At 47.0% G+C, this 60,001-nt stretch overlaps 1 protein-coding gene across 1 annotated transcript; it reads right to left on the reverse strand.

The window, feature by feature from the left end:
* Nucleotides 1-20,329: 20,329 nt before the first annotated feature.
* On the reverse strand, nucleotides 20,330-52,170 carry LOC125756794 (arylsulfatase B-like). The gene is made up of 7 exons (XM_049411748.1): nucleotides 52,024-52,170; nucleotides 50,660-50,742; nucleotides 33,932-34,104; nucleotides 32,543-32,655; nucleotides 27,674-27,784; nucleotides 25,279-25,398; nucleotides 20,330-20,449 (listed from the first exon to the last, which is right to left on the reverse strand). The coding sequence occupies exons 1-7, from the start codon at nucleotides 52,168-52,170 to the stop codon at nucleotides 20,330-20,332; spliced, it is 867 nt and encodes a 288-aa protein (XP_049267705.1).
* Between the last annotated feature and the right edge of the window lie 7,831 nt (nucleotides 52,171-60,001).

The raw sequence follows: 60,001 nt of genomic DNA on the forward strand, positions 1-60,001 counted from the left end.
ACGCGACCATCCTCATCTTCTTTCATATACAACAACGAGCAAGTCGACGACATGCTTCGGCGCGACGTTACTCGACCCTCAAACAGTCCGTGGGCGTTTCCTGTCGTTCTCGTTGCCAAGAAGGATGGCTCTGCGCGGTTCTGTGTGGACTACAGACGACTCAACAAGATCACTCGTAAGGAAGTTTATCCCCTACCTCGAATAGACGACGCCATTGACAGCCTGCAAGGAGCAGAATTCTTTTCATCGCTCGATTTGCGCTCAGGGTACTGGCGAGTCCCCATGGCTGATGACGTTTGACCGAAGACAGCCTTTGTCACGCCCGATGGCTTGTCAACCTCATGCCGTTTGGGCTGTGTAATGCGCCCGCGACCTTTGAGCGCATGATGGATACCGTTCTGCGCAACTTGAAATGGCACACGTGCCTGTGCTACCTCGACGACGTCGTCGTTTTCGCCCCGGACTTCTTCACGCACCTTCAACGCCTGCGGCATGTGTAGACGCGTTTGAGCGACGTAGGGCTATAACTGAATCTAAAGAAGTGCCGATTTGCAGCACGGCTGGCAATACTGGGCTACGTCGTCTCCAAGGACGGAATTCTCCCCGATCCAGCCAAGCTTCGAGCCGTGACAGAATTCCCCAAACTTACGTCGGTCAAAGAGATGCGCCGTTTCGTAGGACTATGCTCCTACTTTCGGCGCTTCATCCGAAATTTCGCGACTGTCATATCGCCGCCGACGAAGCTTCTTGGCAGCAACGGGACCCTCAATTCGTGGTCGTCAGAGTGCGACGACGTCAGAGTGCGACGAGTTTGTTGACGTCCCCTCCCATACTACGCCACTACGACCCTACGGCCCCTACGGAGGTACACAGGGACGCCAGCGGTGTCGGCCTCGGCGCTGTCCTTGCGCAGCGCAAACCTGGGTTCCCGAATACGTCGTGGCATATGCAAGCCGTACGCTTACTAAAGCTGAGACCAACTATACCGTTACGGAGAAAGAATGCCTGGCAATCATCTGGGCCCTTACAAAGTTCCGGCCTTATTTGTATGGTCGTCCATTTTATGTCGTCACCGACCATCATGCACTGTGCTGGTTGTCGTCCTTGAAGGATCCCTCAGGCCGTCTCGCCCGGTGGGCACTTCGCCTGCAACACTACAGCATCCGCGTGGTGTACCGCAACGGACGCCAGCATGCTGACGCCGACGCCCTGTCCCGCTCTCCCTTGCCTGACGACAATGCCCACTGCTCTGTGTCTCGCTTTGCCATTTCTTCCCTCGACATTCACACCATCGCTACCTAACAGCGCAAGGATCTATGGATTGCCTCACTGATAGACTTGCTGACTGATTCATCGGCCACACCATCCACACGTGCGTTGCATCGTCAAGCCCACCATTTCGCCGTTCGCGACGACCTCCTCCACCGACGCAATTTCGACGGCGATGGCCGCCAGTGGCTACTAGTAATACCCCGCAGACTGCGTTCTCACATATGCGAGTCGTTCCACTCTGATCCGCAGTGTGCACACTCTGGAGTATCGAAACCCTACCACCGCATTCACCAACGGTACTTTTGGCGAGGAATGTGCGGCTACGTGCATAAGTTCGTTCGCTCCTGCATCGATTGTCAGTGCCGCAAAACTTCAACGCACCCGTCGCCGGCAGGTCTGCAACCTCTACCTTGCCCTGACCGACCGTTTGGGCGTGTTGGCTTCGATTTGTACGGGCCACTTCCTCTGACGTCCGCTGGTAACCGCTGGGCTATCGTCGCTGTAGACGACCTTACGCGATACGCTGAAATTGCCGCCCTCCCTGCGGTTACAGCGCGCGATGTGGCCTCCTTCTTGCTCCACCGGTTCATGCTGCGTCACGGTGCACCCCAGGAGCTGCTCAGTGATCGAGGCGGTGTCGTCTTGTCAGAAGTCGTCGAAGCCATTCTCAAAGAGTGCAACGTTGTTCACCCCAAAACTACTGCTTACCACCCGCAGACGAATGGTCTCACCGAATGCTTTAACCGCACGCTCGGCGACATGCTCTCGATGTACGTCGCCGCCAACCACACAAATTGTGACGTCATTCTGCCCTTCGTCACTACGCCTACAATACCGCCCCTCAGAGCACTGCTGGTTTCTCACCCTTTTTCTTATTGTACGGCAGGCACCCGTCGCACACAATCGACACAATCCTTCCCTACAAGCCGGATCGCTCTGAATGTGCGCCTATTTCTGCCACACCCAGACTTGCTGAAGAGTGTCGTGAGCTCTCCAAGACATTCACTACGCATAACCAAGAGCGGCAGAAGAGCATTCGTGGTGACACCACCACTTCCGCGCCAACGTTCCTCCCTGGAGCACTCGTATGACTCTCGGTTCCTACCACTGCAACTGGCCGCTCTTCCATTCTACTACCCAAATACGAAGGCCCCTACCGTGTCGTCGAACGCACATCCCCGGTCAGCTACCTGATTGAACCTGTTGAACCATCTTCGGACATGCGCCGTCGAGGGCGCGACATTGTCAACGGGGAGTGCCTGAAGCCCTACCACGACCCTCTCATACTGACAAGTTGCTAGGTCGCCAGTAGGCTCCCTTTTCGTGCCAGGAGTAATTGTAACGAAGCGTTCCAACTCAGTAATGGGTCGTCCTCTCGAGCACCTTCTAATGGGTTGCTCTCTTCGGCTGTCTTCGGAGAGAACGCAGCTCGCGCTGAGAGTCGGCCCCGCCTTGACTGTCACTGTCGAGTATCGTTGCTGAGTGCCCGCTAATAAACCTCTTTATACATGTTTCGTGAAAAACATGTTACATGATCGCATGTTTGTCATGCATGCATGGATGTAGAATCTGTGTATACAACGCATGACCTGTAATTTATGTCCATCACGCACCCATGTCATGCCATACCAAATTTGGTATACATGCAGTTAACAAAACAGCCGGAAGCGCGCAAAGACAGTGTAAGGTAAACCACGCCGTATGTGTCATTCATGTCATGATTTTCACGTTACCACCTGTCACTAATGCTTGTCATACAGTCACCTCGCGCTACACCAATTTTGGTGCATATTAAGCTAACGAACCGGCCGCGTACGCACCATGAGTGTGGCAAGTAAGTTATGCCGTACATGACATGCAAGTCATGATTTTCATGTTACCACTTGACACTAAGTTAGTCATACAAAAATATCTCGTCATATCAATTTTGGTATACATGCACTTCATTAAACGACCGCGAGCACCCCGAGATCATGTCATGTAAATCATGTCTTACACGGTATGCCTTCCATGATTTACACGGTATGCCTTCCCAGCCTATTGAATATAGACGGGCACGGAAGGCGATTCTAAAATTGATCCGCTATCTGCTGAACGAAAGCACAAGCTGCTGAGCACTAACTGTTGCATGCGGAAAAAAAAAAGATTTAAGCAGCGTCGCACTAGGAGTGCCAAGCCTGAAGCAAGCTGAGCTGGGCAGCCTTCTTTGTTTCTCTTCGGTTTTCTCTTCTTTCCTTTTATCTTTATCTGTTTTTTTTCGTTTTTCCTCTTTATATTGCGATAGCAATTGTATGGACAGTCTCGGCTGGAAATTGTCCGTCCCCGTCGCCGCCGCCGTCATTCACCGTATATGTATGAGTATATATATATATATATATATATATATATATATATATTATATATATATATAGAAAAGCCACACAAAATAATTCAGAAATACTTTGCGACGCGTGGAACGAACGGGCGACCTCTCGCTTTGCAGCCCGCCGCGTTAGACGTTAGGCCACGACAGCACCGTCTTTCAGCCTGCTAACGGCGAGCTATTTATATACACCATGTACTTCAGCATGCTTTCTTAGTGGCCACATAGATGGCGCGATGTGCGCGCGTGTGGCGCGCTTTAAAGATCGTCGCCCCGCTCCTGCGAACGCCGTTGCTCTTCGCCCTACAGGGCGTGGTCGCTTTCGTGCGCTTATCTCGAGGAAAGAAGGGGCGGCCGGTGGGGTGCTTCGCTTCGCTCGCTGCAGCGGTCGCGTTTGCGAAAGGAGCGCGCTGTTCAAACAGAAATAAGTAATAACTGTGACAATTAGTTCGCGCTCATCTTGTGTGTACCTGTTCGTTCGTTTCGTGCGTCCTGCTTTATGTTTGAGCAGTGCGCTTCAAGTGTCGAGCTGTGGCGCATTAGTTCGTGCTCGTCCTGTGCGCGTTCTTTTCGTACGTTCTTTGGGCTCGAGCGACGCGCTGCCAATTTCGAGCTGCTTTCCGTTCTTCGCGTTACATTCTAATTTATTTCTATCGCATTCATTGCTTTGCCGTTGCGGCGAAATTGTGACTTTTTTCTGCTTATTTCTTCCTCTCTCTTTAACTATTTTTTATCTTGCTCTTTCTATTCTCTTCCTATTTATCCCTTTTCTCTATTTCTGTTTCTCGCTTGGTTCCTTCTTTCTTCTTTTATTGGTTTTGCGTGCGTTACGCCAAGTGCCGACAGCATACGACAGCATACGGCAGCCCGGGCCCCTAAAGTGCTCCGCACTTATCATCATCAAGGAACTCGAAGACCAAAAGGAAGAAGACTTCTCCTTGGCGCGAGCGCACGCTCAATATACTACTGATGGTCATGCTATTCGTGGTTTTGCCTGCGTTACGCGAAGCTACGACAGCATACGATCACAGCATACTACAGCCATGGCCTCCGAGATTAGCTGGCGGCGCGTGCGCCGCCGGCTAATCTCGGAGGCCATGCTACAGCATACGACAAACCAGGTCCCTAAGTGCTCCGTCAACATTGGGTTGATAGCCATCTAGCACGGAATTGTCTGCAGCTGCTTTACAACGAAATAAAGTTGTCGCGTGCTGGCGTAAGTTTTCCAACCATCCATCCGCACATAAAACAAACTGCCTTGAAATGTTTTTGCGACTCTTTTGAAGACATTGCCTTTTCTACCGACATTCTGCGTCAAGGTACGTCGAGTTTTGTCAGTTCCGACCATAGAAGTGGCCCGATCCCGAAGCCAGCGCAGTCTGACAAAGCGTCCTAATAAGTCACGTGACTTCAACTACCGTACATACTACTGGCACGCTGCCAGCATCAGGTAATGTTGGCTAAAGGATGCTCATGTTGGCTATCGCCTGTGACAGCACCACGTTGTCTTTAAGCGCTGTCAACACAGTGACTGTGTTTACTCAGTTTCTCGCCCAATTTACGTCCTCTTACACCACTTTACAGTTAGACGCCTTGCGCGTTTGATCCTCAGGTGGTGCATAGGGTGGTGTTTTGATAAAAGGATTATGGTTTCAACAGAAGTTCGCATAATGTTGATGTTTCATTAATGTTCGCTGCGTGTAGTGTTAAAAAAAACCTTCCATATTGTCACGTGGTCGTGACGTCGACGAAGGCAGCAGTCAGCACGTCCGAGATGAAACTCTTTATTAGGCCGAACTTGTGGCCGGGAAAATGAAACTCCAGCTACAGTAATAAATTGATAGCGGCGAACAGAGCGTCGACCGTCGATCAACTGACAAGCGGTCACGCTCGTCGGCTTTTGTACAGGCGCTATCGAACTTTCCAGCAATATCGCTGGTGGCGGCGTAATCTCTAGACAAAGCTGGAACATTCGCGTGCGGGGCGCAATCTTAACAAACCGATCTACTACAATCGCGGCGCTTCTAGAACACTACTTCGCGGACAGCGTCGAGCGTTGACAACCGTCCCTGCCGGTCAAACCCGAATACATCAAAACAAGACAAGAAGTGGGCGTGGCAATATCATCGTCTCCAAGCGGCACTGATATTGGTACCAATGGAAGTGACAGGTCAGCCTGCCAATAGCCTTGTGTTTCCGAGCAACGCTAATAAATCCACGTGGCGGTTCCATTCATTTCTAGCTGATGCTACAGGCGCATTTGAAGTAATTGTGGAAATGTAAATAAGTAGAAGTATAGAGTGAACGGTGAGCGCCGCGAAATAACTTGAAGGACGCTTGAGTTTCGCCTTCAAGAGTAGAACGCGATAGAGTAATAGGGCCCAGTGCGCATCACCTTCTGAATTGCTTGCCTGGCTTCGATTTTCGGTGGATGTCTCAACCGTGCCGTGAGGAAACGAACGTCTGTGCGCGTAATATTGGCCCTCTCAAACTATCCTAGAATGCCTAATGCAACCAAGTACAGTTGCTAAGTGCCCACTACGCCATAATTCTTCCTTTCGCGAGTCAGCGAAAGGAAGAAAGGTTCCTTACACGCCCGTAAGGCAACAGGCGCACCTACGCAGCTGCCCACTTTGTTCATTCTTTTGCTGCTGCTGATTATTGAATGTGTCTGAATGCTTTGTAATGGCTGGGCCTTTAAAATATCCACTCTTTGCGCAATTCACACGTTTTGACACCTGGCGTGATTGTACGCTTCTGCCACGCAATATTACCTGCGTTAACAAGACTATCCTCCCACTACATTAAGTTCATATAGTGTTTCTTTTTTCGAAGCAGTTTCAACCAGCATGTGGCTCTGAAAGAAGACTGCATCACAACAATGAATAAAACAATTGTCAATAGTCTCCGGCTTTTTGCACAATCTGCAATTTACGTCCCAGGGAACAAAAAGTCATTCAGGCCTTTGCCATATCTTCAGAGGAAGAGCACCTGTGTGCATTTTAAAAAAGAAACTCTTTGTTCTGCAGCGAACACTGAAGAAATACTTTGAAATCAACCCTGTAAACATTAAGTACTTTGATGTGACAAAGGACAGGACAGTACCCTATGACCTAATCTTTCTCAAGTGGTCTGCAGAGTCTCTGGAGAGCACGACTGACTGACAAATGCTGGGCCTCCGCGATCAACAAAAAAATATAATTCCGGAACAAGTGATTGAAATACGCGGGATATATGAACGTTCTGGTGACGCTCTCGACTGGTTTACCGTGTTTGATTTGTGTTTAAATATGCCTGATTAATTTTTATAATATCGCTTTGTGTACAGCTGTTCCCTTCCCCGTGACAAAGAACAAAAAAGCGGTAAGTGGCTCTGTGGTAGAACACCTACTTGCTACGCCGACGACCCAGGCTCGATTCTCGCTCGAACGGAAGGTCTTTATTATTTATTTTATTTGCATCTTTCTCGATTTATCGCTCACGAACAACGCTGATTTTTCCCGCACAACCAATCACACCGACGCCGACGCTGACGCCGGAATTTGTGCGGAACGAGCTCTTCAACGTTACCGCGTTAAAATGTCTCTCCATGACCTCGCAAACTCTTCATTTGAAAATGTGGATGGCGCAAGTTAACTTTTTAAAACAAGAATAGAGACGTTTAAGGTAAATTTAAAAGCTGTTTGCTACTGTCTATTTCCTTCTATTAAAATCTAGGACATTTCCTCGTGAGAGAAGCTGAACGTTTGCGAATAAATATTGCGCGACTTAACTTGCCAGTGCCACCACCAAGTGAAGACTCGTTCAACTATCTATGGAAAGCCTATCGCATGTGCGTGTCGGCGGCTTCTGGTATTTAACAGCTAAGCTGATATCACTCGTTGGTCGGATTTCTTCGTGTTCGCCGACAAAAAAAAAAACGAAAGCGCTCCCCATGGACCGGTGGACTAACCAACGTGTAAAAATGCGTAAATAAGATGCACATCGCGCCCTGTGGGGAATGTGTGACACGCTATGAAACGTCCGCTCGTGCCACTCGTTTTGCCCGGAGCCGCGAATGGCACACCTGCTTGATTTTCCGGCGTCCATCTACGTCCGTTTACGAACAGCAAAAAAGAAATTGCAGTGGCTTAGCTCGGCTATCCCAGAATATACGTAGCGTTAGCAAAGGTTCAGCTGATTATGCTTAGCTTTCCAGGTTGTCTAGAATTATTAGCCTTCTTCTGTTCATTCTTCGTACGCTGAACCCCAATTGCCAGACAACTACTTCGGGATCCGATGAGATAAGCTTCTCGGCTCTTTTGCGCCGCTGAGCAGCATTTGCGCACTCCTTTTCCATGGTGTTACTCACCTGCAAACGCCAGTCAGAGGCGCTATCAAGCGGCTCCAGCACAGTGTCAGACGGCGACTGCACAGCGAAGGCGAATAGCTGCGCGCGTGCTGGCGCCAGTGTGTCTGCCATGGCTACGACGTCACTCCTCTCGAATACGCAGACCAGCAGCGGCGAGTCGCGCGCGGCGGTCGCGGAGTCTGCGCGCGCGCCGGCGCCAATGTGTCTGCCGCGGCTACGACGCCACTCCTCCCAAACGCGCAGACCAGCAGCGGCGAGTCGCGCGCGGCGGCGGCGGAGAGAGCGCGGTGGCGGAGAGCCAGCTGTGTGACATCACTGATCCTCGCGCATGCGAAGCACGGCTAATGAGGCTCCACGCGAAATCGACTCCGGCTAGGCAAGTGTAGCTAGCGCTACAAAAAAAAAAAAGAAATCCCACGTGACCTCCTCCGAGCGAGCCATGGCGTCACATGACTTCATCGCGTGTCGTCATCGTGACGTCACAGATCACCAAAATGCGCGATACCATTATGACCATAGGCGTGCGCACAGGGGGGACAGCCGCCCCCCCCTAGTCACCTAACAGGGGGGGCGGCGCAAAATCTGCCCCATACATTGACCCCCTAGTCACCTAAGGGGGGGGGCGCAAAATCTGCCTCGTACATTGACTTAGTAGGAGGGGGGGCGCTGCGACGAACCTTCGCCCCCCCCCCTGATGGGGAATCCTGCGCACGCCTATGATATGACTCCATTGTGACGTCACCTGATTACGGCGGATCGTCCAAAGCTGGGTATCTACGCAGCTTTGGACTTTATATATGTACGGAAACGTTGAGTCGTAGAAATCTGCAAGCATTTCGCCGCTACAGCTCCGCTCATCCACCTTCACGCAGTCGAATGGCTCCAAATTTTTAACACGAAAGTGTTTTATGCCGGGGTCCACCAAGTACAACCGTCACGGATATGACGTTGATAAAATGGACGACAACGGGTGAGAAAGAAAAAACCAAGAAAAAGATACCCGGCTGGGAATCGAACCCACGACGGTGCGGCCGCGACGGCAAGCGCCCGAAGCTCTACCGACTAAGCTAACTCGGGAAACGATAGACACGGCGCGAACGCGCCTTATATCTTTCACACATTCTCTTTCGCGGCGGGCGGAGCGGGGCGGTGCCGCCGTCTGTGAGATGTGAAAAGAAGTAATGCTTTACGATCGACACTTACTAGCGCTTACTCCGAGATTGCGGGCGATATCGGAAGTCATGGTTAAAGCGTCTCGATACCAGAGAGGTAGACTGGCCGCGCTGGCGTCGCCGAGGCACCCTTGACGCAGTTACGTTCTTTGCATTTGGCTTCGTGTTAGCATGCGTCGGCTCATCGGAGTAGGGCAGCTTACACGTGCACCAACGGGATTTCTCCGCCGCCGACTGCTTCAATTGCGAGAGCACCGACTAACAAAACTGCTGCAATATGCGTTGCAGAAAGGACGCGATTTCGACGGGCGAATGTCGTGCCTTGGTGGAGCGAGAGCAGCGCCTGCGAGACAGAGGCCAGCGGGACGCACGCGTTTGCGGCTAAGGCTACGAACCTCTACCTCCCGTGTTGCTGAAGCACAGTGTGTGTTATATATGCATCAGCACAGGCGTCGGCTACCCATTACTAGAAAGCGCACACCGTGCCGTTTCTCTCCTTATATGACGACGCTTTGAATAAGTGCATACCGGGTACCAGTGTTGATTATGAGCTTGTTGATATCATCCGTACGCGGGATTCACGATTCGCTGTGTCCAAATATATGTTCACACCGTCAGCTACCACAACGGTTTAATCATGATCATGGGCGTTAGTAGTCGCGATAGAGACATGCCGTCAACATGGGTGCATCCACGTCAAACGGTGCTATAGCTACCAAACACGAATACGCATTGTACAAGCTCTCATATATCACTACACAGTAAGCACTACTTCTGTGAAGACGCGTTTCACTTTCGTGTTATACCGATTCCTATGACGGAGGGATCAGCCATGTTTTTTTTGTTCTTATGCAGAAAGTGCCCTTTTGATGGTATTCTTGTGTCACAGTGGCGGTTTTCACGCGGTACAGCAGTTCCACATGCTGCAGTTGACAACAAGTTTGAAAACCCTGAAGTTCGCTTCCCTCCGTTGCTGCGTAGTCAGCTTACGGCTCGTCGATCGCTGCGCCTGCGTTGTAGCTGAAGTTCAGGCGGGTTCACAGGGAAAATGTTTGTGACGCTTTTGATGGCCCCCAGCACAAAAAACTTCTTCAAGAACGCGCGTTATTGGTTCGCGGTAACATCGTGAAAACCACTGGACAAGCGGGCCGAGAACGCGACGAACGTATGCTGCAATCTAGTGTAATGCTCAATAGCGTGCTGTTCTCAGGTCGCGAAACGCTGGCTAGAGCTATATAATTGTTGGTGTTTGACGTCCCAAAAATCACGTTATTGAATAAAAGATTAGGACGCCAAACACAAAGGATAGACAATGCATTGACGTTTCGGCACCCAGAACGGGGCCTTGTGCAAATAATCTTTGTGAGCAAGGCTCCCTTCCTGGGTTCCGAACGTCAATACATTGTTTATCCTCTTGTGGTCGGCATGCTCGTCTTCTATTCAATGATTATTCCCGACCATACCGGGTGTACGTCGAAGCCTTGATTTCAAAACCTCGATATAATTTGAGGGACGCCGTAATAGTGGAGGGCTCCGGAAGTTCTGCCATCTGGGGGTTCTTTCACGTGCACTAAATCTAACTACACAGGCCTCTAGCATTCCGCCTCATCGAAATGCGGCCGCCGCGCCCGGGACGGAACGCAAAAGCTTTGCGTTATAGCGTTGCTCGCCACTGCGCATGCGTCATACGCCATCCTCTTGGGTACCCAGGTTAAGTTACGACAATTGCATATCGTGCTCAACGAACGCTAAAAAACGAGCCATATTCTAAAGTGTGTAATCTCGCATCTTGCAGGAATTAAAACATCGTTTCCTGTCACACAGTTCGTTTAGAGGGCATGCACGTACAAAGTTTTTCTCTATTGCCCGGACGCCATAGGCGGCGTGCCATCGCGGATGCTGGAGCCAATATTCCATTCCGGATGAGCCTATTTTTCATATTCCTTGTTTTGAATGTGCACAAAGTAAGGTCGACTAATGGATAAAATGCTCCAGCATTCATTCGTAGGCCAGTGCATCACCCTCATGACAGCGCAAATATTGTTGTGCGTGATCACCAGTGCTCACGACTCTATGTTCGTAAAAGGAAGTGGCACTTGTGTGTGATTCCTCCCTTTTAAACACCTGCTGCGACTAGACGTCTCTGTAATGAACGTTCTTCAGCTGACACCAGTCGGATGGGCTTCGAATGGCATCTGCACCTGCGCACTGTGGGCCGCTGAACTACCAGTGGGTTGTTCGTGCTTCAAAAAGTGATGATGTATTGCTTTCGTCCTCGAGTTTGACATCGAAAAGTAAATAGTTCATCAGTTCCCAATGCGTCTTCCGTCCATTTCTCACAATGTTTTGACGCCTGGCGCGATTCATACGCTTCTGCCACGCGATATCACATGGGGTAGGAGGACTCCTCCCACACATGACATTCATAGAGCATTTTTTTCCGCAGCAGGTTCGAGTAATGGCGTGGCTCTGTGGTAGAACACCTTCTACCCTAACAAGAGATGTCCCGCGTGCGACGCAACCGCCACGCTACTGCACATCATGGTCGACTGCGAAGATTCTACTCTAACATCAAAACTGGGGGAGTGGCGAAAACCCCTCAAAAAGTTCCAACCTCGACGCACAGCCCACGGCCGTCAGGCGGGCCCGCGGGTGGCGGATGGGCTGAAGCGTCTGCCCCAACGTGCAGACAAGCCGGGTGCGCGACTTCGTCGCGTCCTGCTGGACCTAATAAAAGTTGTTTTCATTCATTCATTCATTGAGGCGCAGAAGGCCTGGCTCGATTCTCACCTCGAACATAAAAGTTTTATATTTATTATATTTGCATCTTTCTCGATTTTTCGGTCACGGACAACGCTGATTTTTCCCCGACACCAGAATTTCTGCGAAACGAGCTCATTAGCTCTGTCACGTTGAAATTGCCTTCCAAGAAACCCAAATCATTCAAACTGAGACGAACCAGCGGGAAAGACTGCTACTTGAATCATGGCATATAAAATATACGGCAAACAATATTAATCGCATGAACGGAAACCTTCCAGCGAGAACATACAAGGCCTTGGTGACACGTCGAAAAAAAAGAATTTCTGCAGCGCGGTGATGCCCCCTTCCCTACTCACCAACACGCAAGAGCCTGCACTTCACGAATGCCATTCCGCCCTCTAACAACCGAAAGGTCAAACACCGCACACCTCTACTTACCTGCCAAGCTACACAAGCACACCCTCACTCCTTTTGAATTCCCCGCCACCCAAAAATGGGCCCCGTCAGCCCTCTGTCTCTGTCTTGCGATGGACGATTTAAAATCGACGCACCGCCTCCCCCGAAGAATGGACCCAGCCTCCTGAAGAATGGACCGAACTGGGCCCGAGACGTTGGATTATTAAACATTATTTGGTTACAGCCACTATCAAATCTCAACTATGTAAGTGAGATACAGGCGGCACTCGGCATCTGCGTGGTTCTCTTAGCTAGACACATCCCACAACATCGACGCTTCCGGGAAAAAACAGTACGTTCAGCGAAACAGACCACTAGGCGAACACACGACTGCAAGTAATTGCATGATTTATGGGGAAACGTTTAATTGTCATGGCGTTGTCGTGCAAGTTGTAATAATATATCAAAACAGACAATGCATCGTTGTGTCTCTTCAAAGTGCGCATGCTGAAAAGTATGGGAATATTATGGCAATGTCTCTAAAACAATTGTGATAGCGTGCAAGAACCTCATGTATTCACTTTAACATTATGCAGAGCAGTGCATGTGGTCATTGTGACCTTGCATGAGGTCTTTGTGTTTAATTCAATCGTGACAGCTAAAATAGGAAGCCAGAAAAGAAAAGCGGAAATGACTGATCCCTTCTTAAAGGGGTATTGACACAAAATTTTAGCCTCGCGTTTTTTGGCTGCAATGTGTTGCTGGGGGTCTGTTAGTCACAGCATGGCACATCGTTTGCTGCAGCGCGCGACAGATAATTAATTACAGGCTCCTCATTACCGACCAGTGTCAGTTTCGGTTTCAAAAACGACAAGCCTCCGGGAGCAACTATCATCACCTAGCGGGTGCAGCGCTCGATCACGTGAGCACACAGAACTGTGACGCACTTCCGCAGGGTTCACGAGCAGCCGCCGGGAAGTAGGCTGCTGGAGCAAACGCGGCAAAAAAACATGGCGGCTATGACGTCATCATAACTTGCAGCAGCGTGGTCACATGACGGAAGCAGGGGGTCCCCAGGGTCCCCTTTGAGAGTGTCAATAGAGCGTGGATGTCGATCGCTCACGCAAACTGCAAAATTCATTTAAAATACCTTCCAAGCTATATTCGCTGTTGATATTTTGCAGATGATATACGCATGTTCACGGGAATTGATCCCGCAGGCTATCTCGACCGCGAAATTATGTGTCAGTGCCCCTTTAGGTTTCATTTTCGCTCTGCGTCGCAACTCCTCGTCTGGCAACCCAGGACTTCTGCTTCGCGGCACTTGTAAGAGATGGAGCGACGGACGCTGTCTATAGCATAACGGTGCGCTTTTTAAAAATGCACACTTCTGTGCAGTACGCGAATGGCAAGACACCCAAATGAATCATTTGTGTCTCTTAATTACCGGCATAGAGAGTCCTCTTCTCCTCTCCATGTAGGGGAACTTGTCCACGTTTGCTTGTGGTGCTGGAGGGGATAGGGGCCTCCAGAACCATGAGGAGCCTGGTGGGCTAGGACCAGAAAGAGAGGCTGCAAGCACAAAAAGTCGGCAGATCCCACGCAGTGTGGGAATGGATGTAATGCGAAGCAGCCAGCAAAGAGCTGCATACATCGTTTGTTTGTCATTGAGGCTAATGAAGTCATTCATGTCGTGACATCTAGTTCGCCTTATATCGCGAGATTGTCATACATGCATGCGTGTACAATCCGGTATATGCCGTGCTAATGACACCTATATCTGCTAGATATATAGGATGCGTGACCTGCTATTTATGTTCGGCACTCCTGTCATGTCATACCAATTTAGGTATATATCCAGTTAAGAAAATGGCCTCGAGTGCATCATGAGCGTGGCGTCTAAATCATACCTACGTGATATGCATGTCATGATTTTCGTGTTACCACCTGTTATTTATGTTCGCCACACAGACTTTGCGCAATACCAATTTTGGTCTATATCAAGCTAGCGAAATGGCCGCCAGCGCACCATGAGCGTGGCACGTAAATCATGCTGTACATGAAATACCTGTTATGATTTTCATGTTAACTCCTGTTTTGTGTTCGAAACAGTCACGTCGCGCGCAGTACTAATTTTAGTATATATCTAGCTAGCGAAACGGCCGCCACTGCACCATGAGCATGGCACGTAAGTCATACTGTGCATGGCAGGCGTATCATGATTTTCATGTTACCACCTGTTATTTGTGTTCGTCACACAGTCACGTCACGCGATACCAATTTTGTATATTCAAGATAGCGAAACGGCCGCGAGCGCGCCATGAGCGTGGCATGTAAATCATGCTGTACATGACATGAGTCATGGTTTTCATGTTAACTCCTGTTATTTCGGTTCGTGACACAGTCACGTCGCGAGATACCAATTTTAGTCTATATCAAGCTAGCGAAACGGCCGCCAGCGCACCATGAGCGTGGCACGTAAATCATGCTGTACATGACATACCTGTTATGATTTTCATGTTAACTCCTGTTGTTTGTGTTCGAAACAGTCACGTCGCGCAATACTAATTTTAGTATACATCAAGGTAGCGAAACGGCCGCCAGTGCACCATGAGCGTGGCACGTAAGTCATGCTGTGCATGACATGCGTGTCATGATTTTCATGTTACCACCTGTTATTTGTATTCGTCACAAAGTCACATCGCACGACACAAATTTTCGTGTATATCAAGCTAGCAAAACGGCCGCCAGCGCACCATGAGCGTGGCACGTAAGTCATGCTGTGCATGACATGCGTGTCATGGTTTGCACGTTAGCACCTGTCACTTATGTTCGTCATACACTCTTGTCACGCCATACCAATTTTGGTATATAACAAACTAACGAAACGGCCGCAAGAGCACCAAAACAGTTGCATGTAAATGATGTCGTTCGTGACATGAATTTCATGATTTTCATGTTATGACCTGTCATTTATGTTCGTCATAATGTCATGTTTCGCCATACCAATTTTGGTGTAAATCCTATTAACGAAATGGCCAGGAGAGCACAAAGTCGTAGGCGGCTAGATAGATAGATAGATAGATAGATAGATAGATAGAGAGATAGATAGATAGATAGATAGATAGATAGATAGATAGATAGATAGATAGATAGATAGATACGCTCAAAGTCGCAGAAGTTCGCTAAGAAATGCTCCGCATTTAATACATTAATATTCAAAATCTAATATTTTGCCACAGGCATGTCGTGTAGTGTGTATGTGTAGAGGTGTAGATTACTAGGGCGAAAGGCTTAGATGCCTCATCAAACGCGAAGAGTGACCGGCAGCGTCGTAGGCGTCAGGACGAAGTGACGCGATGAATCATCATAATCGTGCGACGACGTCACCATGTGACTTCAACACAACATCCCAGATTGCCGAAATTTCTGACGTCACTTGATGGCGTAATCACGGGACATCGCCACTTGGTCAAATGTGGGCCGATCCCGGAGGCACTACAAAGCCACGTGAGGTGCAGGGAGCTTGCAAGCCTCCGATCCCGGAGGAAGTGCAGAATTGCACTAGGTGCAAAAAAGCTGTCGGGGGAGAGGATCAATGCAATCGACTGCGAAGAAAAAGAAGGAGAAGCTGGCTTTCGCCTTCGAGCCGTCTCAGGCGAATGATCAAGGGACCACGTGAGTTTTTGTGATTTTCCCGGCGGCGATGTAGCCGGGGATGCGGGGTGCCATCAAGGAGGTCTCAGCTAGGGCAAGGGGGATTATTGTGGAAACCGCCACCACGGTGCATTGCGGAAGGACATACAAATGAATCCGTCCTAGCTATGCCATGATCAAAATCTGAGAGTCGGTTAAGCGTTATTCATTTCACAGGTATGCTCCGCATTCCTACAATAAAATGCAGCGCCTAATTGAAGGTGCTTTAGATGTGCGGCCCAGGGCCGCATATCTAGATATTCGTTAGATATTCGCACACACCTCCCCCACATTCCTTCCTGCACACCTGCTGGTGAAAGGGGGCTAGAGCACCCTTGCCCTCTTCCTGCACCCCTCAGGCAATGACTATGCGTCTGCAGTATCTTTCAGTAGATTTATTTTGTTAATAATTTTTAACACTGTCAACCCTCATAGAGGGTCATAACAGAGAGGACAATACAACTACACCCATAAAAATGTGCAAAGTACATAAAGTTGCGTAATATTTGGCGCTTCCCGATTTAAGTACATTTCTTGCCATTCAAAATATACGCTAAGAAGAATCTCCGCGTGGAGCCAGCATATGCAGGAATACACATTCGTACATTCGTGTTCACTTCTCCGTTGTAGAAAAAGTACAAAGATCTTGCACGATAAGCTCAGCAATGATATTACCAAGTGCGTTTATAAACTTTATTTTGATGCATTCGGGTTTCGGCCACAAAACTGTTCGCAACGCTCGGCGCTGACCGCGCCGCAATGGTTGAGAAGCTTCGCGATTATTTGCGATTATTCTGTTTTAGATTACGCGCAAGACACGAATAGTGAAGTTTATTCTACAGCTTACTCGAGCACCAGAGATAACGCTGGAAGGTTCGACGACTGCTTTATAAAAGACGGCGCGCTCCGCCGATAATGAGATTACCGACGCCCAGTGCTCTGTACGACGTAGTATGGAAGCCAAGCTCCGTCTCCTGGATTCAAGACCACTGACAGAAAAGATCCTCGGACGTTGGCCTATACCGAATTGGTGGAGAAACGCTTGGGCGTCAGCGTCCAATACGGGAGGTACCCAGCGGTTTCAAACGGTTACATTCCGGCTTCGTAGTGGTGTTACAGTACCGCTGTGGTGCGGAGCTTTAGACGCTTGGAGGATTCCAACCCGCTGCACGGGACCAAGGGGACCTTGGCCTATGGTGTCGCATATGCGCAAGGCCAGGAAAGCACTCTTGCGCTGCAGAAGAACCACCTGACTGCACGAGCGACTGTGAACTAACAGCGCAAGTTGGTGTTGTGTAGTTTCAAGCTAACTGTTCATCCATCCCTTTCTTACTCTTTTGCTTTCTATTCTACCGTTTCCTTTCTATTACTCCCCCTTCTCCCACCCCAGGTGTAGGGTAGCCAACCGAGCCAAAGCTTCGTTAACCTACCTGCCTTTCCTCTTCGTTTCTCGATCGACGACGACGAAGTGTGTATCTTGCCGAACGCTGCTCATTCGTTTGGCATTATATTTGTGAACTTTCGCAATTTCCGGGGATCATCGCTTCCTGCGTGTAGCGATGGATCCTGACCCCACCGTACGCAGTCCGGACTTGGCGTCGCCTGCGACGTCAACCTAGGAGCGCAACAGCCGAGATGACGACACCACCACTGACAGCACTGAACTGTACACGGCGAGTAGTGAAGACAGCGACGACAATTTCATCCCTGCAGTGAAGCGCAAAGCTAAACGGCGAATGGTCGGTGCGTCTTCGCCAGCTAGCCTCGCTACCGTGAAGGCTGCCTGCAGTCGTAAACGCCATACCATACTCTTTGTTCCTGTTGACTCTTCGGTCAACCTGAAGAACACAAACAGGCAAGTGATATCGGCACGACTCGAAGCTATCGTACCAAATGAGATACAAGATATTAGACTCAACCCACGGAAGAACATCTTGGCCATAGACGTTGAGCACCCGGCTGCGCTACATACCTTGCGAATGTTACGGAGCTTGGAGACATCAGACTCAGTGCTTACATCCCGCAGGATAGCGACACGACGACGGGGTTCATTTATGACGTCGACGTTTCGATACCTAATGCAGATCTTCCTGTGCTGATAAAGCCAGCTACGAGGGCCACGGACATTTTGCGAGTATGCCGGCTTGGCAACTCCCGTTGCATCAAGGTGAACTTCAGAGGCGATTGCATCCCATCACACGTGAAGGTTGGTCACTTTCGTCACGTTGTCCGACCCTACATTCCAAGGCCTCTGCAGTGCCACAAATGTCTCAAACTGGGCCATGTTAGTGGCGTGTGTAACAACAAGCCAACATGCCCACGTTGCGCCGAACCCCACAAAGCAGAGGCCTGCAAAGCAACTCTCCTAAAATGCAGCAACTGCAGCGGAAACCATGACGCCTCATCGAAAGACTGCCCAGTACTCAAGAAGGAGAGGAGCATTCTGAGGCAAATGGTGAAGGACGGATCCTCACGAAAGGAAGCAGTAACGGTTGTACAAAGACGGCGTTCCCGTCGACGACGGTGCTCGAAGAAAAGAAAAAGCAGTCATCTGCCAAATGTGCCTTCACCTACGCCGCCACCGCCACCACCGCCGCCGCCACGACCACAGCGACCGCCCCCGCCCCCGCCGCCAGGTGTGATTCGTCCAGAGGTGCAGAAAGACACTGAGGCGCAAAAGAGAGCATCCGACACTGATTGGCCTGCTTTACCGCGGGCACACGTGCCTACGGAACCAAAGCATCCACAGTCGACAACGGCTACGTCAACAACAGGCAGTCTATCCGCCCAAGAGGTCCAGGTTTTTTCTGTCCTGAGGTCGCTGATGAGTGTTATCCGCACTCTCCTGGCTAGTCTGCAGATACCTGCCGCTAAATGCGCACTGCAAGTCTTGGACACACTCGAACCAGTACTTGCCGGCTTGCAGTAACAAGATGGCACACCATACAACACATCCGCCTTTCCGAGAACAAGTCAAGGGCGCTTCCATAATTCAGTGGAACGCCAGAGGTCTGCAGTCAAGAATGCCTGAATTTAGACAGTTCGTTTTTGAGAACAAGTTCCCCATCATCGTCATTTGTGAACCACATCTTTCAAAAATAGCTCGACTGTCGGGCTATGAATCATTTGTTTCTTCGTCATGCATTGAGCGAAGTCAAGTTGCTGTGTACATCCGTAAAGAGCTCACGTACGTTCGCCAAAGAGTAGAACCTATCGAAGGCAATCACTACGTGTGTCTACATGTCAAAAGAAGAAGTTGTCGTTCACACTGATAGGCGCATATATACCTCCGTCGCGTCGCCTTGATCAACAGATCCTAAATGATATATTTGCAACGACTCCAGCACCTTGGATATTAATGGGCGACTTTAACGCCCATCATCCACTGTGGGGAAGCGTCAGGACAAATCGAAGAGGCACGAGCCTTGTTGATCTTGCATCACAGCATGGACTTCAGGTGCTGAACGACGGCAGCCCGACTTATCTCCGAGGAGTAGCTTACAGTAGCTGCCTGGACTTGACATTAGTGTCGCATAGTATTGTCACGAAAGTTCAATGGTTCACAGATATTGAAACTCACGGCAGTGACCATATTCCCACGTACGTGACAGTAAGAGGCCTGGGCGGTTCTCCTTCTCCTGGGCACTCAAGACGTATTGACTGGGAAGCGTATCAGATATCAGTGGAGGACAAGTGCATGCACGAACCGCCGGAATCAATTGAAGAAGTGATTCGTAATGCGATGGAGACTTCCACGAAGATGTGCTTGAAAACATCGAGACGTACAGCACTCGACCAAGAGTTGGAGCAACTTCGAGCTATCCGCCGGCGTGCCGAAAGACGATATAGACGCACGAAATCCATCTATGACCTCAGAGAATCCAGACGCATTCAGAAGAAAATCCAGCGTCGTATGCACAAACTACAGGAACAACGATGGAAGAGCTTCTGTGACTCGCTGGATCCCCGCAAGCCTTTGTCCCCCGTATGGAGGACTCTTCAAGGCATTCACTCACATCCGCAACAGCGTCATCCCTTCGCAGCGCTGGCACTACATCAACGTCGCTCACAGCTTGAGATCTCTGTTGAATTTTGTACCAAGATCGCTGGGGACATCGCTATACCGACCGACCTGTTACCACATGACGTTCCGGTTGCACGAGATCAGCAAATGGAGGTTCCATTCTCTATGGAAGAACTTCATGCAGCACTGAACACGTGCAGGCGCTCGTCGTCCCCAGGTCCAGATGGAGTGACCTATGCTGCCTTACGTCACCTGGGTCCGAAGGCACAACGCTGTCTCCTGGACATATTCAATCAATCTTGGCATGATGGCGAAGTCCCCGACGAGTGGAAGTGCAGCCGACTGGTGCCTTTGTTGAAGCCCGGAAAGTCTCCGCTGGATTTGGCATCATACCGGCCCATCGCACTAGCAAGCTGCGTCGGCAAGGTCATGGAGAGGATGCTGCTGACACGCATGGAATGGTACCTCGAACATTATAACATCTATCCTGATGCTATGGCTGGCTTTCGACGGGGTCGATCTTCAATCGACAGCGTCATTGACTTGGTGACCTCCGTTCAGCAGCAGAAAGCTAAGAAGCGGCTGTCGGTAGCACTGTTCTTAGACGTGAAAGGTGCCTATGACAACGTGACCCACGAGGCCGTTCTCGAAGCTCTCGAAGCAGCAGAACTTGGAGGTCACGTCTTTCGATGGGTAAGAAGCTACCTCACAAAGAGATCCATGTTCGTCGTAACAGAAGATGGGCCTACGAATAAGCATTTCACAAGTCGTGGGGTGCCACAAGGTGGCGTGCTGAGCCCGACTCTTTTCAACCTAGTTCTGGTGGGGCTCACCGAAACGCTGCCACAGACGGCTAATATATCTCTCTACGCTGACGATATCTGCATCTGGGCGTCCGGCGTGACACGGCCTCAAGTGCGCGCAAGAATACAGAAGGCGGCAACATTGACATCTGCATACCTTCGCCAGCAAGGTTTGACTATCGCTACAGAAAAATGTGCAGCAGTGGCATTTACACGCAAACCGATGTCTTTCTACCCAGTGTGCATTGAAGGCCAATCAATTGCTTATAAGAGCAGCCATATATTCCTAGGTGTCATTGTGGATCGCGACCTAACCTGGAGTCCCCATGTCGCACATCTGAAGAGAAAACTGATATGCATTGAGAACATATTTAGGTTCGTTGCCGGAAAATCATGGGGACCATCCGTGCATTCAATGCTGCAGCTTTATACAGCCCTCTTTCTCGGATTTCTACGGTACAGCCTTCCTGCCCTGTCCAACACGTGCAAGACTAACATCCGTGCACTACAGAGCGTGCAAGCCCAAGCACTTCGGACATGTCTTGGCCTTCCAAGATGCTCATCGACAGTTGCAACTATCGCTATCGCACAAGAACAGCCGGTCGCAACTCATATCATCGTTGAGACGCTGAGAGCGTACATACGGCATTTGTCACGGCTACCGTCACATCATTTAGCGTGTTTGCCAGCGCGGAGGCCCCATGCTTCATTCTGCGGTATTGTGACAAAACACTACGACATATTACCACCTGGCTTCAAACCTGCGATGCGTCCGGCATCTGCGTTGTGGACTCTGCATCAACCTGACGTGTGCTTATCGGTTCCTGGAATCGTTAAGAAGGCACGCATGTCACCGCTAGCCCTGAAGCAGTTGTCTTTGCGTCTGTTGGAAGAAACCTACATTGATCGCAAGCATGTTTACACCGATGGCTCCACTAATTCCAACAGCTCTACCGGAGCGGTGGTTGTTCCATCTGATGACGTACTGTTACAGTTCAAGTTTTCTCACATCACGACGTCGACAGCCGCAGAGCTCGCAGCGCTTCAAGGTGCGGTCAAGTACATCCTGCAGCAGCCACCTAATCGATGGGCCATCTTTTGCGACTCCAGGTCAGCCTTACAAACACTACGGTTTGCTTTACGGCACGGATTACACGAACAATCCGTGTACGAGATAAGGCACGACTACCACCAAGCACTCGAGGAAGAACATGATATTATATTTCAATGGTTGCCGAGTCATTGCGGAATTGTCGGCAATGATCGCGCGGATGAAGCTGCACGATCGGCTCATGACCAAGATCTGCGGACACCCATACCACTCTTGAGAACAGACGCCGCGTGGCGACTACAATCACTTGCACGCCGTATCACTCTTCTGCAATGGAATACGCCGGGTTTTTCCAACGCGCGCCTGTATTCGATTGACCCAAATTTGCAACTTCGTTTGCCATCAGGGCTCTCAAGACGCGATGCAACTTTACTGTGCCGCATGTGGTTGGGCGTGGCATTTACGAATGCGTATTCGTGTCTCATTGGAATGGCCAGCAGTGCGGCATGCAACATTTGCGCCTGCGAGGAGACGCTTGAACACATTCTATGCCACTGCCCATCATACCAAGCTCAACGACGTAGTATGGAAGTCAAGCTCCGTCACCTGGACTCAAGACCGCTGACAGAAAAGAAGATCTTGGGACCTTGGCCTACGGTCTCGCATACGCGCAAGGCCACGAAAGCCCTCTTGTGCTTCTTGAGGACCACCGGACTTCACGAGCGCCTGTGAACTAACAGCGCGAGTTCGTGTTGTGTAGTTCATCCATCCCTTTCTTACTCTTCTTCTTTCTTCTTTACCCTTTCTTTTCTATTATTTCCCCTTCCCCCACCCCAAGTGCAGGGTAGCCAACCGAGCCAAAGCTTGGTTAACCTCCCTGCCTTTCCTCTTCGTATCTCTCTCTCTCTCTCTCTGTTCGCCGCTCTCAGTGTAAAGTGTGCATTGCTTGTGGATTGACTTTTCGTTTCTCGGTCACAAGTTCGCGCAAATAAAGAGTTTCGTCTTAAAGACGCCGACTGCTGCCTTCTTAAACGTTACAACCACGTGACAATATGCTCAGTGCAGTGTTCTAAATTTTAGAATTTCAGCAGTATGTTCACGTAGGCATAACGTCCCTGTCTTTCCGTTTTTCTTCTCCTCCTCCTTTTTTTAACGTTATTCAGATGTCATGCGTAATAGGTACACAACCATACAGACCAATTTTCGGCCCACTGCAGTGGGCCAGTGACACCGCTAAGTTGACCGCATTCTGTACCTGATAGAAATTCGTAATTGCAGTCTATACAGCCAAAAGCCACTGAGCTTTCGTGTTGACAAAATGTTTTGAAACTGACAAGGACAAATTTTAATGTCACTAGAGTGAAAAGGGAACGACGGTGATCGATCATAGATGCAAGAGTTGAATTTCACATTAACAAGCGAGACGTCAAAAAGCTTGAAAGCACTCTCACTTGAAAACGACAAAACCAATCATTTCGACAGAAAAGCCCTGTCACGTCGCCAATTAGGTTGTACATCATGTCGACATACATGATGTTTGAATGATCGAGCATGTAATAATTCACAATGACGACAAAATGCCCGAAAGTAAAGTTTCCATTACACTTCCCGACATTCCGGCATGCTTCTTTTAATTGGTAGGTCCTTCCCGGGAGCAAAGAAAAGGAGAGACGGCAGTCGACTTATAATAAGGGTGTAACTTCAACACTTTTCTTCAACAATATTGACCAGATCACTTACGTAAGTATGGATTTCATTCATTACTTCATTCTTCGCCAGTTTTAGGCCATCGTAAGGGTTCAGTTTTCTTACACAAAAGTGCACCCTTACTGTGATCAACGTTTCTTGCGCAATCTTTACAAAAAAGAAACTCAAGACAGTGACGAGAGACGTTACGTACAAAACACGTACAGAGACGTGTAATCGCTCAGCCAAATGAAAATTGAACTAATAAGCCAGGACCGGGGGCGTCGGTAGCTAGGGCGGTTCTATGCACGCGTGTGGTCACTGCATGTATAGTCAAGTTCATCTGCGTAATAAATCAGTTGTTAATTGGCGCTCATGTGTTTTGTACGTCTCTCGTCATTGTCTTCAGTTTCTTTTTTGCAGAGTCTGTGCAAGAAACGTTGATCATGTTTAACCAACTAGCCCATTTCAGCGCCCTTACTGGTTTAAATATGCTACACCAGACATTCAAGACGTCACAAAAATTTAGTAAAGGTCACTTTCTTACACAAAGTGCACCCTTACTAGATATTTGAAGTCTTGAATGTCTGGTGTAGCATATGTAAACTACGTATCGCCACAGGTCTTTTTCTTGGCGTTTTTCAAGACGCACCCCTATAGTTTCTGCATCTTTTTATTTAGTGAGCAAAAAGAAAATCGGTTATTCTAGGATGCTGTCCGTAATACGTGTATGCTATAACACTGAAAACGTGTGAATATAACACTAGTAAGTGTCATGTTGCTAGTACGTGCAATGTTGTTAACGCGTGTCAGTGTCGCAGGTATCTCTTGCCTCACATCTCCAATGAAAAGTTATGGCACAAATATGCTGACTACGCAGCCAAATTTATCGCAGATTACGTTATCGACGTAGAAGATTACCCGCCGGTCATTCGTCTTTAAAATGAAACTTCACTAAGCACTTGATAGCTCAAAGTTCGACTATGTCTCTGCAGCATCGCCATCAAGCGTCACTAACCCTTGGCCCTCGGAGGCAGTTCAGCAGTCATTTTAGTCCTCTCTAATTCTCGCAATTCCACTGTAGGTTCGTTCATGAAAAAAATAATTGAGGAGCCATTCAACTCGGTGAAGTGGAATTGTGGTGAGAAGGTCGATGACTATCGAAGCCGTTTTGCACACGACACACAGGCGACACGGAATTTCGAGCCACAGCCCATCACATACTCTGCAACTAACTCCGAAATGCCTGTCCAGGAAGTTTCTTTGGAATTTAGTGTGCGCTGCGCTTTATCATAATAACAGGTTATTCGCCTCCTAAGGTAACAAGGTTCTCTGAATGCGCGATAGGAAAACAAGTGATTGGCAATTCTCTAGAATGCAAAATGGTGTCAGCAACGTCTGAATCTTGTTTCTCAAATGAGAAATAAAAAATACAGCGCGGATGTCCTTGTCTCGTCTTTGGCGACATTTACAGGAAACTCGGGCTAGTGCTTAGAAGCATAAGCTTCCCGGTACCAGTGGTGTGCATGCGAGGCACTAAAAAAAACACTGCGCTACTAGCAGTCTCCACAGTCGACCTTCTCATTTCTGTTGTTGGACTTTGCCTTGCCGCATTGTTCGCGCTCGTTGAATTAAAAAATGAAAACAAACAACGCCATACCCACAATAGAGCCAGCAGAAGCACGTCTTCATGTTGCCTTACCTTTTTCTTGTTGCGAATGAGGTACTTTGCCCTCTCTGTGTATAGCGTTGTCGCGTACTTTCCTTGATCAGACCAACGTGGCTCCGTCCCGAACCAAAAGTCAAGGCCGGTGTAGTTTAGCTGCACACAAATACGTCAAAGATGTGCTGATGACAAAGTTTTAATAGGTCGTTGAGCATCTTACCGACACCTTCTCTCTTTCCCAACCCCTCCCCGTTCCTAACGCTGAGTAGCAAGCCAGAAGATTGATTCAGTCTGACCTCACAGCTTTTCAGCCACAATAAACCTTTCTCTCTTTCTCTCTCTCTCTCTATCTCTATGCAAGCCTTGCAAAGGAAGAAAGGACACAGGAGAGAGGCGAAAGTAGACGTGGTTAACCATTCAGAACGACAGAAATATGAGTTAGTTGGTAAGGATACGCCAATACTGAATTACCGGTTAAGCAGTTTAGGATTACCGACAGGCTGCCCTAAACTAGAGATGGGGATGCGGGAATTCGATAGTTATTGGAGTAAGGAGCTAGAAGGACAGCGAGCATGTGCACAACTTCAGTCAGTCACTTTAGCGCGGTTTCCCTCAATACCCGTCAGTCACAATCAGCATTTATCTATATAGTCTTGTGCAACACTGTGGTCATCAAAAATTCTAACTGCGCCTTCGTAACTGCCCTTGTAGCACGTATTTTTTAGCGCGCCGTTAGAATGTATTTTTTAGCCGCAGCTATCTCTGAGTGCTTATTTTTCTCTACCGGCATTCTGCTGTTGCTTATTATCGAATTGTCGTGATGGAAGTGCGTGTGAGGTTCGCAAGGCTGCGCGGAAATTCATATCTACAACTGTGCTAGGCTTTCGACGGTAATTCTCATATTTTGAGTGCAATTTGATGTGCCGCGTTGCGCATTCCTCTTCTCTTTACATATCTCACTCATTTAGGCAAACATGCTTTTAGCTCCCGTTGTCGGCGACCTTGAGCCAAAAGCCAGTGCCGTTATCTGGACTCTCAAAGGACATCATCCGGACACTGTTGCCAGAGCAACACGCGAACATCCGGGAATCAGTGGAACGTCAAAAAAAAAAAAACGCGGTCTCTGTCCCCCAACCCTTTGTACAGGACTTCCTTACGTACGCTAGTTTTGCCCAAAGAGGAAGGGAACATTTTAATACAGGGTTCATAACTTGAATTAACTTTAGCGCCTCTGAGAACTTGAAAGGTACGTTGAACTGGAACACTCTTGCATTGCGCTGAAAATTGCGTAGTGAAACATTTAGAGACACTTTTCCCTTCACTATACTTTAACAGAAGTGAAAAAGTAACTACGTGAAATAGAAAATCAGATTCGTATTTGGAAGTGAGTTGATGATAGCATGTCACCGCGTTCGTTTGTTAACCTGACGAATACGTCGAAGGAACTCTCTTAGATTCTCTTTTATTTTTTGGTGCCTCAACCATGAGGGGATAATCACAAACTCGACGATGGTCCGGACGACAGCAGCCAAAATAGCGGAGCAAGCGGCGATTGTGTTGGCCTTGCTGGACAACAGGAGGTCCGCAAATTACAGCGACTCGAGATCGGCGATAAGAGCATTTGCCAAGGGCAACATCTCGGAACTGGTCTCGCGGATCATCTAAGACATGAACATCGAGACACACACACTCGTCTAGTTCCCAGTACACATGGGACAGATCGATGGAGCCCCGCCTAATCTCAATGAGTCGGCCCGCATAGCTGCGCGAGGACTAGTAGACCGCGTAGCTACCGGAGGGTGCGGCGCTGAGGTTTTGGAGAATCGTGACCGTCCCACCTCGTATATTGAACTCACGAAACATTTTTATCTGGACCAAACAGAAAATTAGGCAGACCACAGGCTCTGACACTCAGCCTACTTCAAGTCGGGGCGTACCCTAACCCTACGGTATTGCATAAGAGTTATGCAGAAATACAGCCAATAATGCATGTTCATTATGCGCGGATATCGCGAATCAACGTATGCTCTGGCGGTGCCCCGCTTTACGCGGCGGCGAAGTTATGACGCCGTCAAAATGGGAAGCTGCTATTACCAGCTCCGGACGAAGAACAGCTATGGGCAGTCCAACGGGCCAGCGACGCAGGAGAGAGACTTGGTCTTTCTGTTCCGACGTAGGAACGGCCCGCAACGTGTTAGGCGCGTTCTGAGGGACCAAAATAAAGTTTATTCATCCATCCTTTTCCCTTCATGATATACTGGGTAGGCTAATGGAGATCTGCTCTGGTTAACCTCCTTGGCCTTCCATCAGCTTTCTCTCTCCGTCTCTCTTTCTCTCTATGTCTATCCAAAAAAAAAAGGTTATCTATTAAGAGGTAACCAGGTTTACATGATTCGGCAATGGAATGTATGGTGGAGTCGAGCACACTTACGTAGGTCTGGCAGTGGGTGTAGTAGTCTTCCTCGCCATAGTGGAACCCGTAGAAACTGTCGAAACCACGATAAGTGGGAGTGAGGCTTGTCTTGTGGGCGCCGAGATGCCACTGCGACGTGGATTGAAGAAACACGCTTAAAAATGACGGATGGGTGCGTCCATAATTTAGTTGCTCAGAGTAATATACCGGAAAACTTAGAAGAAGACGGACGCGGACGGATGTCGCTCAAAATGGATGCAAGCAGATCAGTGTTGGACGTTGGGCTTTTTGGTATAGCACATTGTGGGCTAAAGGTGCAGCGCGCCGGAAACAGGGCACACGTAAAACGTGAAACAGACCCGCGCCAACCCTCTTGAGGGCGCTAACCCTCAACAATTGATAGAATGGTCATCAGTTATTGAAGGTTCGAGCCAACTGTGTTTGTTTCACGTTTTCCCTGTGTCCTGTGTCGGTTGCGCTACACCTTTATCCAACAGGATGCAAGCTGTTTGACGTTTTCGCACTATCCGTTTGGTGGCAAGAGTCTACCAAAACCATATGGAAGGTGTAATTATAAGATACATCTAAAAGAAGAAAAAATAACTCGACAGATCGAAAAGCTCATTTTTGTGCTTGGTTTGCTTGATACATAAATGTGACATGTACGGTGTTCGCGCTTCATGGTCACAAGCTTGGAGTACGGACATTAAAAAGAACATCGTAGACATTAAAAAAGAACATCGTAGACAACTCAATTACAGGATGGAGTTGAATGACAACAAAGGTGTGTTCTTTAAACTTTCTGAAGTGTTTGCTTCCAGGTTGGGTTTTAATTTATTTTACGTTTAGTTTCATTTTGCATATTTTCTTGCTTCTTAGTTTTCATTTTCTGATATTTCAAAGGTGCAAATAATATCCCCTATGCATTCCTGGAGTTTATTATCTGCTGGCGTCATTAGGCTGTGTCCAGCAAAAAATCAAGGCTTTGTATCTATTCCCTTCGTTCGTTACAGCGCTAACATGTCATATCGCAATACTTGTGCGATGTGGCATGCCTGTAGATATTTCGTATCATCGTGTCTCGTCAGAATACTTGTCGCGGTACGGCATACTTGTTCGTACGTCGTGTCATCGGTACTTCATATCGCAATGCTTGTTGCGGGCATAGTTGTCGGTATGTCGTACCGCTGGTGTGCTCTATCGCAATAATTGTCGCGGTATGACATAGTTGTCGGTGTGTCATATTACTGGTGTCTTATCGCAATTATTGCTGCGGTACGGCATACTTCCACACACGAGATGCTCAGTATCGCTGGCATGTCACATCGCAATGCTTGTTGTGGTATGACACAGTTGTCGGCACGTCTTATCGCTGATTACCCATACCGCGAATCTCGTTGCGGTAGGGCATACTTGTCAGTTTGTCATATGACTGGTGCTATATCGCAATTCGTGCAGCGGTACGGCATACATGTGGTATGTTGTATGGCCGGTACGTCACATCGCAATGCTTCTTGCGGAAGGACAAAGTTGTCGGTATGTCGTACCACTGCTATGTCACATCGCAGTACTTCATTCAGTACGGCATACGTGTTGGTATGTCATCCCGATGGTGGTCTGTCGAAACCATTTTTGCGATATAACATACTTATTGTTGGTATGTCGCAGCGGAGGTGAAGGAGAAAAGCAAGAAACAAGGCAGAGCGCTAGTGTATTCTTTCATCAAATGCAAGTGCAACACTTTAATGCTGTGCTTCGTTTAGCACCACGACAGTTCTAGCTATAGTTTCACGCAGTTTTATTGTTTCTGTGCTACGTTGTGCGCAGAAGTTATGCCAAAAAGAAAACGCCAGGTTAGGCATATTCACAGAGCGAGACGTGCTTATGGTGTCGCTCAAGGTAGGAACAGACGTATTTCAAGGTACGAGATCAAAACGCGCCACGTATAGAGCACCGGTTGTGTGAGGTAGCGGTGTTACAGAGCACTGACACCATGGTCCAAAAAGGTACGCTAACACACTCATGAGTCGAATCACTTAGACTCACTCAGATACAGATCGAGCCGTGATTCTGAGTCCAACCGAGTAATATTCTGGTGAGCTCGAGCGCGAGCGAGTCCAGTTGAGAAACATTTTAGTGAGTCTGACTCCGAGTAAGTCCGGTTGAGGAAAAGTTTGGTAAGTCTGAGTCCGAGTGAGCCATAAGCGGAAAATATATTTCTTGAGGGAGTCTGAGTGAGGTACACATTTTCTGGCGACCACTGGGCACGGAGGAAGAAGTATTTGAGAAGGAGAATCTCTCGGCCGCGGAAGCGCGCGAGGGCGGTGCGATAGCGTCACGGCGGAATGCGGTTACGCCGAAGCACGACAGATAACGCTATCGGCCTGTTGCCATCTTTCACATGCTCTTCTATGGACGCGACGCATAAAAATCGTGATAGCGCCTCGTACATTGTAAAATTTCCAAGATTTCTGTCTGTAACATCAATCGGTAGATATGACAGATATTTTAGCTGCAGTTCCTAATCGATACTGCCAGAATTATGGGCCGTACAGCGCTTGGAACGAACTGCTAGTAGTGGCCCCCAGCGGCTCCTGAGCAGACGACGTCTGCCGCCGCATGCACACGCTCCTCACTCCTCGCTCGCATGTTGTGCGCGCGCATGCGTAGGTGGCCTTGGGACGGAAAGTTCCCTTCGCGATTTGCTGGTTTCTTTCTCTTTAGCGCTCTCAGTGGCTTCCGCGCGTTGCGCCGGCGGCGCCGACTCCTCGATGTTTGCGCGCGCTTTTCACGCCGCGACAAAGGAGAGTGCTTTGCAGACTTCGACCAGTGCTTCTTCAGGATGGGGCGCAAATGTTTTGTGCCGAACTGCAGCAGTGGGTACGCGTCCTGCAAGGAGAAGGTAATTACCTTCAAAGTTCCTAGTGACCCAGTGAGGTTGGAAGCGTGGGCTCGCGCCATACTAAGAAAAGACCGACAGCTGACGCCTCGTGACTACGTTTGCGAGAAGCACTTCTCGGACAGTGACATAGACAGGCGGCGCTATTATGGAGGACTTGGTGGCGAAGTTCTCCTTGACAAACCGAAACGGCCAATGTTGTTTCGAGACGCCGTGCCTTCAATCTTTCCGCGCGCTGTTCCGGATACTTGTCTGCTGTTCTCAAAAAAGGACAACGTGAAATTTCAACCACCTGGGGTTTTGTAACGTGCACCTAAATGTAAGCATACGGGCCTTTAGCATTTCGCCTCCATCTAAATGCGGCCGCCTCAACAACCTATAAATGGCATACAGGGTAAGTCCCATCATTCGTTGAAATAAATATACCTAACTCATTGAGTTCTCGTTATCAAAAATTATAGATTTCATGTTGTACAAAAGGTATCACGGTGGTAATTTTCCTGCATGTGACGCCATTTTTCTCGTTAATTTACCGAAAAAACTTGGAGTGCGCTTGAGCTTCGCCTTTAAGAGTAGAACGCGATAGCGTAATCGGGCCCCGTGCGCATCGCCTTCTCAGTTGCTAGCCTCACCGACACGGACGCCGACACCGGTATTTCTGCGAAACGGGCTCTTTAACGCTGTCGCGTTAAAATATGGAGCCGGCGAGGACGCACAAAAACACATCCATTCGGGCGTGAAGCGCGAACGGCGAATCGGCGACGAATGGCCTTGAACCGACGAGCTTCGTTGGAGAGCGTGGTGAGAGGGACGCGCGCATTTTTCCTTCTCCGCTAGCGGACTCTCACGACAGAGGGCGCGTGAGCGCTGTGCCCGATTTCGTGACTTTATTAGGGCGCCCAAGCAAGCACAGTTTCGCCTCCTCAAGAATTCTTGCTCCGTGCCACTGGGTATAGCACATATTCGGCAACAATTGTCGGCTACGCTCTGTGAAGGACGCGTCATGAAAACTCGCCGCCGACGGGTCCATCAAAGAACTTAAACCCTGTACCGTGGCTGCTGTTTTAGTAGCGACGCTCGAGCGCGCGTCTGTTTCATATTTTGAGAGTTTCGCCGGCTTTTTTAAGGAAAAATCAGTGACGCAGATTTCAGGACAAAATAATGATTGACTATGAGGCTATTCAGGTGAAAGCCTTAGATGCCTCATCGAACGCATACAGTCACCGTGGCGTCAACACAAGTGATGCAAAAAATTACCACGTGATGACGTCATCCTATGACGTCACAGGTAACCAACATTTGTGATGTCATCACGACGTCATCACATTGCATCGCCGCTTGGTCAAAGGTGTGCCGATCCCAGAGGCACTGACAAAGCCACGTAAGGTGCAAAAAGCTTCGAATGCCTCTGATCCCGGAGTCAGTGCAAAACCACGTCGTTCAAGCGGTAAAGACGCAACGCAAAGCGCAGAAAGCAAGGGGACACGAAAGACGCTCTTTCCGGTCCTCTTCTCTTCTTCGCGTTGCGTTGCGGCTTCACCTTGAGTATCAACCAACTAGCCCGACAACATGTCTTTTTGAAACCACGTTGGTTGCAGTTAGCTTTCGGGCGGGGAGGGGGGATCAGTACAATTCACTGAGAAGGAAAAGAACAAGAAGGTGGCTTTCGCCTTCGAGTCGCCTTATGCAAATTCATATGGGACCATGTGCCATACTTGAGGCGGCCTCCTGCTTAATGTTAATATTTTAGAGATTCAAGCAGTGATTAGAAAGTTCGCTAAAGTTCATTACTGAATCAATACCCAGTAACGGAAAAATGCAGGTTGTAAGTGCACAAGATTACCACTAATATACAGCTGGTAAAACATTCCAAGATCGCATGCTTTCTTTTTAAATATTGGTTCAAGTTAGATGGGACACCCGTTGTATGCAATGGCGACGCTGACACTGCCGCGCGTACAACTTCAGTTGTTAAAAAGAGCACATACCTTGCCAACCAGGTGAGTTTCGTAGCCGAGTTTTCGGAGGTGCTCGGGCAAAATCGGCACATCCTGGGGCAGGCCCCAAGGCTGCCCTACCTCGAGGGGTACGCCTTGAGTGCCTAAGAGAAAAGAAAGCTCCAGAATAACGTTTAGTGTTCTCAAATGCGGCATCTGGATGAAACGCTCGACTAAATGTTAAAGTGCCGTCTATTACACGTCATTTTTCCCCAATATATGCCGAACACTTTAAATGAAGGACTGATCCTGCCTTATGTTTCTCGGAGAAAAATTTAACCTGCCCCGATAACTTGGACTCTTTGAGGCTATGGCATTGTACGGCTCAGTTTGAGGTTGCGGGTTCAGTACCAACTCTAAGCCGGAATTCAATCGTGGTAATAATAATAATAATAATAATAATAATATAATAATAATAATAATAATAATAATAATAATAATAATAATAATAATAATAATAATAATAATAATAATAATAACAACAATAATAATAATAATAACTGCTAGGGTTTTACGTCTCAAAACCACGATACGATTATGAGGGTCGTCGTATGGAGGGTTCCAGAAATTTCGACCACATTGGGGATCTTTAACGTGCACCTAAATCTAAGTACAAGGGCGTCAGACATTTTCGCCTCCATCGAAAATGCTGTCACCGCGGCCGTTCGATCGAGGCAAAATGCAGAGTCGCTCCGGTACTTTGTAGAGCTGTACATCCAGAAGACTAGCGACATATGTCAGGAGCGTACCTCGTACGAATAAGGTAGGCGTTATTGCATGTAAAAAGAAAAAGAATTCATTCTTTTGCATTTCTTCAGTTTATGTCAGCCAATGTTTTCAATAATTGAACAGTTATAGCGCCATTGCTATTTTTCGCAATATTCGCTGAGCCTTGGCACATTAATAATAATTTAATTATTTATTTATTTACTTGTTTATTTATCATGTGGCACCCCCGTTTAGAGATACAGCAGAAGCAGAACATATAAATTACATAAAAGAAAACAAAGTTCATTTCCACAGTTTTTATACTGCAATCTCGCGCGTGTTTTTTTCCAGTTCGCTACCCGCCACGGTGGTCTAGTGGTTATCGTGATTAACTGCTGACCCGAAGGTCACGGGACCGAATCCCGGGCACCGCGGCCGCATTTTCGATGGAGGCGAAAATGCTTGAGCACCGTGCACTAGATTTAAATGCAGGTTAAAGAACCACAGACAGTCGAAATTTCCGGAGCCTTCCATTACGGCGTCCTTCATAATCATATCGTGGATTTCGGACACTGTAATCCCAACAGTTACTATATCTTCCAATGCTCTAAAGTTCCGCAATTGCTCCAGGCTAATGTTTCATTACTGCAGAATCATTTTGATGTCTGTCACCTGTGCGTATCGGGTAGCGACCGGACATGAGCGCCGATCTCGAAGGCGTGCAGGCAGGCATGGCGTACAGGGCGTTGAGTATGACGCCATCTGCCGCCAGGGCGTCCAAGTTGGACGTGGGGATTTGCGAAGACCCGTGAAAGCTGACGTCATCCCAACCCTGAGCAAATGTCCTAAATGTTAATGACGGCAATGATGTGGTTAAAATGGGCATTTTTAATGCACTATTTTCCTATATCGCTATTCGGTAAGATCATTCGGAGGGCCTTGTCGAAACCGTCATTCTGTTTTGTATTGTTTCAACTAAATGGATTCCAGCAACTTATGAGTGGTTAACCTGTAGGTAATAAAAAAGTTGCAGTGGTTTAGCTCGGCTATGCCAGGATAACGTAGCGTTAGCAAAGGTTCAGCTGATTGCTCTTAGCTTTCCTGATTGTCTAGGATTAGCTTGATTATCATGCTCACTGCTTCTCCAATGACACACACATGGTATACATATTATGTGCCACACGTATATTTATTTTGGCAGGCATCTACTTCGGGATCCGATGAGTTAAGCTTCTCCGCTCTTCTGCGCCGCTGCGCAGCATTTGCGCTCTACTTCTCCATGGCTAAACCACACTGGCAAACGCCAGTCAGAGGCGCTATCAAGCGGCTCCAGTGCAGTGTCGGACGGCGACTGCACAGCGAAGGCGAATAGCTGCACGCGCGCCGGGTGCCAGTACGTCTACCTCGGCTACGACGTCACTCCTCTGGAAAGCGCAGACCGGAGGCAGCGAGTCGCGCGCGGCAGCGGTGGAGTGCGCGGGAGGTGCCGGCTCCGATGCGCCATCACTGATCCTCGCGCATGCGCAGCACGGCTCTTGAGGAGCCACGCGAAACTGGCTCGGCTACGCCAGTGTAGCTAACGCTACAAAAGACGAAAACTCCTAAAACCATTTCCAAAAGCAGAGGAGAAACAATACGAAAGAAATCCCTAAACAACGAAAGCTTGCTTATCCTTAATTTTGTGAGTACAGTTCGCGTTGCGTTGTTAAGTCATAACACTAACCTTAAGGTTTATTGTAAGACAATCTACTTCGAGAAGTGCTTCATTATGCTTCATTATTCTAATTTACTTGTTTTTAGAGATATCGTCGAACGGCACTGAGTATGCCAATTTTCTATCAGGAGGAGGACATACTGACAAGCACTTTGTCATGTGACGTACATGACAAAGTGCTTGTCATGTAGCTATGTCAAAAGGTGGTATTTACTACTGCTTTGGTTTATTCCACCGTTCAAGGCAATATTAACGAACTAGTGCAGGGTAGTCTACCGGGCTCCCCTCTCGTTAACCAAGCTGCCGTTGTTTTATTCTTATTCTCTCTCTCTCTCTTTCATTATGATGAAGAACACCGAATAGCAGGGGCTATGCGCTCTTGGAAAACCAAGTACAAAGAAACTTACTTCCGACACTATTTATTTACCTATATGGTCTTAATGCGAACATATTGAAACTTTCCGTACCCCACTCTAGCATTTCGAAGATGCTTGGGAAAATGTGTGTGTGTGTGTGTGTGTTTGTGTGTGTGTGTGTGTGTGTGTGTGTGTGTGTGTGTGTGTGTGTGTGTGTGTGTGTGTGTGTGTGTGTGTGTGTGTGTGTGTGTGTGTGTGTGTGTGTGTGTGTGTGTGTGTGTGTGTGTGTGTGTGCGCGTGTGTGTGTGTCTATATCTATATATTATTTACTTAGTTACATACTACCGGCCTTCTATGAGGGCCTTAGGCAGGAGAGCAGCATAAATACACAACGCATTGACACAGCACAAGCTCCAAGTATTGAATAGCGTTGCACATTAGGATATGTAATTAGGACTTATGCACATTAGGACATATAATTCATATACTTTATGTTGGAATTATTCGGAAGGCGTATAAAGATCACATAATGCCGAAACCTGTAGTTACGGAAATAATTAAACGAAAGGCTGAAGGAGCGCCAGCTTTTCCTAAATATTGATGTAGCACCAAGAAGTTCATTACTGTTGATTCGAGTGGACATAGGCAAGTCACGAAGATAACGAACACTGTGTGCTGCTGACTTCAAAAATTCAGCGAATAAATATTGTTTACTTACGAGGTCGTCCGCGATGATGAGGACAATATCCGGCGGTGGTTTATCGCCGAATACCGCAGGCACGGCGGCTAGTAGAAGTGTCAGATATGAAACACGGACAGCCAGGTTGCTGCAACAAAAGAAATTGTATGGGAGGTCGGAGAACTGTTTGTGCCATTCTTCCGAGTTGTGCCATATCCTTTCCCCAAATATCTTAGCCTGTCTTCTGAGAGTTATATCTTTAGGATTGGGGGATTTACGCTTGAAGGAGCTTCACATGTGTCTCATCTAACAGGCCAAAGAATAAAGGACTGTGTAATGAATATACTGGAAAGAAAACAGGAGTTCGAAACTCGATCGTACCGTGCCTCTTGAATTTTACGAAATGCCCCGGCCTTCCTTCACTGCGTTACCTTTATTTCAGCACTTACGTGCTTGCGCTGCAGAGTATGCAAAATGTACGCAAACCAAATCGCCCACAACGCCGTTCTTTCTCCTCTTGAATTGATGAAAAAAAAAACGTAATTAACGAAGACTAGTACTCGAAGTGAACAGCCATGATGAAGCAAAATGTCAAAGTTAATCATATTAAACGCATTTGACGGCAAATCAAGCTGAACAACCAATTAAGGCACTTCAGATTGGTGAAGTGACAGCTGCCAGTGGCGTGTAAGGACACAGCACCGGAGGCACGTGATTGCGTTTGCGCGTACAATGGCCACATGCCCAATCTTCATGCATTTTCTGCGTTACGTAAGCTTTATCATCGGCCGTGGAAGCTAAGCACCTAATATGTCGCGTTGCCAAGCTCGAGGGCGCAGGTTGGAATCCCGGCCACGGCGGTCGCATTTTGAAGGGGTCGAAATGTAAACAACACCCGTGAGCTGAGTCTTAGGTGAACATTCTAGAGCCCCAAGTGGTCGAAATATAACATCGAGTCCCGCACTACGGCGGGCCACATAATCATATCGTGGTTTTTCTCACTCTATTTTTGTTCCGTGGCGCCATGCAATTCTACTCGAGAAATTGTTTTCTCTGTCTATGTTACGCCGTCTAGATACGTTTATTTTTTTTTTACAGTGCAATTTTCTAGCCCATGTACATGTTACATCTTATTATGTTGTATTGTAGATATAATATTTATAGTCTATGCACAACGTCTACCGTAATGCGTAGAAACATTGCTGTGTAATCTTAAGGCGTGTGTACATCCCATCAAATACTACCATTTGTGGATATTATGTAATGGAAAATTGGTGTACTTATGTGATATATGAATCGGTATTTTCTGTTTTTAATGTCTGCTATTTTCACGGAATGTTATCGGCCTAACTTTATTATTTCCGTACTCCGGTCATGTGCAGGTCACCAGGGCCTTTGTCGGCTTGGACGGCTTTTAGTCCTAGCTACCTTTTCGCTCTTTTCAGGCAAATAAAATTTGATTTGATTTAAATTAGTTTGGTGACCCTAAACCCAGAGCAATCATTAAGTAAGCTTTGTGTGAAGGGACAAACTAAACTTCGAACATCTCCCCCTTTACATGGGATGCCTGTTGACACAACGGGACTTGCCGGTACGAGAAACGTGTACAATAGTAGGTTCAACGGCGACTGGTTTAACAGGTAATGACCGATCGCCGTTAGAGGTGGTCACGTCAATCTCGAAGATGAACCCCGGTAGTTAGCCCCGCTCCAGGAACACGTAAGAGCGGTCTCGCACACCACCAAGTTCGGTGATCTGAAATAAGGTACGTAATGTGGCCAAACGTTTCAACAAAGCTCGATCAGACCTTCGTTCAAGTGTAGACCTTTATCTGTCCTTCATCTGATTCGGAACCAGCGCTCCGACATTCATAGACACCGCATACCTTATCAAGTTGCCTTACCTTGCTTGTGGCGAGTACAGGCACGGCAACTTCGAAGTTGTACCGAGCTCCGGGGTGAGTTAAGACAAGACTTTTTGAACATGCCTTCCCGTTTAAGTAAGTTCGCGGCAAAGGCAACTCAAACCCCATTGTACTTATGAACCACTTAAAAGGACGTAAGAATGGGCTTGTTGGTGGTGATACATGGTGAAACTCGTGGCGCACAAAAAAGACACGGACAAAGAAAGTGAAGACTGGACCGATGCGCTTACTTCCAACAGAATGTTTATTAAACACAGGCGGAACATTCACCTTGAAAGAGTGCGCGCAGGCGCTGAGTGTCCTGGCTGGGCCGACAAAGCATAATCAAATGCAATGATAGCTTGGGGGCAGGAGCAGACTGATTTAAGCACTTGAAATATATACATTGACAGGTGCGGAGCCACGCCACTGCGTTTTGCATTGCATTTGATTTTGCTTCGTCAGCCCAGCCAGGATTCTCAGTGTGTCTGCGCGCACTGTTCAAGGTGAATGTTCCGCCTCTGTTTAATAAACATTCTGCTGGAAGTAAGCGCATCGGTCCAGTCGTCACTTTCTTTGTCCGTGTCTTTTTTTGCGCGCCACGAGTTTCACCATGTATAGCCACTTAAAGCTGTGTACGTATTGTTGAAGGAAAGAAGATTACTTCTAAGGGCTCGTTTTTCTTTGTAAGGCAAAATAATAATTGTAACTAACAGACAATAATGCCAAGGAAAGTATAGGAGATGTTATTTGTAGAAATTAGTTATTTGTTGTTAGATATATATGTCTTATCGCTTGGTTGTTTCTTTGCTATATTCCGCGGGGAACATGGGAAACATTTAGAGATGCAGTGGCACAAGGACTTACAAAAGTTAGCGGTTCGTTATACGGTGAGGGAGACGACCGCGTCTCTTTAGTCTCGACCCGCCAAGTCAGGGCGCCAAGCCACGCCCAGGAGCTCCAGGCAGCAGCGCAGCGGCCACCAGCACCAGCGCCTCGCGCAACACGGGCATTTCAGCGCCTTCGACCTTTCCACGGCGTCCCTCTTGCTACTATCCCCATACAACGGGTCAAGAATTCTGCATATTGCCGCAGTTGCTTAAAACAACTATGCCACCTAGTGTAGGTACTAATAATCTCACAAGAGATATTATTTAGCATTAGGCGACTTAACTGAATAAAACTTCAACCTTCGTCATTCGATGTTTTCCCCTTGCGTAGCACCATTTATATCAAGGGTCGCATACGCGCGGCCCGCGGACTTTTCGCTAGCGGCCCACGGCTTCACATGAAATAAACTTCTGTAATTCTGCTAAAGAGTAATCGCATGATTTTCTCGCCTATAGCAATTAATAACGCTTTGTTCGGGTAAGCTAAATACTGGTCTCAAGCATTTTTTTTGTGAGGCACCCCATGCGGTCACTATGGGTTGGAACATTAGCGGGAAACGAAAACTCTATATTTCAGAATCGTTGTCCATAGTTTAGTCATTGTGGAAATCAGTATCGATATATTTTTCGAAACTTCAGAAATGACCCATAAACGGGATATGGTATAGGCGTTCTTTGAAATTGCAACGTAAGGGTGACATATTGGTCAAACTCCCCCCCCCCCCCCCCCCCCCCCCCCCCGCCGCTCCCACAATTTTCACTGTCTAGGCTCTTGTGAGACTAAATTTAGTGACTGCAGCCTGCTACCTGAGGCGAGTTTGGGACCTCTGCTTTATATCAACTCGTTGTCGAAAAATTCTAGAACATTTTACACTCCGGTAGATAGCTACGAAGCATTATGTGAGACTCTATAATTGCTTCACATGCTTTTTAACCTAATGTGTAGCTCTTGCTTCACCACGACAAGCAATTCAATTTCCAAAACAGACACGTATATTATACATGTAGTGAGTGCAGACGATTGTATAGAAGTTCTCGTTGTAACTAGGGCGCCAGTGAAGAGCATAAAATTTAAACGTTTCGTTCTATTCAGGCAATAGAGACATTTAATGTGTGCATGTTTCTTTTCCATTTTGCTTAACGTGCAAAAGTTTATGGTTCTCTCTGGGTCGCTTACCTTTTCGCCGCGCTGATTGCCCCTACGTATCTTTTCAATGAAGCCTCCATTGACGCAAAGTTGTGCATGGAATTGGCACTGTCCACACGTCCCTGGCTGTTTCAAGCACTGCTCTATCACAAAGGGACATGTTGGCATGTACTAGACGGCCCCTATAAAGCCGCTGCAAGACCATCAATTTGTTTGTCATGTAATCACTGTGGCTGCCATCCTAATCTGTCATGGACCGCTAATTAGATAACTTGCTGGCGTTGGAATGATATCGTGTAGGACTTTAACTGCGCCGTTACCTGTTTCTGTCCATCACATGCCATACGTAGGTCAGAAAAATAATGGATCTGTTAGAACCAGACGCCCACATGCCGCTAATACAACTGTCACTGGCGAGTTGTCAGCCACGGACCGAGGAATGCTAAAAGGCTGCGCTCACACGTGTCGCGTTGTCGTGGATTCACAACTGCACTTAAAAAAGAAGGCGAAGAGCCTTTACGTCGGGGCTACAAAACGCGGGGCATGGCGGTTCGGATGCCGCACGGTGTTTACCTGTGTGTAGCTGTGGTCAGAATTCTGTGTCAGGCTAGTTCTGTAATCAGCGTACGACTGTATGAAGAGTAATGCTGTTGACTTCGCTCTTCCGTAATCTTAACTGAAAGTAAACAGTGCATGACGGGCACGGGTCGAAAAATGTTGTCAGAGGAATTTTTCTGCGCATGCGTACGTATACGTTATTGCTCTTAGTAAACATATCATTTAGAAGTCGACGCTTGCCCTGTCTTGGCGTTGTTCTGAGCTTTTTTTTTTGCCCCGTATTACGTTTGCGCTTTTAGTACGTTCTGCATAAAGATGTCAGCTACAGCTTCATTTCTGTTAAGTACTCATCGAAAACCGGTGGAAGGCGTAGAACACATGAAGATTAGAGCGAATTGGGTTTGTGGGTTCCATCGATAACAGGTACCACGCTAAACAACCAAACGCATTGCTTAAGCTGCCAACGACAAGGCAAAGTTATTGGCGCAGTGCCTATATTCAGACAAAACATATCGCGTTCCTAACTGCTCTACTTGAACATGCACAGTCGATGCATGATGCCAAACATGATTCTTTTGCGTCGTTCGTGCACCTTAGTTTTCAACCTTTAGCACTTCTTTTTCGCGAGAAAACTGGGTGACAATACTGGGCTTTCAGATAAGAGGGGAGAACGAGCTCACTCGCCGATTTGTGCTAAACCGACACTAACATTATACCGGTTTTATTTTTATGACCTTCATGGCAGTGTAGTAAAACGAGGAATCTTGAATGTATGGCGTAATTATATGCTGATTAACAAGAACGAATGCAGAATTTACCATTCAAACAAAGATTTGTTTGATAGCAGTGGTGGAAGGAAAACAGGCTCTGAGTAACTACCGAAACGGTGAAGACGAAACAACCGAGGATAAATGTTATGACAATTAAAAGGGAAGCGATTTGCTGTTTGAAGCGAGGTCCGTTTGTCTTAGAACGCATAGTAACGAAGCGAGATTCTGTAAAAAAGAAGAAAAATGTACATGCTGTGTGGAAGCTATGGAAATGACGCAGCATGTTTTATTTGAATGTGGAGATATCCACCCATCCACCCGGGTGTATATTTGGGCATTACTGTGCATGAAGCCTTTACACCATTCGAAATGTAAACAGGTCGGCGATAGAAGTGTGAGACGACTGGTGGATTTCTGGCAGAAAAGTAGGCAGAAAGCAAAACAAAAGTAGCAGGAAAACTAAGGTTAATCTGGGGTAAGGCGCAGAATGTTGGGCTGTGAATTTATAAGATTTTTTTAGAGGAAGAGAACCTTAATTCAGCTAGACTAGATTAGGCCGGAGCGCTCTCAGCATCCACCCTTCCACTGTCATCAAAAAACCTCGCATGCATGCATTCGCCTAAGCTGACTGGAAGGAGAAAGCTATCTTCTTTTTCTTTTTCTTCCCAGATGACTGTATTGATCCCCCCGGCCTTGGAATATTTCGGAACCTAGCGTGGTTTAGCACAGCCTCCGTGATCGGAGGCATTGCAAGCTTTCTGCTCCTCACGCGCCTCCGGGATCGGCCCCCCCATGACCAAGTGATGATGTTATGTGACGACGTCATCATTTAACGTCACATTATGGGATGTCACGGTGACGTCACTATGACTTCACTATGACGTCACAAATTGCGGCAATCTGTGCCTTTACGATGGCGTCATGAGGTGACAAAATAGATTATGATGATGATCTTTTTAGCCTCGTCTGCGTTGACGTAGACAGTCACTTTTGGTGTTTGATGAGGCATCTAAGGAGTTCGCCTTAAATGGAACCGACGGCGGTCGCAAAATTTACAATCATCTCCACGTAACGAACGAATGGGAGACAACGGAGAGGAAAAACCATCCATGCGAAAAAACAACAATGCTAGTGCTGCAGGGATGTGTGAAGTATTGACGCGATAGCGTTAAAGAGCTCGTATCGCAGAAATTCCGCCGTCGGCGTCGGCACCGTTGGTTGTGAGCGAAAAATCATCATATTGTCCGTGACCGAAAAATCGAAAAGCTGCAAATAAAATAAATAATAAAAATGTTGGGTCCGAGTGAGAATCGAACCCAGGCCGTCTGCATGGCAAGCAGGTGTTCTACCACACAGCCGCGCCTCTGCTTGGAGCTGCGCTGAAAGTAACTTTGATGCTTCCCAAAAATACGCGTCCTGTATACAGGTGTCACAGTACGAGATGTACTATGGAGGTAATATTGCGTCGTACAAGCGTACATTGCCATCGGGCGTCACACCACGTCAATATCATAACGACTTGGTGCTTTAAAGAGAGCCACCCATTACAAAAGGCACACAAATTACAGCGCGTATTCCCTTAAGACCACGTAGTGGGTGCATCGCAGCTTCGAAAAAGGTTCTCGCGCATAATTGCTCCTGGTTTAAAGCATGCTACCCATTACATAAGGCACACACCTTATTGCGCGCATTCTGTTAAACACTCCTGGTGTTCGAAGTGCGCACTAGGGGCAGGATATTGCTACCGCGTTCAACTCTTAAAGGCGAAGCTTAAGCGTCCCCCAATTTTTATTTTTCGTCTCTGCCTTAAACTGGTGACACGTGAATAGAAGCAGTTCCAATTTTATTCAAGAAAGATTTAGTTTTGGTATCTTTTTAGGAATTTCACGCTCGGAGATGTCGCGTCGATCGTCTGCATGTTTCACTGATGGATGACGAGCGAAAAGTGGAAATTACCCTACGTCTGATAAGAAAATCGCATTACCGCCCCACATCGCCACGCTGCATGAAAAATTCTTAAAATGCCCTACAATAGTGTAATCGCCCTGCGGTTGGCCAACACTGCTTTCTTCTCCTCCACTCATCCTCCCCCTTTTTTTCACGAAATGTATTTTGCGCCGCAGTCAAGCATGCCTAAGCAATTACAGAATTACCTTGATTATTACACGAAAGAATGTCAAGCAGCCTTATATTAACAAAGTTGTTTCTCTATCTCTGTCTCTCAGCCAGTTCTTTCCGAATAATGAAAATAAAACCAGTGAAGTGCTTCGTCTGCCCCGACTGTATAAGTTTATGTTGTTTCAGTTCTTTTCCTTCCATCACATGTTCGCTGCCTCCGCTTCTTCAATTCAAGGTGGCCAACTGCAGGCATCCTATGGTTAAGCTCCATGTGTCTCCTCTTTCTGAATTTATGATGAGAACTGATATTTTGAATAATGGTGATTGAAATGACTCTCCTTTTTTGAAGGACAGCACGACATTTCAGCATAAAAAGAGGAGGCGCGTTAAGGTAGCATAATCACATGTGACAATGGATGCCCCCCATGTCCAAACATCGTAAGGGATCAAACGGAAAAGGCGACACAAATGTCATTTTGAGCTATGTTAGCCGCAAGAGCGAAACAGCAGGGCCTTTGCTTTTGAATGAGCGGACTATGTAATTGGGCCTATTCCACGCAGAGCAATTGGCCTAGATTAAGTGACTTGCGTTTCACATATACGAACACTTCCTGCATATTACGTGGAGGGAAAGATAATTAGACCGGGTGGAGCCGCATTGTTAACGTGATTGTTTTATAAAACGGATGAGTTGTGTTGCACGAATGCACTGGCTCATGATTTCGTGCAGCTGTCGGAACCAAAGGCAACAGTTCAACTTGACTTTGTTTGCGCAATAAGAGACCTACCTAACTGAGGTTTGTCGCTGCGGCTACGTAGGCTCTTACCGCATCGAAATGACTCATGCCTGACACGTTAAACTTGAATGGCCGTTTATTATGTCAAAAAGGGACCAAACTCCCTAGCCTTCGCGCGTGCGCACGCATCCTTGCCCGGTTTTCGGTTCTGCTTTTCCTTCTTCGAGCGAGTCCTGCAGTCTCCTTTGCGCTTCTTTCCGCCTCTTGCGCACTTACCATTGTCATACTCCTTTTTGCAAAGCGCGGTGCTTACGGTAGAAATAGGACACGTATCTGCTTCGGTTGTCTTTTTCCAATGTGAGGAATCTAAAAGAGAAAAAATGGGTAAAGTAGCTTTTTCGGCGCTGCTTTTTTGTTTAACATAATTGAAAATACGCTGATGTATCACTCTCTCAAGCAAAGAACCGGTTTAAACTCTAGGATCTTCAAAATAAACGCGCACTAATAAATATTTAGCGAGGTTTATCGAACCATTAATGTTACTATTTTATTTATGGTAAGCATAACAAATCTGCATGGTTTTTTTCCATGCGAGAGGTGCTCTGCATTTTTTCATAGACAAGAGAAGCTTTAGACAAACGGTAATACGCCTTTTTTTTAGCTTCTGCGCTACGATTGGCTGGTTGTGTTCGAAACTACGCACATTTCTCATAACTAAGGAAGTGACATACCTCTCCCCCCCGTTCACCCGTCCATTGTTTTGACGCGTGTATAGGCTCCTATTTGCTAGCGTTGCACGAGCAACAAATGCAAAAACCTTCTTCGAAACTGTCTGCCAATAAGAAGCAACAAAGCTTAGGAGACAGCCGCTCATTGTGTCAGGCCTCCGCGTGCAGGCTGCCGCGGCCCCGTGGTACTTTCCTGCGCTAAAATGATTATTTTTCAGACGCTAGGAACTAACGCCACCCTACCGACCCAAGCGAGTCATACTGCCGTTCCATCTTTTTAGGGAGATTTTGTACGTCATGCTACGGGCACCTGTAAAACATTTGTACGGGCATTTGTAAAACAGTCCTTGACGTTTGCAGAACAAAACAGCAAAATTTCACAGCTTTATAAATAAGTATTATGTTCTTGTAGTGATGGCTTACTTCTATGTCAGCTATACAAGGCTACACTTTACTTGACCTATCCTTTTAATGTGCATACCTCAGAACAGACTTCTTTCCCGGGAGGAAGATACAGTGTTGTGCCGTCTGCATCTGGGTGTAGCATTCACCAACGCCTACTCATTTATTATAGAGATGGCCGACAACGCCGAGTGCAACGACTGTGCCGTTGAGGAAACTATTGAGCACCTTCTGTGCTACTGCCCGACATACGCAAACGACAGGCTTCACCTCAGCACTGCACTAAATCAAATGGACGGAAGCGCTTTCACTGTCGCGAAAATATTGGGACCATGGGGCTGTTCATCACAGTTCCGAAAGGCAACGAAAGCGCTCTTGCGTTTTCTCAAGGATGCCGGACTGATTCGCCGTTTGTGATGTCAAACGCGGAACTGATACGTCGGCTGAAAGAGTGACTTTTCTCTCCTGCTCTCTAACTTTCCTTCCCCCTCCCCCCTTCCCCAGTGCAGGGTAGCCTATCGGGCTCAGCCCTGGTTAACCTCCCCGCCTTTCTTTTATTATTATTCTCTCTCTCTCTTATATTCAATGTGATGCAACCACCTAGACTTATATACGAATAGTTTTGTTTTACCGTAACATAATTTCTTTGAAATTTCACGTAGATAATAGCTCGAATGTTATTACTGCGGTGAAATATTTCAAATGCGGACATTGCTTAACGCGGAAAATGAAACGGTTCGAACTAATATCCAAAATTTCAGTAATGTTTTCGAATATAGTGCACACCACTGAAGCCGTTGATATGGCAACGCACTTTGTGCAATCCACCTGTAAGAAGTTCTCTAACAGTAGCGCCAGTCTTGATTTAATGGCTGTCAAACTTTTAGTAAAAACTGATTGTTTTTTATATTAACCGTTTTCTCAAAAAGAGTGTTTCATCGCATTGGAGCCTATTAATAACGGAAACACGAATGAATTTGGTTGCAATGTTTGAGAAAAACATATCTCGATATTGGTGGCACATGATACTTTCCAAGTCACCACCTACAATGCATACGTTACAATACGGGCAATAAAAGTAACTAGTAAAAACGTTTGTTAATAAACTACGTCACGAAGTCGAATATTTATTTGGATTTTTGTTGCCAATAAGGTGCTTTTCTGAAAGTAATCTGGTTGCCGAAGCATTTTGGTGGCACATTTCGCTGACTAATAGTAAATAAAATACTTTAGCTATAAGAAACGTCCGTTATACAGGACGTTTCGTATACCAATTCCAAAACTCCTAAAATGTGTTTAGGTTTTTTGTGGAAAAAGAAAACTTCGCCCCTAGTAAACTGTGAGGTGTTGGATAGAATCCTAAATGTTAAAAATACATTAAATAATAGTTAAACATATATTATTCAGTAATCGTGCTTTCATGTTACTTTGCGGTGCATAATGCAATTGACAAGTTGTAGCCAGTGCGTTTGCAAGGCATATTCACTAGGGATCAAAATATGAAAGTCGCGCCAAGTTAGAAATATGCGTCGCTAATGTAGCGCTCAAAATACAGTGTCATTTCACTTTCTTTTATAAAAAAACGGGGTTTTGTGAATATAAGCGCACATGTACCTGGAACACCTGTGACATGAGCAGCACACTTGCCAAATAAATATCTAAGAACTGTTGCAGCCCTGAAAGTTTGTTCAAAGTAATTAAGACCTGCGATATCGCCGGCTGCAATTCATAAACGACAATGCAGGCCATAAAAATAGCTAAAAATATAATTGGGCAATCTCAATTATTGAACCACGAATCAACGTAACTGCTTGTGCACGTCCTCCATACCTTGAAGTTTGCTTTCATAGGAAAGTTTTGGTTTCACTCAGAAAATTATTGTTTAAAAATTTTTTGAAAGTGCTGCCTCAACACCCGGCATATAGCAGAAAACCGTTTGGAAATAGCAGGAAACCGTCGCCGTTTTATATTACGATCATCACATGTTGAGAACTGCAGTGGAATTAATGAACGCAAGGTAACAAGTACATTGCATATTTCATGTCTTGTGTTACACCTGTGTGAGCGGCGGAAACTTGCTGGACACTGCCTTCACCATCGGCTTCCCTCATCAATGGACGAGACCCCGACTGTTTCTCCTTCTCTTCTACTAATATCCTCTTTATTTCCCACTTCCCCTTCCCCTAGCGCTGCGCCTGCTCCTTATTGGGCGGCATAATTAGGCGTCATTTCCATAATAAATCACTAATACTACTACACTTGTATGCAAAATCAGCTGGCTCCACAATTATCTGCGCTCTTTCGCACTGCTTAGGTAGATATTTTCCTAATGTCTTTAACGGAGTGCATTTCGCAGACAAATTTGCCTGTTTCTCTGTCGACGTTCATGTAACGTGAACGATCCACTCATGAAGGCTGCCCGAGGAGGCGCTAGATACGTGTGTCATTTCTCCTTATGTCACTGCGGCAAGTAGAAAATTTGAGAGGCAGATCCCTGGCAGCCTAGCCCCGGGCACAATATCAACCGTTGGGCAAATAAAGTTTATTCAACTCAACAACTCAACTTGCGCAAATGTGAATAAGCATTTGTGATGCCATGCGCGAGCAGAATAAAAAAATATTTTAGCAACAATACAATATTCACCGGCACAAAAATATTTCTCTTTGTTAAGAAAAAAAAACTGAGCGATCGCCACTCATAAGTACTTTATTTTCCAGTGGTCCTCGATTATTCCTGATAAAGCAAATAGAACGCACGGGTAGCGCAGGTTGAGCACAGTCGCTCATGTCGCGACGAACTTGCCTCCTGTGAACATGACGTGTGGCTTTCCCTCATAACCCTGATTTGTTTTGCTCGAGATTATAACAATTCTTGTTATAAATGTGCCTGCATGCACAGTAACTCTACCCGCACCCGACCACAGGAGACACCACTCTGTCAAATAAATCAAGTGCAGAGACAGCTTGAATACAGCTGTCAAAAACGGATACTACAAATAAACCCGGAATAGTTGTTCATCATGCCATATTGTCTAGAGACATTACGTCTCAGGCAGCTTCAGCGAAATAAATGTGGTGACTGGCCACCATAGTAATGCCACTGAATTTGCCTGAGGCTCTCTCCAACTCTCGAACTATCGTTGACGAATTCGCTTTCGCTCTTGTTTTTCGCAGATTCCTCATTATGTTCCTATAAATACGGCAATTTCAGTGACATAATTTGACAACTAAACAAATCCTTCCAAGACATTTCATACGTTTGAATCGAGCTATTTCTACTTCAGTAGAGATACTTTTCTGGAAACAAAATTTGAATTTCTTTCTGGGAAACCAGCATGATGTTTTGTTCGCCTATCTGAGCGGCATCCCTGTTTGGTGGCATATATTACTTCCCCTCACTCCCACGAAATGGGAAAAATTCTTGCTTATTATATTCTTAAACATACACATTTGTCTCTGGTTTGTTATTTTTCTTTTTGTTTCTTTCTTGGGTTTTGGCAGCTATGGTGGAGGTGCGGAGAGTGCTATATTTAAGCTACAATTTTGGTGTAAAGGACTATTCATAGGGGTGTGCGAATATTCGAAAATTTCGAATAACGAATCGAATAGCATTCTATTCGATTCGGTACTCGAATCGAATAGTACATACTCGAAATACCGAATGTTTTTCGAATAGTTTTCGAATAATTAGCGCCGACGGGAGAACCCCAAAACAATGATACTTTGGAATAGTTAAAGGCCATTTTTCTTCTTTTAATCACTATATTACCAGTATGCATGCAGCCCAAGCTTTTACGAAACTACCGATGCTATATTGATTACCGGATGAAGGCGTTTTTTTTTTTTATGAAAGCTCCATACTCGCTCAGTTTTTATTATGCTGCCTCTGCATCGCATTAATCAGTTCCTGTCGTCATCTTGTAAGAACTGAAGGTGCACCTGCATTCAGCTTCATGAACAGCAATAGATGCAAGGGTTGTGTTTGCGTAAATTGTTCTTGCAGATACAGCTTTCAACAACGATGTCTACATGCCTTCAGTGCCGAGGACCAAGTTGCGATGGCAGGTTTATGTGTTTCATTACCGCCTTAGCTGTATGCGTAGTCTTCGGTTCAAAATTGTTTAGATTTTATGTCTCAGCTTTATTTAAAAGCAGGCGACAAAGCATCTGCAGTCACTGCTTTATTTCAACCTACAGTTAGAAAATATTTCGAAGGTTGTGGTCGCTGCTGTATACGAGCTTACCTCAGATTGCATAACTGCGGTATTTTGAGTCAGTTAAAAGTAAGCGCAACGCTTTTTGGTGAAAGTTCGTGAATATTTCTTTCAAAAAAAAGAAAAAAAACGCTGCGGAGTTCTAGGACCGTTTTGAGAATGGTTGTCTTACTATTCGAAAACTATTCGAATAGTATTCAACTAGTATTCGTATTCGATTCGGTGTCATCACTATTCGATTCGTATTCGATTCGGTTCCAAAATTCACTATTCGCACACCCCTAACTATTCACAAGTTAAACTTTATAGAAACTGTCGCACTTCATAATCAGCGATGCGTAACATTCCTATACACAGCAAGATTTGTCCGGGCTTCCCTTCTATGAAACATATTGTTGTTCATCTCACCAGGTTGAAGCAACAGCTCAAAATACTTAAAATGCGGTCGTAATGTAGCAAAGCTATGCACGGCGCGCTATATAGCCGAAAGTTTCAATAAAGAGCCCACGTGCTTTACTCCTCAAGAAAGCCCAGCTTTCAGCCATAAAGAAAAGGTCACACGCAGTTTGCATAAGATGCATTTCCTCCAACGTCACCTGTTACTGCACGTGATGTCATCAAACCATCGAATGAGCAACTCACAACTCCAACAAGCTGGAAAAACACTGCTCTTATATAACGACGCACAAAGTGGTGCTGCTGGCATAAATTCACGTTTATCATCACATGAACGGACACTGGTTACACACGTTTTACGGCATAAACGCTAGACTTTCGCAGATGGAATGCATGTGTTATGTACATCAGCAACGGAACACAACTGGAAAAAGCAAAACCGGCTTGATTACCCATGAATGCCTCACGTGTCTTGAGGGATGTACCTTATCTCTTTTTTTTCTGATTATGATAATTAGCGCAAGAATACACATGTATGTGCTCCTTGGAACATTCTTGATGCTTCAAAAATGTCTCTTCTTGATACCAGCGCGCACTTTCATAGTGTAAGTGCAGCTGTGAGGCACGGAGTACACCAGAGTTCCGGAGTGCATTCAGGGCGTCGATCAAGTGCAGTACAGAGTAATGCATTAAAAAAACGAGTGCTGGAATCAATCGGTGAAATACTAAATTTGGTGGTGTGTGATCTAGACAGACCTTCAAGATGGTAAACGACGTACAGTACTCACGGATTGTAATAGGACACTCGGATCGCGTGGCAGCCGGCACATTCAGCGCCGCTCGTGGGTGCTCGTGGAACCAAGGTGTTGCACTGTGGTATAGAGCGAGGGGGAGAAGATCTACGCAGTAGAATTGCTCCTTCCGGTGGCCAAAGAGCTGGCCTGCAGTTGAACACATAGCCAGCACGGCGCTGCAAGGCTTGCGCTTTAACCTACCGACCGAAATGGCTTGCCGCGGCGCTCCTCCTATATTGCGGCGCGAGCAGATGACGCTCTCGATACACGCGTTTTAGCGATGTGGCACGCATGCCGTGCAAGTAAGACACAGGAATCAGCTAAAAGATTGCGCCTTACATGCGTGCATGTATAAGCAGTGCATTTTGGCAACATTCAAGTACAGGGCCTGCTACCGTCACGGTTATCAATCGCAGAGACACATCGCGGGGAAGTAAAATAATGTCTGTGTTCTTCCCGCCTCCTTCGACCACGTTCGACGCACCTAGTCTGCATCGTGTTGCATCGGTTGCAACCAGCGGGTGATGTAGCGTGAACAAACGGAACCATTTAGCTGACTTTCGTGTCTTATTTGCACGGCATGTGCGCCGCATCGCCGAAGCGCGTGTATCGGGAGTGTCATCTGCTTGCGCCGCAATATGGGAGGAGCGCACCGGCAAGCCATTTCGGTCGGTATGTTAAAGCGCGCAAGCCTTCCAGCGCCACGCTGGCAGAGTAGGCAACTACAGGCTTGCTCACTGGTGACCGGTAGGAGCAATTCTGCTGCGTAGACGTTCTCCTCCTCGTTCTATACGAGAAGGCAACACCTCAGTTCCAGGAGCGCCCACTAGCGGCGCTGCATGTGCCGGCGGCCACGCGCTCCGAGTGTCCTATTTCAATCTGTGAGTACTTTACATATAGGTCATTGCTTGTATGTTTAAAAGCGCTTGTTTTTCATACATTCCCTTGCTTGGCATGTGCTGTCACATTACGGGAATATGTGGAATTTTTTGTTGCGCTGATATCTGTTTTTTATGCTTTACTACCGCGGTGCGCCGGCTCTCTCAAGCGCATTCATCCTTTGGGTGGTTTCCGCTTCTTGCGCCCGCCAAATGATGGCTGTCTGATTTAAAATGCTTCAAATGGTGACCGCTTTGTTACCCTCTCGTTTGCCGTTCCCCGGGTCGCGATTACACCAGTTTCCGTGCAGGCGCTGACTTACACAAGCGATTCCGCCGTGGTTGCGTTTCCTGTTTTGGGGACTCACAAAAACCACTCCCGTCTCGTTTGTGATATAATGAAGGATTAGTATAGGTCTCTTACTTCTTTTTGCTTTCGGGGCGCGCGCACAACCATACAACTTTCTTCAGTGCACTCACCCGCGCAGTTCGCTTGCGTATGGAAGTGCGCACCAGTTGCTCTGCTGCAAGTGAGTCGAACGGCGATTCCTCCGAATCACCGCTCGACTGCCGAATAAGAATCTCATTCATTCCATGGCAGCCCGTCAGACGAGGATTTACTTTCATGTTAAGACTCAGATGTTGATGAACGAGCGACATTTTAAAAGTATCCACGGCCAAACGATGTTCACTGGATGAAAGGTGATTTTTACAGCGAAAGTTGTTATCAGGTCACAACGGCAGTGGGATAGTTGTCCGCCGCCGCCGCCGGTGTCCGTAACCACTATCGCGCGAAATAAGACAAAATGAAAGAAATGCAAAGTATCCGGGATCAGATGGGATTTGAACCTGGGCCCACTACGTGGCAGTCAAGTGTTAAGGCGAAAGCCTATAATGTCTCATACACGCGTCTGTACGTCCGTGCCCTGGAACAGTGCCAGCTGTAGCCTCTCCCCCTCAGACTCTCTCAGCAGCCACAGGATGGCACAACGGCAGCGTCCGACCATCCGTCCGTGCGTGCCCCCTCACACTCTCTCAGCAGTCACGTGATGGCACAGCGGCGAACGCGGCAACGCTCCTTCGTCAGACATCTCGTTGTAGCAGTCGAGTTAGTCAGATGGCTCCAAAGCGGCCCGGTGATGATTCCAGAGCAAGCGGTTCGGAGAAGCGCCCCAAGAATGTGGATTCCCCCGACACGATGCCATAGTCAGTCGAATGGCCACAGGCTATCGCCAAACACCCTTTGAAATTTAGAGTGTCCTTCCATTTTTCTACCAGAGCCATCCTGGAGTTTGAAACTCCTTTGCGAAAAGACCCTGTAGAGGCGTCATATCGGGCAAGGAATCGCGCTACCATGTGCAATATAGCGTGGCAGAAGAGCAAAATAACAGCCAGGCGTCAGACAATGCTAACTGCGCAACGAGTGTGTGGTTTAAAGCTTCACACACATTAGAATGCGGTCAATCATAATTTCTCATCGTCAGCAGCCTTGTGCAGCATCAACAAAGTACACGTAATGCCTTACAGAAAGACGAATAATGGCACAGTGGGTGCTTGCCTACTTCACAAAAATTGCGATTTGTGGATACCTTGCATGTGTACTTGCATTAGCATCCCTAAGAGAGTTTCAAACGGGCTTCGGAAAAGCCGTTTTTCCCGCTTTCGCTGTGACTGTGCTGAGCGCTCCACTCAGGCCAGGCGTTTTTAAATGCGAAGCATTCCTTAGCGAACCTCAGGCACTTTGGCTGTTTCTATCTATCTATCTATCTATCTATCTATCTATCTATCTATCTATCTATCTATCTATCTATCTATCTATCTATCTATCTATCTATCTATCTATCTATCTATCTATCTATCTATCTATCTATCTATCTATCTGTCTGTCTATCTATCTATCTATCTATCTATCTATCTATCTATCTATCTATCTATCTATCTATCTATCTATCTATCTATCTATCTATCTATCTATCTATCTAGCCGCCTACGTCTGGGCGCTCTCCAGGACATCTCCATAACGTGTAATATACCGAAATTGGCATAGCAGAGGATCAGTGTATGACGAACACGATCCCCTGGTCATGACATGAATAACGCAAAATAGCTGTCGCGTACGTCATGAAACACTTTCTCTCGGTCACGTTTCGTACATACCCGCATACCAGAGTTCATGTTTTGCGGGTATGTGCCACAGATGGTACAGAGTCTCAACCAACACAGTAATCTCGAACATACACACATTGACACGCAAGCAAAGTGATAATAGTAATTGTTGGGGATTTATGTCCCAAAACCACGATATGATTATGAGAGACACCGTAGCGAAGGGCTCCGGAAATTTTGACCATGCGATATTCTTTAACGTTTACCGAGATCGCACAGTACCCGGGCATCTAGCATTTTGCCTCCATCAAAATTCAACTGCAGCGGCCGGGATCGACCCGCGAACTTCCGGTCAGCAGCCGAGCACTGTAACCGCTACACCAGCGCGGCGGACGCAAGAAAAGTTAGGAAGCTGAAGACAGAACAGCCCTGGAAGACGCCCAACTGTCATCCACTCGTCCACGTGGTCCACGTTGCGGACCACGTGGATTAGGCAAAAACCGGGATCAATGCTTCCTACATTAAATCTGCTGAGAGAAGCAGGCCTCTCATCATTCATTACCGGTGACTTCAACATTGATTCATCAAGACCCAACAATGCCTGGTCCTTATACTGCGTGAACGACGGCTTGGATGTGGACAGGGCATCAAAAGACCTCGCTGCCACGTTCAGGAAAGGAGGCATCATAGATCATTTCATCGTAAGAGACATCGAGGATTTCCACCCGCTATATTATATATCCCCCTTCACTGCACTTAGACCCCTCGTAGGCCCGATCACGAACCGATCCGAATAACAAATCTGGTGCAGCTGCTGGGGCTCACTGAATCACGGTGATGATGACCTTGTTCAAAAACTGTCAAGAACCCCTTCTACACATGCACATGCGTTCGTGCGTGCGTGCATGCATGCATGCGCTCTCCGCCATAACGGACAAGTATAAGCATAAGAACTGCAACAACTGCAACTATGAGTGTGACGTACGTGCAGTGCGCCTGCGCGTGCCACTCGGCTGTGTATATATCTAGGGAAACTTTCCTGAATGAAGCTTAGTTGCGAGTAACGCCTGTCCTGCGCATCTGTGTACCTTCTTCGTCTTGTTCGGATTCGCGCTATCCAGTATTGAAGAATATAAGCACAACATAACACCTTACCGCGTCTGGTGTTGGTAACACCCATGTTTCTATTTGCATCGTTACGCAACTGTAAACATCGTCATCATCATCATCAGCCTGTCTACGCCCACTGCAGGGCAAAGGCCTCTCCCATGTTCCGCCAATCAACGCGGTCCTGTGCTTTCTGCTGCCACGTTATACCTACGTTAAGCACTACATAACAGCTTTCCGCATCTGGTGTTGGTAATACCCATGTTTCTGTTGGCATCGTTACGCAACTCTAAACAACTGGTTATATAATACATATGCAACTCTTCAACATATGAGTGTGCACATATCATTTTCCTTTCCGACGCAGCGAGCGATGGAAAGGAAAATGATAGGTGTAACCTTAAGACACAGGAAGAGAGCAGAGTGGTTCTGGGAACAAACGGGGGTTAAGGATATCATAGTTGAAATCAAGAAGAAGAAATGGATATGGGCCGGGGTGCGTAGCACGTCGGCAGGATAACCGGTGGTCATTAAGGGTAACTGACTGGATTCTAAGAGATGGCAAACGCGTGAGGGGGAGACAGAAAATTAGGTGGGTAGATGAGATTAAGAAGTTTGTAGGTATAACGTGGCAGCAGAAAGCACAGGACCGGGTTGATTGGCGGAACATGGGAGAGGCCTTTGCCCTGCAGTGGGCGTAGACAGGCTGATGATGATGATGACGATGTTTACAGTTGCGTAACGATGCAAATAGAAACATGGGTGTTACCAACACCAGACGCGGTAAGGTGTTATGTTGTGCTTATATTCTTCAATACTGGATAGCGCGAATCCGATCAAGACAAAGAAGGGACACGGATGCGCAGGACAGATGAGCAGGACAGGCGTTACTTGCAACTAAGCTTCATTCAGGAAAGCTTCCCGAGATATATACACAGCCGAGTGGCCCGCGCAGGCGCACTGCACGTACGTTACAGTGATAGTTGCATTTGGTGCAGTTGTTATGCCTATACTTGTCTGTTATGGCGGAGAACGCATGCATGCATGCAGACACGCACGAACGCATGTGCATGTGTACAAGGGGTTCTTGACAGTTTTTGAACAAGGTCATCATCACCGTGATTCAGTGAGCCGCATGCAGCAGCCGCACCAGATTTGTTATTCGGATCCGTTCGTGATCGGGCCTACGATGGGTCAAAGTGCAGTGAAGGGGGATATATAATATAGCGGGTGGAAATCCTCAATGTCTCTTACGATGAAATGATCTATGATGCCTCCTTTCCTGAACGTGGCAACGAGGTCTTTTGATGCCCTGTCCACATCCAAGCCGTCTTTCACGCAATATAAGGAGCAGGCGTTGTTGGGTCTTGATAAATCAATGTTGAAGTCACCGGTAATGATGAGAGGCCTGCTTCTCTCAGCAGATTTATTCTCGGAAGCATTGATCCCGGTTTTTACGTAATCCCCGTGGTCCACGTTGCGGACCACGTGGACGAGTGGATGGTAGTTGAGCGTCTTCCAGGGCTGTTCTGTCTTCAGCTTCCTCACTTTTCTTGCGTCCGCCGCGGTGATGTAGCGGTTACGGTGCTCAGCTGCTGACCGGAAGGTCGCGGGTTCGATCCCGGCCAAGACGGTCGAATTTCAATGGAGGCAAAATGCTAGATGCCCGTGTACTGTGCGATCTCGGTACACGTTAAAGAATACCGGATGGTGAAAATTTCCGGAGCCCTTCGCTACGGTGTCTCTCATAATCATACCGTGGTTTTGGGACATAAAACCTCAACAATTACTATTATTATCACTTTGCTTGCGTGTCAATGTGTGTATGTTTGCGGTTACTGTGCTGGTTGAGACTCTGTAGCTCCTGTGGCACATACCCGCAAAACATCAACTCTGGTATGTGGAACTTCCACATTTGTCTAGCGTCATTCCGTAACGTTTCGCTCAATTTGAAAAATTACGCCACAGTCACCACCCCGCGCATGTTTCGCTTAATATCGATTCCCACGGTACGTGGGGTCTGCCGAATTTTTTTTTTTTTGCGTTATTCATGTCATGACCAGTGGATCGTGTTTGTCATAGACTGACCCTCTGCTTTGCCGATTTCGGTGTATTACGGTGTATTTCGGTGTATTAGGAAGGAAGGAAGGAAGGAAGGAAGGAAGGAAGGAAGGAAGGAAGGAAGGAAGGAAGGAAGGAAGGAAGGAAACGACCAAAGTGCCTGAGGTTCGCTCAGAAATGAATCGCATTTTAAAATAGTAGGTCAGCACGCACATGGCAAGCTTCGCTTGCCCCCATTTCCGCTATAACGGAAAGGCTCCTCATTTTTTAAGCGGGTTGCCCAGGATAGCTGCCGATCAAGCATTCTGTCTAGAAATCGAAGCTGTGTGTCAATAATTAGAGGACGTCTTCTCAAGGGGTCCTGAAGCCCTTCTACAGGCAATCATCGAATGACCTCAGTATCTGAGTTTATTGACTCACGAATCGATTGCCGCAAACATTTTTCGAATCCTTCAAAAACGAGTCAAGTCACAGGGATTTGCGGCACGCTTTAAGCATTTTCTCTCTTCTTTCGTCCCGACGTGCGCACTGTAAGCTACACAGGGGAGATCACAAAGGGAGAAAGAAGCAACGTGAGCGTGCGTCACAAAACGCTATCGCTCTCTATCTCCGATGTGATTCCTGTGAACGGTAGTGTTGCTACTGTATCCATTTTGCGCACTAAATAACATGGCACCGGCACGCGGTGGCAACCAGTGGCAGAAAGCGCGTCTGATCCAAACGCCGCTTTTTATATACGTCAGCTATCGGCAATAGCACCAAACTGCTGTATGACGCCATCCAGCAGCTACAGGTGGCTCCGAAGAGAGTAAGGACGGGCGTCTGCACGAAGAGAGGGCGCTAGAGAAAGTGGCAACATTGCACTCCGCCTATAAACCCTCCTTGCCGTGAATGACTGTACGATTTGCTGAGCTGTGAACAGCAGCGTCTCCTTTCCGCTGTGTGTGTCTTTTTTTCAGCAAGGTCGACAGTTGGGCTAGTTGGTAAGGTTCCATAAAATTTTAGAGCAGCGCAAAAGACGGGACAAATGATCTTTTTTTACCAAACACAATATATGTTTCAGCACGCTTTTCAGATTAAGATTCAATTTTTTTATTAGCAGGATGACTGCTTTGAGAATGGGATGTAAATGCAGATCAGTAACACTTGTAAAGCAGAGTGTGGTGCTTCGCGGAAAGACGACTCACCAGCTCACCCCGCACTATCTGGTGCTGCTTTGCCGGTTATCTTGCTGTGACGCTAAAGTTACAAAAAAGACTCGTAGTTTCTAAGCGCCCTCGTATCTATGCAAGTATTGGGCCACTTGAAATGCATTGCAATCTATCTCAGTGAAATAACTCCCTTTTCACCAGAAAAAAAATGCTTCATTTCCAAAAGACGCAAAGAGAAAAAGGATTTACCTATGTCATTTGTCATACATTTCGTCTTTATTTTCCGGCGAAAAATCCCGAGTTCAAAGTTGGGCACTCGAGGTTATATTTGGACTGGCTATACTCTTCCTTGTTCAGTGGTCATTTCTAACATTGCGGTAATTTTTTGGTAGGTTGGCCCTTGCACTCCTCGTACTTCATATCGCAAGCTCTGCTCTCTTGGGTGGAAAATGGACAGCTATCTTCTTGAATTTTTTTCCAGAGGTAGCAATCTATAAAGAATCAAATTAAAGACGTACGTGATTTGTGCAAAATTCCTTGCACCTTTTTTTTCACACCAACTGAAATAAAATGAAATGTGTGAATTCTTTAGAGGAAAGCGGTCTAAATGAATATCGTCTTGTAAGCCCAAGCTGTGAACAATATCGTACATTTCAACGGAGCGATACTAAAGTATTGGTTAGGCAGCGTATGCCATAATTACGATAATTTTATTCATTCTAACTGCGCCGAACATGGCGCAGCTTTAATTACACTTATCCCGTGTGTGCACGCTCCTACACACATACATGCAAGGCGTGTAGTGTAATTGAACTGCACAGGGGCTCTTTGGTCATACCGGGTCCTTGCGCCATAAAATGTCCCATATAATCATTATTTATGCAATAGACAGTAAAACGAAGTTAAAATTGGGTAGACAGTTACATAAAGTTAAAAATCAAACCTATAAAATCAACATCCGCTGTCTCAGCTTCTGCGGTCGCGTTTATGTGATAGGCTCAGTTGTACTTTTACGTTTTGCATTACGAAGCGGCTGACAGACAACGGAATGCATTTGGCAAATGTGTGGGCTCCTCTTCCGTGTGCCTGTGGGTTAATAATGCGGTGAAGGACTTGCGTCCAAATTGCTCAAACAAGCGGCCACTAAATGCTTCTACAGCTCATTGCGTTTGTTTCCACGCAGGAGCTGCTTCTTGTACATCACCGTATGAGCTGTACCATTTCTTTCATGAATTTAAGTAATTATTCCAGAATATTACCATAATTAAGACGCAGCTTTTTTGTCGTGCTGGGATGAATATGCGCAGATATGTGATGCATTGTGTTTCGAGCACATAGGCTTCAAAAGCATACCGGCTTTTTTAAGTTATTGCGGGCATACAAAGAAGTGGTCAAATTATATCTTCATCGAATCACGTGCGCGTGATTGTGTGCGCACGTGTATTCAGTAGAAACAATTTTTTTAAATAATTCAGTAAGGCCTTGGTTACGAGGAACACCATAGAAACACCAGAGGAACACCATGTCACTTGACATTATTTTCAAAACCTTGTGTCTCCCTACGTGCCCATAATCTACATAAAGTTGTGTGTTAACATTGACTCAGCGTTCAAACGGTGTCTATTAGAGCTTTAGAGAGATAGGGCAATCTTACAGTTGCACTTTTACCATGGGCATGGCAGACCATGTTCCAAGAAAAAAACAAGTGCGGATGGGTTCTTACACCAGGCTTTATTTTGGCGATTGTAAAGACGAGTTTTTCGTTGGCGGGGTCCATGGACCACTACGGACGCGATGTGCGACATCGGAGCACTCGTCGCAGCGCAAATCAGGTGAAGCTCGTTGGGTGTGTCTCACCGACCAATTATAGCACACTGAACCTTGTTCGACAGGCGGCACTGAGGCGCCGTACGCAACAGCAGCAGGTCGCCCCACAATTTAGAATTCGAGAGCAAGGGCCCGTGATTCAGGAATGTTGGAAAGATGACAAAGGCGGTTGATGGTTGATATAACGACGCTCACAAATTTTGGAC

Source organism: Rhipicephalus sanguineus, unplaced genomic scaffold (assembly GCF_013339695.2).
Source record: "Rhipicephalus sanguineus isolate Rsan-2018 unplaced genomic scaffold, BIME_Rsan_1.4 Seq789, whole genome shotgun sequence".
NCBI lineage: Eukaryota > Metazoa > Arthropoda > Arachnida > Ixodida > Ixodidae > Rhipicephalus > Rhipicephalus sanguineus.

What these genes read in the sequence shown, in the direction of transcription:
- LOC125756794 (XM_049411748.1), bottom strand. Translation starts at nt 52,170, where the DNA reads ATGAAAGTAAATCCTCGTCTGACGGGCTGCCATGGAATGAATGAGATT. An exon ending in TACGCAAGCGAACTGCGCGG is followed by an intron (nt 50,743 to 52,023) that starts GTGAGTGCACTG and finishes TCTATACCACAG; the next exon opens with TGCAACACCTTGGTTCCACG. An exon ending in ACACCCACTGCCAGACCTAC is followed by an intron (nt 25,399 to 27,673) that starts GTAAGTGTGCTC and finishes ATTTGTGTGCAG; the next exon opens with CTAAACTACACCGGCCTTGA.